General features: G+C 38.5%; 4 protein-coding genes, 1 long non-coding RNA gene and 2 pseudogenes across 13 annotated transcripts; 2 read left to right on the top strand and 5 right to left on the bottom strand.

Annotated features, from left to right (window-relative positions):
* Positions 1–28077: 28077 nt before the first annotated feature.
* On the top strand, positions 28078–33421 carry LOC137734144 (ascorbate transporter, chloroplastic). Of its 2 annotated transcripts, XM_068473438.2 has the most exons (12): positions 28078–28419; positions 29040–29328; positions 29434–29632; positions 29999–30106; positions 30389–30544; positions 30954–31169; positions 31593–31802; positions 32023–32160; positions 32264–32365; positions 32467–32532; positions 32742–32826; positions 32932–33421. In XM_068473438.2, the coding sequence occupies exons 1-12, from the start codon at positions 28365–28367 to the stop codon at positions 33027–33029; spliced, it is 1722 nt and encodes a 573-aa protein (XP_068329539.2). In that variant the 5' UTR covers positions 28078–28364; the 3' UTR covers positions 33030–33421. The 2 variants fall into 2 exon arrangements, with proteins under 2 accessions (XP_068329539.2, XP_068329538.2); XM_068473437.2 differs by having other exon boundaries at positions 28104–28419; positions 29040–29632.
* A 248-nt stretch (positions 33422–33669) lies between these two features.
* Positions 33670–35840, bottom strand: LOC137735214 (cytochrome P450 86A8-like). The gene is given in 2 exon segments (XM_068474619.2): positions 33670–33939; positions 33941–35840. Coding segments are annotated over 2 exon segments (1656 nt in total). The 5' UTR covers positions 35542–35840; the 3' UTR covers positions 33670–33884.
* Positions 35841–41795: 5955 nt separating this feature from the next.
* Positions 41796–43966, bottom strand: LOC148695810 (uncharacterized). Of its 2 annotated transcripts, none has more exons than XR_015963890.1 (4): positions 43595–43966; positions 43389–43500; positions 42792–42873; positions 41796–41997 (listed from the first exon to the last, which is right to left on the bottom strand). It is a non-coding gene; the product is annotated as an uncharacterized LOC148695810 (long non-coding RNA). The 2 variants fall into 2 exon arrangements; XR_015963891.1 differs by having other exon boundaries at positions 42792–42858.
* A 9204-nt stretch (positions 43967–53170) lies between these two features.
* On the bottom strand, positions 53171–56783 carry LOC137733211 (origin of replication complex subunit 5-like; annotated as a pseudogene). Its single transcript, XR_015963957.1, has 5 exons — positions 56392–56783; positions 54908–55769; positions 54406–54824; positions 53642–53954; positions 53171–53536 (listed from the first exon to the last, which is right to left on the bottom strand). The product of XR_015963957.1 is annotated as an origin of replication complex subunit 5-like (transcript).
* Positions 56784–57474: 691 nt separating this feature from the next.
* Positions 57475–60428, bottom strand: LOC137734945 (ATG8-interacting protein 1). 2 transcript variants are annotated; one of them, XM_068474285.2, is made up of 3 exons: positions 60090–60428; positions 58482–59358; positions 57475–57834 (listed from the first exon to the last, which is right to left on the bottom strand). In XM_068474285.2, exons 2-3 carry the CDS (start codon positions 59340–59342, stop codon positions 57730–57732), a joined length of 966 nt encoding a protein of 321 aa, XP_068330386.1. In that variant the 5' UTR covers positions 59343–59358; positions 60090–60428; the 3' UTR covers positions 57475–57729. The 2 variants fall into 2 exon arrangements, with proteins under 2 accessions (XP_068330386.1, XP_068330385.1); XM_068474284.2 differs by having other exon boundaries at positions 58482–59362; positions 60090–60406.
* A 1131-nt stretch (positions 60429–61559) lies between these two features.
* On the top strand, positions 61560–63495 carry LOC137735448 (uncharacterized; annotated as a pseudogene). Its single transcript, XR_015964435.1, has 8 exons — positions 61560–61565; positions 61669–61749; positions 62113–62369; positions 62497–62564; positions 62815–62894; positions 63031–63093; positions 63186–63262; positions 63361–63495. The product of XR_015964435.1 is annotated as an uncharacterized LOC137735448 (transcript).
* On the bottom strand, positions 61922–65466 carry LOC137735447 (uncharacterized). 4 transcript variants are annotated; one of them, XR_015963956.1, is made up of 5 exons: positions 65034–65466; positions 64232–64360; positions 63739–63926; positions 62738–62835; positions 61922–62639 (listed from the first exon to the last, which is right to left on the bottom strand). XR_015963956.1 is itself a non-coding variant. In XM_088696356.1 (4 exons), the coding sequence occupies exons 1-3, from the start codon at positions 65367–65369 to the stop codon at positions 63747–63749; spliced, it is 645 nt and encodes a 214-aa protein (XP_088552482.1). In that variant the 5' UTR covers positions 65370–65466; the 3' UTR covers positions 62667–62835; positions 63739–63746. The 4 variants fall into 4 exon arrangements, 3 of the variants coding, with proteins under 3 accessions (XP_088552482.1, XP_088552483.1, XP_068330972.2); XM_088696356.1 differs by lacking the exon at positions 61922–62639 and having other exon boundaries at positions 62667–62835; XM_088696357.1 differs by lacking the exons at positions 61922–62639; positions 62738–62835 and adding an exon at positions 62982–63519.
* Positions 65467–70594: the final 5128 nt, after the last annotated feature.

The following is a 70594-nucleotide window of genomic DNA, read 5'->3' as shown; positions in this document are numbered from 1 at the left end:
ACACACACTCACACACACATATTATATATATATTTTTTTTTTAAGTTTCAATGTTTATTATTTATTGCTTTTCAATTATGATGAACATGTGTAACTAAGTTTCTTTTTAGTTAGAGGTGAATTTGAAGCCATGATCATGTGTTATATATAAATTGATTAAATCGAGTTATTGTTTCATAAAACGTGAATGCGATTTTCTTATCCGATTTATGGAGAACTTATTCTTGTATGTTTATTAGGGGGTGTACACTTAGTTTGCATGTAGGGAATTGATGCTATAATATAAGGGAATTTCACCTAATTGTTATGAACTTATATTTGCAAGTAGTTAAAGCCACTAGTCATGATTGAGTTAAGTAAATCCTTGGCAAAAGTATCCAGCTTCTCATAGTTACGAATGCTTCGTCAATGCTTATGATTTTCACAGAACTTAATGATCTTCGAGATGTATATCTGTCATGCTTTTCATAGTTAGGGAACTTGAGAAGAATAATCTGGTTGCATCGGTGAGTCCAATTGTGAAACCCCGTTCCAAATTTAGTGTATTTTCATATTGCCGAACTTACGAAATTACCTTTTACCTTTGAGTTGACTTTGTTTGATCATCTTGCCGAAACACGTAGTTTTAATTCTACTAAGTTATTCTTATTATACTTATCGCGACGAATGTGTAGGCATGAATGGGTTTGAAGTCGGAGTTATAATGAAGATTCTACATTCGAGACGCCGAACATTTTTGGATATTTTGTATTTCGTGTTACACATTCTTAAACTATGAACTAAAAGGACCCACTTGATATTTTTGTCCCCTATCCCCTTGTGAACACGAAAGATTCCTTTGAAACAAGAAACCAGAATAACGTGTACAAAATAATATTTTTGTGTTTATGATTTTGGGGTTACGATCTCTCTCAAATTTGGTCCTCTGATTCTATCTTCGTAGGATGTAGGTTTGTGGATGAGTTGTTGATCCAAAGGGCCGTCGGGGCTTGATCTAAGGATGAACAGTTGATGAACGGATCTTCAAAGGGCGTTGGGCTTGATCTTGAAGAATGGGTGTATGGATTTCTTCAAGGGGCTTTTGGGCTTGATCTTGAAGGTTGATGGATGAGCATATCTTCAAGGGCTTTTGGGCTTAGTCTTGAAGAACGATTGGATGTATGGATTTGTTTGTGCTGTTGATCCAAGGGGCCGTTGGGGCTTGATCTTAGGATGAACGATGAACACTTTCTTCAAGGGCCGTCGGGGCTTGGTCTTGAATAATGGTTGTGTGGATTTCTTCAAGGGCTTTTGGGCTTGATCTTGAAGGTTGATGGATGAGCGGATCTTTAAGGGCTTTTTGGGCTTAATCTTGAAGAACGATTGGATGTGTGGATTTGTTGAGGTTGTTGATCCAAAGGGCCATTGGGGGCTTATACTTAGGATGAACGGATGAACACTTTCTTCAAGGGCCGTCGGGGCTTGATCTTGAAAGAGGATTTAACGAAGAAACGAAGAGAGCTTTCTTGATCCTTCAGAATTCTTGGGAATTTGGATGGTTGGAAGCTTTGGAGTTTCAAAGCTTCAAGGATTTGGGGAATTCTCTTCTAATTTTGGAGTAGAGAAATGTATTTTTGAATTCCTTGATGCTTGATACCTTGATGGAGAAGCCTATTTATAGGCTTTGAGAATGAATCACCACCACAAAATATTTTTTTCCTTTCCAAGCACCATTGCCTAATTTTCCCACTTAATGCAATATTGAAATTGAAGTGGTGTAACTTATGGCCTAATTTCCCACTTAATACCATTTTAAACTTGAAGTGGTCTAACTTATGGCCTAATTTCCCACTTAACACCATTTTAAACTTGAAATGTGTATGCTTTGTCATTGCCCAAATGAGAAAAACTTGCTTTGATCCGTAATGGATTGAAGTGTGCTTGCCTTGTCATTGCCCAACATGAGAAGAAAAACTTGTTTTGATCCTCAATGGATTGAAATGTGCTTACCTTGTCATTGCCCAAATTGAGAAGAAAAAAACTTGTTTAATCATCCAAGGGTATTTCTTCCTATTTTGTTGAGTCAAATGCCATGTGTACAATTTGTACGACACGTGGCGTATGCCATGTATGCCCTGACATGTCAAAACTTTAATGCGTTGGTGAACATTTGTTTTACTGAAATTTCGATGTCTACACCCCTTACCCAATCTGGATCCCCTTTTTGGATATTTTCCTTACCTTCTATCTATCTCTCTCTCCCCATCACTTTCTCTCCTTTTCTCCCTTAAGCTCTCACCCCGAACCCTCCCATCTCTCTACAAACTCGCTCTCCTCTCTGAGCTCAGCAACTTTAAACCACCATCACCTAGACTTAGAAACCTCGAGGACATTAGGCCAAGCGTGGTGGAACCCCAGCAGTGACGGGGTCATTGTGCATTATCTCCCTCGATGAGCTCCGACATGATTTGTGGATTTTCTAACTGAGGTAAGCTTCTAGAAACCCTTGGGATGTGTTTTTAGGGTTAGATCGAATCTCGTTTTAAGTTGTACATACGTGTTATATGCAGAAAATAGATCGTGAGTATGAGATTGATGACTTTGTCTTTTTGAAGTTGTCACCCTGGAAGGGTGTGGTTCATTTTGGTAAGCAAAGGAAGTTGAGTCCTTGATATGTTATCCTCTACTGGATCGCACAGAGAATTGGCGCCGTTGCTTATAAATTAGAGCTACCACCAGAGTTGCCACAGATTCACAACATATTTCATGTTTCCATGCTTCAGAAGTATGTACCATATCCCTCTCACGTTATTCAGCCGGAACCGTTAGAGGTGAGTCAGGATGCAAGCTATGTTGAGGAATCAATGGCAATCATTGACCGACAAGATAAAACTTTGAGGAACAAAGTCTTTCCGTTAGTAAAGGTGTTGTGGAAGAACCATGCAATTGAGGAAACGACATGGGAAATGGAAGAACTGATGAGGAGTTAGTATCCGTACTTATTTATTTGAGATTGTAATTTCGAGGAAGAAATTATTTTAATGGGGTAAATTGTGAAACCCAGTCCCAAATTTAGTGTATTTTCATATTCCCATATTTATGAAATTTCCTTTTACCCTTGAGTTGACTTTGTTTGACTGTCTCATCGAAACACATAGTTTTAATTCTACTAATTTATTCTTATTGTACTTATAGCCACAAACGCGTAGGAGTGAACAGGTTCGAAGTCGAAGTTATAATGAAGATTCTACGTTTGAGATGCCGAACTTTTTCGGATATTTTGCTTATACATTCTTAAACTACGAACCAAAGGGACCCAATTGTGATTTTTGTTTTCTATCCCCTTACCCAATCCAGATCCCTTTTTTGGATATTTTCCTTACCTTTTCTCTTTCTCTCTCTCTCTCCCCCTCTCCCTCTCTCTCTACCTCCATCACTTTCTCTCCCTTCCTCCCTTAAGTTCTCACCCCGGACCCTCCCATCTCTCTACAAACTCATTATCCTCTTTGAGCTTAGCAACATCAAACCACCATTACCTCGACTTAGAAACCTCGTCCACCAGGCCAAGCGTGGTGGAACCCTAACAGTGACGGGGTCATTGTGCATTGTCTCCCCGGATGAGCTTCGATGTGATTTCTGGATTTTCCAACTTAGGTAAGCTTTTAAAAACCCTTGGGATGTGTTTTTAGGGTTAAATTAAGCTTTTTTTAAGTTGTACATATATGTTAAACACAGAAAATAGCTCAAAGTAGATTTTCCCAGTTTTCTGGCAAGCATTGCCACTTTCGTGGAATTTTTTGGCCAAACCATAGCAAGTTAGTTGTTGTGCAAAGTACCATTCTTTTCATCTCATTCAGAACCACAACTTTCATTTTTGAATCACTCGATTTGGTTGAGTATCGAAGAAGTTATGAGCATTTGAAACCTTGCCCAAAAACTAACCCACCCTTGGCCTGAAACCGGGCTGACCTAACCCGATAACCCTCAAACCTAGATCCAAACCCAAGTCGAAACTCAGCCCAACCTTGCTGCCCAACCCAGATTCCTTTGGACTAGGTTACCAAGCCCAAACCCAATCGGATCCCAAAATCCAGGCCGCACGTGGGCCTGTGTGTGAGGGCGCGTGAGCGCATGTCTTGGCTAGCGCGTGGAGCGCACACGCCTCCACCGAAGCTATTATGCTCCGTAACCATCCACGGCAGCGACCATGGCGGCACTGGCGACTTTTCTAACCAACTTTTCGGTGACCCATCTCAGCTCGTGGCCCGTCCAGGTCGCCACTCCGTGGCTGCCCATGAAGGCACGTGCGACGACGCATAGAGGTACCCGAGGTCCCTTATATGTTTTTTGACGTCCTGGATCTGTTTATGATGTCCGTCTGAAATTCAATCATTATCGTAGAATTTTATTAATTGGACCCTTTGTGTGTTAGATGCATTTATTAACGGCGTTTCCGTCCTTCCCATTTTGCATGACTCTTCAACAACAGAGTATTTGTGAGTGGACCCCTTCCAAAATGCATGATTTTACTATTAGAAATGAATATGTGAAAGTATGATTTTATGGCTACGTTTTATGAAACGTTATGAGTAAATTGGATTTATGCTTTAATAATTATCATGCTCTGCTCAATTTATGTTAATATTTATGAACTTGACTTGTGATATGATGTTTGTGCATTGAGCTCCGTTGAGATATATTTATACATACATTTTGGAAAGATTATGTTCATGATTTTATGTGCTTATTTAGTGGTTATCCATACTATGTGCCTACAGGCGATTGATACTTATATATGGCTTCAGCCAGGCGTAGGTTGGTGCCTTCGGCCGGAAGATACTTATATATTGGCATGGGCCAAGTGTAGGTTGGTGGCTTTAGCCAGAAGATACTTATATATGGCTTTAGCCGGGCGTAGGTTGGTGGCTTCAGCTAGGAGATATTTAGATATAACTGCGGTTGGGTGATGTAGGACCTTCGGGTGATTTTGATACCACTACTAAACACACTATATGATATATGTTTTACGAAGGTTTTATGGCATGCTAGGGTTTTTGGAAAACCTATTACTTATTCTACCATTGAGTTTTTATAAACTTTGGGGGTTAGTACGTTATTGAATAACTATTTCAGTACTACTTATATATCAACTTGGTCCACTCATGTTTTGTATTGTGCCCCCTCAGGACCTAAGAACGAGGCATACGATCCGAGATACAAGGCATTTCTATACCAGTGACTCTGTGTCCTCTTCACGTTGGGACATCTCTTGTAATAGAACCTTCTATTTTACCTTCAGCTTGTATTCTAAATTAGTACTTTGCTCTAAACATGTCATGCATTATCACTATTATTTTGTTGATAGTTAAACTTATTATTTTATTTTGTAAGAGATTGTATTTGCATATTGCATTGTGTAGTTACACATGAAATTTATATGCATGTTTCACATGTTCTCGACATATGCATTCATTAAATGGCTTGCGTCATCTTCGGGTGTTGGCTAGCATGTGGCCATCCCGTTGTCCTTTGGACACCGGGATCGAGGCATGTCACCAATTCACTGAACTTAGGAAAATCTGAGAGTAATAAGTGATGTTCACGGTGAATTTGGGGCATTGTCATTCATGGTTATAGGAAGAATAACTAGAAATCGATTTATATGCATATGTTTCATGTGTGGAGAAGAATCCTTTAGTTATCATTTCATCCATATTTTATTCGCAATTTAAAATACTTCCTGCCATTTACTTTTGTTTCAATTAAATTCATCCAAAATCCCCCTAGTCACTGTTTTGTTTTTAGTTTGACTTAGTTTTAGTTTTATAAGTTTAATTTGTGTTGATTAGTATCCCTTCTAATCCCTAGAATATTACGATCCCTACTTACCTGTACTATGATTGCATAATTTACATGGTTTAATTTGTATGTTAGTTTCTACCACAATCTGAATTTTTGAGTCACAATAACAATTCCCTTATTAAAACATCAACTTTGTATCTATAATGTATCTTTTATTTTTATTTCAGAAATAAAGAAAACGTCAATTTGATGTTCTACAAAGCTTAGGCTAAATATTGTTTTCTATGTTTGTTTTCACAAAATAGTCTAAAGAATGCATTTTTCACTCGTTTTCATATCTGCGAAACAAAAACTTGTTTTGTAAAACAATAACGAACAAGCCCTAAGCTTTCCCAAAACCTAAACCCTAATGACAGTTTCCGAAGTTCAAAAAAAAATGACAGTTTTCAAAGTTGGTCCAAAAGTCACAATTAATCATCTTGCTGGGTTGGTCAATTCGTAATCTTACAAGTCTTAATATCATCATTAAGACAATTAATTCTTATTGCCCACTTCTCATGTCTCTTCCAATTATTCATCTTGTTGGTCGGTCAGTTCGATTTGTCTTTTCCAATTGTACTAATTCCATACGTTTATTCTTTCCACACTACTCTAGTCACTGGTGTGGTGTACTTTCTAAAAGTTCAAACTTTCAAGTCAAGTGGCTCCATTTTTTATGTTTCTTCTAATCAAAATGAATAAGTTTCTAAAATGTGAATTACAAGCAATGCATGTAGTAGCAAATTTTCACTGTCTTCTGTCATGATGAAAATGTAACTACAAGGTGTGTCATCCTTGGGATGAATCAAGAAGATATTAATTAGGAGATAATATCTTGGGATAATGATGGAAATATCTCTAATGATTGAAATAGGGATTACCTACCTGATGGAGTTGATCTTCAATTAGGATTGTATTAAAAATAAGATTTTGTCTATCTTTAATATCTTTGACTTTTTCTATGCCACGAGCAGGGGAGCTTTGAGCAGCCATGGTCAGTTGGTTGAACTTCCAAAGATGCTGAGTTGCATGTGGGATTAGACTCAAGCAGTGGGCAAGAGAATCTTGGATGAGTGTATCTATACCTTGGTGAGAGAGACCTTTATAGGATAGAATCTTCGTTCTAAGCCGGGACAATTCTAGAAGATATCTAGAAGTAGATATTCATCCTCTTAGGATTTATGATTACTTACACCGCATGCTAATTCCTAGATTGTAGAAACTCCAAGACTAATAAGATCTGATAGTGTCCATATCCAGATCAGATCGCACATCTTGTGGAACAAGCATGATCATCCAGTAGAGTCACTAGAACTCAGCCTAGTGCCTCAGAGTAGAGTGGTGGTGGCACCGCTACTCCATCTGATATAGCTTCGCCGGAGCTGGTAAGTCCATGATTGGACTTCTAAGGTAACTGTATTCGAATTAGTCATACTCCGACCCTAAAAATTCATGGTCTCACAAGGTTGAAGAATTAGGACGATTGGTGTCTCCATGAGTGGTGGAAGTGTGGTGAACTGCAGGTGAAAAATGTAAGCTTGAAATGGGCAATACCTGCGGAAAAATAGGGTGAGAATATTCCTAGTTCACTCACCGATCTTGTGGTAAGAATCTGACCAAGCTGAACCAATCTTGGACCAATTTGGACAGCATGGCTGGTTGTAGTGCAGGCCAACCCACCTAGTTGGTTGTTTGGCTGCACGTTGGCCGTTTGCTAATGGGCATGTGCTACTCCTACTACGATTTAGGCTTGGGCCCCCTTTCCATGGGTTGTTTGGCCTAGTAACCCTCTTACCTTGGAACTACCATGGCAGCTGCTCCACCTTATGTCTCTTGCCTGTAAGTTATTGCTGTAATGGCAGCATGGGCTACTACTTGGTTGCCATATGGTGGCTGCTGGATAGTGGTCGTGGTGATGGTGGTGCTCCGTAGCGGTGGGGCTCCTTCTTCCTTCTCATTAAGGCACGAGGATCAACGTCATGGGGGCGTGTTTTGGTCTCCATTCTTTGGTCTAATTCTTTGAACGTAAGGCATTCTATTTGTCGTGGTTTCAAAATTTTCTACCATTGCATCCTTTTTTGGGGGACTAATAAAACACTTTTTCTAGGAAAAATTTCAATGACTAAGAGCATACGAGAAATTCTATGTAACAGAAAATCCCAAAATAATTATGAGATGCTTCTTCTAGTATTTGAATCAAGCTTTCAATGAAAGTACCAATTTGTTGTAGCAAATTTCTACCGTATTCAGTCTTGACAAAAATGTACCTACAAAACAATCAACACATTTGATCAAAGACCAAAGCCTCACGCGCCCACTAAGCGAGGGGGGTTCGCAATGGATATTTGATGACTAAGTTAGTTTTTCTCTGAAAAGAGTGAGCGTTTGGGGCTTATCTAGTCGCAAAACCTTACTAAAATTGGGTGAAGATGAAGGTATTTTCACAAAGACATTGCCGGCTATAGTATTAGGGAGTAGCTTACGAAGACGTTGCCGGCCATAGTATTAAGGAGTAGCCCTACACATGGTGGTTTCTTATTGGCTAAGGTGTGTCATCCGTGGGATGAATGATGAAGGTATACTCCTAAGATATTAATAAAGAGATAATATCTTAGGATAATGGTGGAAGTATCCCTAATTGATTAAAATATGAATTACTTACTTGACGAAGCTGATCTTCAATTAGGATTGTGTGTAAAGATAGGATTTGGTGATTAATCCCTATCTTTAATACCTTTGACTTTTCCTTGCCACGAGCAAGGGAGTTTTGAGCAGCTGTAGTCAACTACTTGAAAGTCTATGGATGTTGAACTGTGCGTGGGATTAGCTGAGAGCCTTGCCCATTAATGAGGTCAATTTTGTCTTTCTTCAGTAAAAGCTCACATGCTATCTTCTGAATTTTCGGGATTATCTTTGGTTCCACAATGCATATATATTGCTTTCAATTTCCACAAAAGGAAATAAATGGATCAAAACAATCAATGTGGATGGATTTGTGTTGATTGTTGCAGGTTTTGTCAATATTTTGGAGAAACGGGTCATCGGCCCCATGTTTACATTGCAAAGTAATGCTGATAAGACTCCCTCAAAAGTGGGATTCCACGTGGACTCTTCACCACCTCATGTTTTTGACATAATTCTCGTGCCAACATTATATAAACATTGTGCCAAAAACATGAGGTGACGGAAAGTCCGTGGAGAGTCCCATTTTGAGACAATCTCCTTAGCATTTCTCTTACGTTGTAATCATTCCTAGCTTGTATTTATATGTTTATCTGATTATACTCGATGAAATATATCAAGTTTTCATCAGCTTTTGAGCTCTCGGTTAGAATATGGGCATAAGTGTAGGCATATTTGGCAAAGATGTTTGAGTTCAAATTGGTTTAGAAAAATCTTATTAAAAGATGATTACTTTTCTAATTTATACAGAATTAGACTTAGTGTATGAACTGGCTAGTACTTTGATAAGCAGACTAATTTGGTATTCTATATGAATTCTAATAGGAAAATCATATAGGCTAATTGTCTATATAAAATAGTGGTCGTTGTTCCCACAGAATATCACACTAGTTATTGGACTTATAGTTATTGTAAGTCGAGCATATTATTTCTACAAGAAAGGAGAAGCTTACTATTGAAATTAATTATAATTTCATCTTCTATAGGATTTAAAAGATAAGATTAGTTTAACATGTGGTATCAGTCTTACAGCTTGGTTGAGAGCTTCCATGATTTTTCATTACAAATTTTTAGAGTTTGATTCATTGTATTGAGTTATACCTATTATGGTTTGAGAAGAGCTTTTGACACATAGTACACCGATTTCTGTTCTCTTAAGTCTTCTCCATTGATCGGTTTGGACAATATCAAGGGTTTAGACAGGTATTCTTTCAACTTTGTAAAGGCTTCTTCACACTTGTATGTCCTGAGAAGCGTGAAAGGAATTGGTTGCGGGCAGCCGCTTTTCCCGACAGGCTCTGTATCTTCTTCATGGTTCTTAGCTAATCCATCTCCATGATTGCCTTGATTTGGTAAGGGTTAGCTTCAATTCCATACTTAGTGACCAGGTATCCTAGAAATTTTCCTAATGCTACTCCGAAGATGCATTTTTCCGAATTCAGCTTCATGTTGTACTTTGGGAGCAAATTGTGGAGTTGGACTAAGTGGTTCTTCTTTTCCTTGCTTTTGATGACCATGTCGTCTACATAAACTTCCATTGTTTCTCCAATCTTATTTCTAAAGATTCAATGGACAAGCCTTTGGTCTGTTACCCCTGCATTTTTAAGACCAAAGGGCATGTCATGTGATCAAGTCCACCAGCATATCAGTTTGTAAGAATAGGTATAGATCCTTTAGGCAAGCTTTGTTTAGGACTATGAAGTCCATGCACACTTTCCGCTTTCCCTTTTTCTTTAGCACCAACACCATGTTTACTGGCCAATCTGGATGATGTACCTAGAGGATGAAGTTGGCATCTTTGAGTTTGTCGATCTCATCTTTTATGTTCTTGCTTTGCTCTAGACCATGATTCTGCTTGCACTGGATAATTGGTCTAGCAGTTAGGTCTAGGTAGAGGCAATGAAAAATCATGGAAATGTCAATCTTGGGCATGTCTTATGCAGACAAACACATCAATCTTAGAGGGGTTAGTCAATTTTGATCCAATCCTGATTTTTCGTTCTGGTCTGTCGAAATCAAGGCTAATGTACAGGGTGTCCTCACCAGCCAAGATCTAGGTCAAATCATTTGTAGCTCGTCTGCTGATCCCTTGATTGTGATTACTATACTCATTCATCCATGGAATCACTGGAACTTTGCTCTCCCTTCAAGATCATATTCATGCTTTTGATGGCATAGCAGCACACTGCTGCTTGATCTTCTTTTATTTCCTTTACTCCGTCGGGAGCAGGGTAGTGGAGAACTGATGATAACTAGACGGAACAGTTTTCATCTTGTTTAACCAGTTTCGGCTAAGGATGGTTTGTGGGGAGTCGGGCAATTCATACCATGAAAAGTCATGAAATGGTTATATGGCTCTGCTTGGGCTACCAACTTTATCATTCCTAAGGATTAGACTGATGACCTATTGAACATGTAGATGGTTGGTTCTCCCTTCGTTGATGCTACCAAGAATGCCCATCTTTCATGTAGCATCCTTGAAGAGGATATTCACTCTTGATCCATTATCCACCAAGACTCAGCTGACCATGGCATTAGGGCATTGTCGTGGGACGAGTGGACTTCTTCTGACAGAGAACATCAAGATGTTGGAGTTGATGGCCAACAGTTTGCTTATTGAAGCCACCATTCTAGGCTTCTTGCAAGCCGGTTTTCTTTCTTTCTTTCTGGTGTTTCCCATATATTCTTGCTCGCCATATATGCAGTTCACTCCAGGGAATGTCACTGCCTCCAAATGTCGAGCAGGGGCAAAGATCTTGAAGTCTTTTGGATTTTCTACGATGTGTTTTGGGAGTAGGACACCAGGCGATGCCTCAGGGCTTAGATCAATAATTTGTGTCAGGCGATGCCTTTTTAAAGTGAGAGTCAGCTTCGTCAAGATCTTTTACATGCACCTTTATGTTGGAGAGCCTTGCAAGCTCTTTAATCAGCAAACTCTTTCAAATGTCTTCTAGACATATCTACGTCACATCTTCCCAGATCTGATCCACCGTAGTGACTCCATTATAATCCTGGTCAATGTCATGCGTAGGGGCGACGAGATTGCTGTGAGATGATTTAAGGAAGGCTTCCATAGAGGTAGAGTGATTTGGTCGGATACAGTTCAAGCTCCAATTTTTTTAATTTTTTTTATATTGTTTGTCTCTTTCCAGTTATGGTCGTACATTAGGCTTGTTAGAAAAATGACTTGAGCTTGAGCTTTTGTATATTAGGCTGTTATTAGTACTCCAAAAAAGTTATTTTATATTCCAAACATGTAAGGGCTCGTTTAAAAGTACTTTTAAAATGACTGAAAGCGCTTTTGATAAAAGTGATTTTGTAACTAATTCTTAGTAAATATGCAAGTGAATTTTGGAAAAAAAAAAAAAGTGTTTCACATAAGAAGCACATAACTGATGTTTTCTGTAAGAAGCATTTCAAGTGCCTTTTGAATTAAAAAATAATCTTATCAAAAACGCTTTCAATCATTTTAAAAACACTTCTAAACATGCCATAAATAGAGCTGACCAGTACTTGAGCTTGAAATATTCATTTCAACCGAGTTTGAAAATAGTTTGAGGTTTACATGTTGCATATATTATCTGAGCCGAACTTAAGCTCCTTGCTTCTCGGCTAAGCTTATTTACACTCATACACAAGTGTTTTTGTTCATTAATCCCGCTAATACAATAAGGAGTGAAAAATAGAAAATAAAATTTTAACTGTATCGATTTTCTAATTTCGGATGGCCTTTAACATTATTTATGTGTTGGAAAATTAGTTTTATTATTATTCCTATTTTTATTGTTTTCTGTGGGCAAAGAATTATGATTCCTTACCCATAAATTAGAGTTTGTTTTCCGTTTCTCTTATAAAAAAGAGTCTTGTATTCGTTATATTAGAAGAAAAAGACTTCCTCCTCGAGGATTGAGGAGGAAATCCTCCTTAAGAATTCAAGATACATTGTGGTAATTCACGCAACTTTATACTTATGAGCGGAACTGTTTATATTATAAAATACAATATAAAGATAATTTCTGCAAAAAATATAAAAAAAAAATGAAATTGTTTAATCATCGAACTGTATTGGTGTCAAAACTCGAATGTCCACGTAGGACTTCCATCGGTCATGGGCATTTCATAATTTCTCAAGGTTAGGCAATAAAATAAGTATAAATTGAGGACGGGATGTCACAGTGATTGTCTAGACCCACGAGATTTTCTGTGTTCGGGAGGTGTCGTCTCCCCTAATCACCGAAAAATTCAGGTTCGTCGAATCTTAGACAGCGTGGTTCTAACCTCAATACCCTTGTCACTCCCTGGGGAGGATTATGTGGACTTTGTGGTTTTTCTCTAGCAACCACACCAATAACTTGACGGTCGTTCGTCGGGACTCTTCTCTGGTTGGTGATGTCTGCTTGCCTTGGGACAATGGGGGAGGTTATGGGATCTCCTTCAAGAGTTATGGCACTTCTATATTAATTATTATGAATTTGTATTAATTTTGCACTCAAAAAAATACTATCCATGAGGTTTTGAGGGTTTAAAAAATCTGAATGAGTCGTCCTGAGCATAGAAGAGGTAGTCACAAACGTTTCTATGTTCTTTTCACATTTTTCACACTTTTATATTAATTAGTATGAACTTTTATTTATTTTGAGCTCTCCTAAATACACATTCATGAGGGTTTGTAGTGTTTTAAAAATCAAAACTATGTTGGATCATGAGCATTTGCATATATTTTTTCATATTTTTCACACTTGAAAATTAATTATTATAAATCTTTTAATGTGCTTTGGTATTTTTAAATTGGTTGGATATTTTTAAGGTGCTTTGGAATTTTTTAATCTCACTTATGTGGGATTAAATACTATGGTTACTGTAATATGAATTTTTTTAGGAGTTTAAATTAAACCATCTATTTTCTTATTAGGTTGAAACTAGGGCTGGGCACGGGCCGTGCAGGGCTCAATTTTGGAGGAACCGAACCTACCCGTTTTAAAATGTAACGGGGCGGGCTGAGCCGAGTACAAGGATTTTGAGTTTGGGAACCGAACCTAACCCGACCCGTTTCAAACAGGCCAGTTCGAGACGGGTCCAATTACCTTTTCTTTTTTTTCTTTTTTTTCTTTTTTTTTCTTCACCCCCTCTCTGAGATTTCTCAGTCCCCAATACGCAAAAAAAAAAAAAAAAAAAAAAAAGCCCACCTCATGGATCTCATGTCCCCTCCATATCCTACAAATTTCCCATTTCCCATTCGCTTACCGCTTTAGACCCCACCTCCCCATTTCTCCATTCTCAATTCCCTTTTCGGCCACCTCTACTTTTGTTTTGATACAAAGCTCCAAAACCGATTTCTCGATCAACCAAAACCGATTTCCTAAATCGACTGTCTTTCCAAATGCAACAGGAAATATACATAATCAATGGCGTCAGTTTCAAAAAGATAGTGTAGGGGTAAGAGTCCAAACTGTGACCCTAATACCAAGCATGTCCTAGAGGGAGACAAGCTAACAATGAGAAACAAAGGGCTTCATTTTTCAAATCACAAACAAACTACCTGTGAAGGATCAATTTCAAATGCATGAGTTTCTTTTTCTTCGGCCATAGCTGCTAATTCTGCTTCATTTAGCAAATCATTGGGACCAATTCCAATTTCACCCATTGTTTTGCTACTGGTAAAATCATCAACAGTTCTTGAAACACACCTTTTGCATAAAGAACTCCATCAACAGCTAATACAGTGACAACAAATGCAGCAACAGCAACCATACTTGCATCAACAGCTGAACCATTGATGGTGAATCGGTGAAGGTCTAGGGTGATAAAGGTAAATCGGTGAAAGTTTGATCGGAATCAGTTCACGTGTCAGTGATGTCAGCGTTCGGTGATGTCAGCAAGGAGAGATAGGAGTGGGAAAAGATGAGTTGAGTGGGAAAGGAGGCTAGGTCGCTCGGAGAAACAAATCCTATCCATTCATTCCTATTTTAGAAATAGGCCGGCCGGGGCCCCGTTCTTTTATAGATTTGGATTCGCCCCGCCCCACCCCATTTCCTCTTTAGAAAAATTGGACCCGGCTTGTACCAACCCCGAACCGCAATTACCCACCCCTACTCGCGGTTCCTAGACCTGTTTGGCCACCTCTGGTTGAAACGAATTACCTGTGGGTAAATATGTTAAGAACCTATTATTAACAAATTCTTAACATGTAACCCAATAACAACATGATTAGCTAACATGTTGACCCAAAATTCATTATTTTCGTGTCATTTCGGGTCAGATCATGTGTAAAAAATTACAAGGTCCAAGTTTCATGTGAAATCCAGTTAGGTTATCCATTCACAATTATCATCATCTTAACCAATAATGTGTGACAATTATAGCAATGTTGTAAAATCGGCGGTGGGTGCAGTGGAATAAATAAACAAGACAAAAATTTTACGAGGCTCCTCTACAGTCAATGTGACTAGAGTACGTCCTTAGGCCAGCAGTAGTGCTTTCATTATAATTTGGAATAATAGAAGTACAAAGATAACTCTATTTATTCTCTCATCTCTTCTTCCTCTCTTTTCTTTCTTTATCTTCCTTCCTATCTTTGTCGTGAGTCTTTCTACTTTAGAGTTGTGTGGGGTTTGTATTTATATAGAAAATAGGAGTCGTAGGAAGCAAGCTTCGACAGACAATGGAAGGGCAACTTGCCCATTATTTAATTATTTGAGTAGACATCCATTGTTCTACAACACTCCCCCTTGGATGGCCACAAGTCTTCGATTGACTCGTTAAAATCTTGATCTGTTTTTGGATGCTCCCCCTGATGAGTAGTACCATATCTGTTGTGCTTGTTGACTTTCCAGATGCTTGTTCTTAAACTGGGGTCTTCTGCTAGACTTCCTCCAAAGGTCTTAATTTACTCATTTTATCTGGAGCTGAATTTGATTCAAGGGTGGTGGACACTTGATCTTGAATCAGACTTATGATTACTTCAAGGGCCTTGGGACTTGTTCTTGAATGAAATGGGACCAGAGCAACTCCATGTGACAAGTGATCTTCGGCTTCGTCTTGGATGAATCGGCACGTGTTTTGTTGTGCTTGTCTCCACATGCTTCAATGTATCATTTTCACTTGCCTTATCTATTCCCCTTACAGAAGTGGTATTTTCCCTAATTTTCCCTATGCAGGTGTGACATCTTCTCTTGCAATATTTATCCCTTGATACATGAGTGGAATGTAACCCTTGCATTTTAATGGTCCTTCATAACATCATTTCTCAGCGACTCATCATGCTTGGCAGCTTCAGTGTAAATAACCAACATCATATCAACAGTTGAAAATGAGTATTCGAGAGCAATGCAAGGTAAGCAGCCAGGAAAAGGTTCCAGACAATCAGTTCTAGATCGAAAGCTTGATTCTAAGTGGCGACTAATTGCTCTCTTTCTCCTTGTCTTGCATGTGAGAGCAACAACAAAGAAAAAGGACAAGGGAAAGCATGATATGAGATACCCTTGTTTTCAACCCTGATGATATGAGATACTCTTGCTATGATGTGACTTGTTTGAAGAGGTATTCTCAGAGAGGAAGAAAACTGAGTATTTCAAGATGCTTTGTTGAAGATGCATTCTCGGAGATGAGGAAGAATTAGGTATTCTTGCAGGTCTGCCTTGTTATGGAGAACGGAGGTTGACATATATAGAGATTTCCCAATAGCAAATAATGGTGTTGTGTCTTTACTCTTGTCAGCAACTGTGGTGTAATTAGAACAGTAAGATTTACATGTTTTCAACTTTGACAAAGTTACACGTAATATTCGAAAAGCTGAGATTGCATCTGAAAAATGCCAATGAACTTTATTCAGGAACATCAGGCTTTTGAAATTTGGAGAGCAGAGTCTCTTCAATTTTTGAACAAGTGGCTTTGTTGCCTCTTCTTTTATAAAGACATTAATTGTGTTCAAAATGCACACTTTGAAGATTGTCTGCCTGTGAAAATTGTCTCTATTCTATTTCTGAGTTTTCACTCTACTCAACCCTTTTCTTTCATCAATTTCTGAAAATGGCTTGCCCATCTAACGTTTGCTTAGATTTGAGTCTTAGAAATAATGCAGACGAGCTGCGTCAGGATAATATATAGCGTCTGTCTTTCTTATCTTCTAACGATCCTCTTATGGTTGGGGACTCTATGATGAAGAATAACAAACCGTTACAGTGGTAGCTAGGAATCTTCTCACTGCCAAGGATAACATAATCCTTTAAAAACAGTCTGATGAGTCAGACATTCAAGACTATTTGGTTCTCAGTGTTCAATGTGCAAGCTCTATATCCAATATGGGCCAACGCCTACTTGCTCAAACTCACCAAGTTGAATCATGGATGGTTGAGGTGGCAAGTCTTAAACAAGAGATCAGAGGGCTCAAGCACGAGAATAGAGAATTGCACGTGCTTGCAAATAATTACTCAAAGAGCATGAAAAGAAAGCTCGACCAGCTACTAGAATCCGAAACTCAGATTCAAAGTGATCGCCAAAGGTTCGTTGCTAGATTCTGAAGGCAACTTATGCCTTCCCCTTCTGGTGTTTTGCCAAGTACTGGGGTGCCACATGATCAATCTCTAGTGCCTCCCCCTTCTGGGGTACTGCCGAGTACTGAGGCTTCACATGAGCAACCTTTATGAAGGCTCCATCCTATTTGTTTGTTTTAACTCATGTGTATGCACATATCTATAATTTCTCAGAGATATTAATAGATAAGCTTTATTTCATTCAATGTATTATGCTAAATATAATAAAGCATATACTTCACTAAGATGTGGTACTTCTGGACCAAATATCAATTTATCTTTACCCTTACGAAGATAAATAATTTTTCTTAGTGTCTAAATATTAATTAACCACTTGAGTATTCAACTCATGATCTTCAATCCATATGGTTCTTTAATATCATAAACATCATGGATAAGATTCGTGTTGGTAGATTGTTCGATCTGCAGCTCGAGACAATATTTCTCTCAACACTTTACAATCTTTCTAGACTTTTTGGGAGTTTCAATTTAATATCATCAACTCTTGCAAGAGATTTTAGTATGTTGCAACAATATCAAAATGATAGTACTCACTAAGGCAATTTATACCATCCATTGGTATTGAGTACATATTTTATGTTTTACCCTTCGGGGGCTTTCTTCAAGTAATCTGAATCCTTCAGGGACTTTCTACACTTCATGACACATCTTCCTTTGAAATATATACGGATCAATTTGCTCCCATGTATACTTGAGGGATTTACTTATGGAGATATGATGTGGGCGACTCACAACCCTTCCATTCATATGAACTCATTTACAAGAGTATAATTTCAAGTTTCAATTAGTAACCTTGTGTCATATCATATGAGTGTATTTCACTGTATTACATATGATCATATGTAACCTCCTTGGTTTAACATCTTTTGGCTATTTGTATCATATTCAAATATATATATATATAGGTCCATTTCTCCACGTTCTTACAAAATTGTAATGGAATTGCCTTTTTCCATTTTTGGCCAATAATTTTTGTTGATGGAAAAGAACAGGACTCAATATCAACACAGCTCACTAATGAATTTAGTAGCTACTTATAAAAACCAAAACTATCATTGGTTATCATCAATTCGTGATCCCATATTCTCAAGTGCATGCGCATGCATAAAAGCTTTTGATTTCTTTGGATATCCATTGCCTCTTCAAGGGCATTACATTATCTCTTCCAGGATAGTCATAATTTAGAGAATGCGAATCATAACCTTCTTTTGAGCGTTATAGAGCTTGGATTTTAATCTCCACTTCCGGGAGTTGAGTCATTGGAACCTATACGTCTGTCATGTTTCATGCATGAAGCATCAAAATTCTCATGTCCACAGATTGTCCTTTTTGGGACTTGTATCCATGCATCAACAGTTATACTTCCGGCATGCAACAGTTATGCTTCGAGAATGCAATAGTTCAGTAGTGTCATATTCTTCTTCTTTCAAATGACTAAACCTTTTAAGTCTGAAGGTCTACCACGCTTTAGGCGTGCAACTGATAAATCATTTACTGCCTCACTATATTGTCCAACAAGAACATTAATTCTTATGGGCACATTTGCAGTAAGTGTATGTCATTTCATCACTTTCGTTACATCATTCAATTATTCTTACTTCATTTTCATATTGATTGCTTCATGAATCAAAATAAAAAAAATTCTCGTCGTTCTTCTAGAACGGTCTTTTCTGATCATTCTTCTGCAATGATATTTTCTCATCGTTCTTCTGGAACGATGTTATTTTCTCCACCTAACAACGGAAAAATTGTCTTATCAAAATGACAATCCGTAAACCACGTGGTAAACATATCCTCAGTCAAGGGTTCCAAATATTGAATGATAGATGGTGTTCAACATCAATGCCCAATCTGCGATGATGCCTCATTTCAGTACGTTGTGCTAGTGCAATAAGCACAAAGATAACAAAACCAAAAACCCGTAGATGTGTAATGTTTGGTTAGTGCCCAAACACGAGTTGTATTGAAAAATATTGATGGTTGCCAACATGTCTCAACCGAATTAATATTGTCCCCATGTAGAAACTGGCAATTTCGTTTTCATGAGCAGAGCGCAGTGTGAACATGGAAATTTCTTGAAATAAGAACACGTATATAAAAATAATATTTGTGTTTAATGATTTTGGGGTTACGATCTCTCTCAAATTTGGTCCTCTGATTTGATCTCCGTAAGATGTAGATTTGTTGATCCAAGGGTCGTCGAAGCTTGATCTTGGATAAACAGTTGGAAATTTCTTCAAGGGCCTTCGGACTTTGATCTTGAAGGTCAATGGAAGTTTCTTCAAGGGCCTTCGGGGCTTGATCTTGAAGAACGGTGATGAATGGATCTTTAAGGGCTTTTGGGCTTGATCTTGAAGAATGGTTGGTTTTCTTCAAGGGCCGTTGGGGCTTGATCTTGAATGAACAGTTGGTTTTCTTTAAGGGCTTTTGGGCTTGATCTTGAAGAATAGATGTGTGGATTTGTTTGTTGATCCAAGGGCCGTCGGGGCTTGATCTTGGATGAACAATTGTTGAACAAATCTTCAAGGGCCTTCGAGGCTTAATCTTGAAGAACAGTTGTTTATTGATCCATGGGCCGTCAGGGCTTGATCTTGGATGAACGGATCTTCAAGGGCCTTCAGGGCTTGATCTTAGATGAACGATTGCCTCAAGGATTTGACGAAAAATGAATAGTGCTTTCTCCATTCTTCGGGATTCTTGGGAATTTGGGGGTTGGATGCTTGAGAGCTTTAGAGTTTCAAAGCTTCAAGGATTTTGGATGTGTGGAGAGTATTCTCTTCCATTTTGGGAGTAGAGAAATGTATTTGTGAATTGGTTGATTTTAGGATGCTTGATATCTTAATGGAGAAGCCTATTTATAGGCTTTGAGAATGAATCACCACCACAAATTTTCTTGGTGAAGTAAGTGGATGATGTAGGTAATGTGAGTGGAGGTTGTAGGTGAAGTAAGTGAATGATATAGGTGAAATGAGTGGAGGTTGTAATTTTAATGCATTGGTCCGCATTTATTTTACCGAAATTTCGATGTCTACAAATGCCCCCACTTCAAGGCGCGTCGTATACATGCGATTGTCACTTGTAGGAGATGCGTTTTGAAGTCTCTTGATATAAATGTTGATCCAAGGGCCATCAAGGCTTCATCTTGAATTGGGCTGGAAATGTTTTCAAGGACCGTCGAGGCTTGATCTTGACTTTTGTTTAAAATTTCTTCAAGGGCCGTCAAGGCTTGATCTTGAATGAAATTGGACCACAAGGAGTTTCATGTGGTAGATGATCTTTGGTTTTGGTAGTGGATGAATCGGCACGTATTTTGTTGCGCTTGTTAACTTTCCACAGCTTTGATCTTGAACTAGGTTGGAGGATTTTTTGGTTTCCTCCAATCGTTGACTTTCCACAGACTTATTCTTGAACTGGGTGGGGGGTTTCTTCTGCTAGAGTTACACCAAATGTATGAATTTACTCATTTTATTTGGAGCTGAACTTGAGTCAAGGGTGGTGGACACTTGATCTTGAATTGGACTTGTGATTTCTTTAAGGGCCGTCGAGGCTTGTTCTTGAATGGAATTGGACCACAAGGAGCTTCACGTTTTGGACACATGGCAGGCAAGCATGAGGTGGAGGTGATGGCCTGTTTCTTTGTTCAATCTTTCCAATTCATATTGAAAAAGGTTAGAAGATGAATCGGCACATGTTTTGTTATGCTTGTCTCCACATGCTTCCATGTATCATTTTCGCTTGCCTCATTTGTTTTCTAGGCAGATGTGGTATCTTCTACTGCCTTGTCTATTTCCCCAGCAGAGCGATGCTAGGTAAGCAATCAGGGAGAGGTTCCAGGCAGTCGGTTCCTGACTGGAAGTTTGACTTCAAGTTCCAAATGATTGCTCTCTTTCTCTTTATCCTGCATGTAAGAACAAGGACAAAGAAAATGACAGGGAAAAAACATGATATGAGATACTCTTGTTTTCGAAGAAGTGATGGTGATTTGACAGCGTTGCACAGCGAGGCTTTGCTCTTCGGCGATGGTGCCAGTGAAAGGTTGTTGAAGCTTTTTGAGCTCTTTGATTAGAGCAACGATGCCGAGCTTGGTTTTGACTTGAACTCCTCCATTTGGATTATGCCATTCTGCAGGGAAGGACGTCGTGCTATAGTGATCTGTTCCAGCTCATCATTGATCCTTATGCTTCAATCTTTTGCCGTATTTATTCCTGATGCAGGAGTTGAATGCAACCTTTGCATTTAAATGGTGCTTCTAACATTACTTCTCAATGACGATGAGTGCTTGAGAGCAATGCAAGGTAAGCAACCAGGCAAAGGTTCCAGGCAATCAGTTCCGGGTCAGAAGTTTGATTTCAGGTTCCGACTGATTACTCACTTTCCCCTTGTCCTGCAGGTAAGAGCAAGGGCAAAGGAAAAGACAGGGAAAAAACATGATATGACATACTTTTACTTTCAACCCTGATGATATGTGATACTTTTGCTTTGGTGTCATTTCTTTGCAAGGGTATTCCCGGAGAGGAAGATAACTGAGCATTTCGAGAGGCTCTGCTGAGAGTGCACTCTCAGAGGTGAAGAAGAGTTAGGCATATTTTTTTTTTTTTTGCAGGTCTGCCTTGCCATGAAAGACGAAGGTCAACATATATAGGAATTTCCCAACAGCCAGTAGTGGCACTATTCCTTTACTCTTGTCGGCAACTGTTGAGTAATTGAAATAGTAAGATTCACGCGTTTTCAACTTTGTCAAAAATCTTTGACAAAGTTGCTCGTGATTTCTGCAAAGCTAGGGTTGCGTGTGAAAGGTGATGACAAATCCGGAAAAGCCTGGTTTTTGAAATTCAGAGAATGGTGACTCTTCGATCCTTGAACGAGCAGCCCAGTTTTTGAGGTTTAGAGGGTGATACTTCTTTGATTTCTGAACAAACACCTCTTTGATTTCTGAGCAAGCGTCTCTTCAATTTCTGAACAAATGCCTCTTCAATTTCTGAGCAAGCGCCTCTTCAATTTCTGAATGAACAGCCCTATTCCCCCTCTTTTTTATAGAGGCAACAATTGTGTTTCAAAAGCACGCTTGAAAGTTGCTATCTGTAGAAGCTACCTTCTTTGTATTTCTGAGATTGTGATTTACCTAACCTCTTCTTCCTTCCTCATTTCTGCAAATGGTTTGCCCGTCTGATCGTCATCTTGATTTGAATGTTGGGGAAGATGCCGACATGCATTCTCAAGACAACATATGGCACCCATCCTTTGTATCCCCCAACGGTCCTCTTACAGTTGGGGAGTCTGTGATGAAGAACGACATAACCATTACGGTAGTTGCTAGAAATCTTTTCACCCCCCAGGATAACAGGATCATTTCCAAGTGGTCTGATAAGCTGGCTGTTCAAGACTCTTTGGCTTTCAGTGTTCAGTGTACGAGCCCTGTATCGAATATGGGTCAACGCCTTCTTGCTCGAACTCGTTAAGTTGAGTCACTTATGGTTGAGGTGGCGAGTCTTAAGCAAAAGATTAGAGGGCTTAAGCATGAAAACAGAGACTTGCACATGCTTGCTAATAGTTACTCAATGAGCATGAAGAGAAAGCTTGACCAGCTTCAGGAATCCGAAAGTTGGATTCAAAGTGACCATCAGATGTTTGTGGCTTTACTCCAGATGCACCTATTGCCCTTGACCTCTAAAGTTTTACCAAGTGTTGAGGCTCCAAACAATCAACCTCTGGCGCCTCTTCTTCCCGGAGTTCCGCCGAGTGATGAGTCTCCACCTGATCAATGAAGACTCTCTTTTTTTTTTTCTTTCTTTTTTTTAACTCATGTACATGTACATCCACATTTCTGTAATTTTCTAGAGAAGTCAATGAATGAGCTTTTATTTTCCCCAGAAGGCACTTACCCTTTTTTTTTTATTATTTGTTATGCTCTCTGCATTCCTGGATTTCCTTACTGTTTTGATGGATTACCCATGTTCACAATTGGTGGTAGCTTCTTGCGAATTTGCAATTAGTGACGGAGTAAGCAGGATGTGGGTGCAACTGTGCTCTTTGCCTTGTGCTTGTTGCAGTGCGTCATTTTTTTTTTTTTTTACCGCGCGGCGCTGTGTAAAATATTGCAGCGAGATTTCGCTGTGTAGTGCCTTTTGGTCATGATTTTCCCTTGGTGGTGACGTTGTTGTGCACATTGACCTTACTGCTTGCTATGGGCTCTTTGCCGCTGCTACTTGGAGCTTGTTCCAATGTGTCACTTTTACCATGTGGGGTTGTGCAAAAGACTGCAGCGAGTTTATGCTGTGTAATGCCTTTTGGTCACAACTTTCCTCAGTGGTGACATTGCCTTGCACATTGACCTTGCTGCTGCTTGCTGCACCGCTGTCGTTGTACTTGTTCGCCTTGGTTAAGGAGGGATCAAGTCATGACGTAGTTCAAATGAGTGATGGTTTTGATGATGATTTTTCCGTACATAGTTTATGCTCTTGTGGGCCATGAGCGTTTGTTGTCGCCTTTTACGTTCATGCGGACAAGGAGCTTTTGGTGCCGTTTGTAGTTTCAGCTCATGCAGACAATGAGCGTTTGTTGTCGCCTTTTAGGCTCGTGCGAACGAGGAGCTTTGGTTGTTGTTGTGGATTTGTCAAGCAATTTGGGAGAGGCGTTCATCGCAATCTTCATAGGAATGAGCCTTAACCGAGTAATTGAAGAAGTCTTCTGGGAAGAGGTCGCACATTGTGATGGGGATGGACGATCTTTGTGTCGAAATTTCATTATCTCCAACACTTTCACATTGTTCTAGAGGTTGACAAGAGCTGTTTTGCCCCCTTTTCGACTGATAAACTTGTGGACAAGATGGTTGCTGCTTGTCCAATTTCTTCGAAGCAATCTTGGAGAGGCATTCCTCACAATCTTCATAGCAAGGAGCCTTGACCGAGTAATTGAATAAGTCTTCAAGGAAGAAGAGATCGCGCATGAACTATCTTTGTGTTGAAATTTTCTTATCTTCAACATTTTCATATTGCTTTGGAGGTTGGCGAAAGCTGTTTTGCCTCCTTTCTGATTGGTGCACTTGTGGAGAAGACGTATGCTTCTCGTGTAGTTTCTTCGGAGTGACATGAGTTCATCCTTCAATTTCACTTGACTTAGAGCATGCCCCCAACCATCGAGGTGAAGACTTTGAGTCGAAAGAGCCATAAGTGACGTCTTTCTTAGGGATTTCATCTTCAGTGTTGTCCTCTTGGGTTTGTTGGCATGAAGATTTGCCAGTGTAAAAGATGATGCGCCTCCTTACCTTCAGTGGTCCTTTTGTGTCGACCTCCAAGGTTGTTTGGCGCTTCATCCTTGAAGAAATTGAGCTTCGAACGTCGTCTTTTCTTGCTAGATCGTCGAGCTTTTCTTCCTTTGGCGTTGTCTTCCTCTTTCTAGAAGGCTTTTTGGTTTCTTGAAGTTTTTCCAAAGTTGATCATTGCGAAGGAGAGCTAGCCTTGCCGCTTTGTTTCTTAGGTTTTGACAACATTTCAAAGACATAGCTTTAGGGTGTTGACGTGTTAAGCCGTTTGAACGCAGAAGTTCGGTCTTGCCCACCAATCCGATCAAGTGCCGAAATTCTGGGTTTTGAATGATTCATCCTATCGAAGACTGACACTCGAATGGGAGGTTTATGCTCCTCTTGATTTTGTTTAATGCTCACGCTGATGTGTTGAGTGCTAGCGTTCTTCGCTTTGCTTGAAATCTTCATGGGTGCATTTGGTGTGAAGCCAAGTCCAACTTTGTTGTTATCAACTCCGTAATCATGCTCTTTCAACTTCTTTTGAGTCTCGGTGAGGTCACGATCTTTGTCGTTGACGGTGTTTGAAACCTTCTTTCCAAGATTTGAAGAGGAAGCAAAGTCATGCCTAACCTTTGACATGAGTTCGTAGGTGTTTGGGTTGAAGCCTTCTTCGGTCCTCTTAGTTGGAAGAGAGCTTGGTTTCACTTTGACACCGTGCTGCGCCTCCAAACGGTTGATGAGTCTGGCGGTTTGCAAGTTTTTCTCCTCCGCAGTCTTTATCAGCCTTGCAATTGTTTCCTTCATCTGAACCAGCTGTTTTTCAATGGAGGTAGTGCCGATGGTCGTGACTTGTTCTTTGTTTGAAGTCATGGAGTGTGCTTGAATATCTTGAACGGAGACAGAAATGAGAGGTAGAGATTATCCCACCAAGCGTGCCAAATTTGTGAACACGAAATTTCTTAAAATAAGAACACGTGTACAAAAATAATATTTGTGTTTAATGATTTTGGGGTTACGATCTCCCTCAAATTTGATCGTCTAATTCGATCTCCGTAAGATGTAGATTTGTTGATCCAAGGGTCGTCAAGGCTTAATCTTGGATAAACAGTTGGAAGTTTCTTCAAGGGCATTCGGGGCTTTGATCTTGAAGGTTGATGGAAGTTTCTTCAAGGGTCGTTGGGCTTGATCTTGAAGGTTGATGGAAGTTTCTTCAAGGTTCTTCGGGGCTTGATCTTGAAGGTTGATGAATGAGCGGATCTTCAAGGGCTTTTGGGCTTGATCTTGAAGAACGGTTGGTTTTCTTCAAGAGTTGTCGGGGATTGATCTTGAATGAACAGTTGGTTTTCTTCAAGGGCTTTTGGGCTTGATCTTGAAGAATAGATGTGTGGATTTGTTTATTGATCCAAGGGTCGTCGGGGCTTGATCTTGGATGAACAGTTATTAAACGGATCTTCAAGGGCCTTCGAGACTTAATCTTTAAGAACAGTTGTTTGTTGATCCAAGGGCCGTCGGGGCTTGATCTTGGATGAACAAATCTTCAAGGGCCTTCGGTGCTTGATCTTGGATGAATTTTCTTCCATTTTGGGAGTAGAGAAATGTATTTGTGAATTGGTTGATTTTAGGATGCTTGATACCTTGATGGAGAAGCATATTTATAGGCTTTGAGAATGAATCACCACCACAAATTTTCTTGGTGAAGTAAGTGGATGAAATAGGTGAAGTGAGTGAAGGTTGTAGGTGAATTAAGTGGATGATGTAGGTGAAATGAGTGGAGGTTTTAGGTGAAGTAAGTGAATGATATAGATGAAATGAGTGGAGGTTATAATTTTAATGCATTGGTCAACATTTATTTTACCGAAATTTCGATGTCTACACGCGGGTAATCAATTTCATCTGCTTAATAAATGCTTCTGCTAAACCATTTTGAGTATGGACATAAGGAACTTCTGGTCCTTATTTAATAGTGTGTGGACTGAGATTCTTATGGCTTTTATTACAATTAAGTTGAGGCTGCGGCACTTCAAACTTACGCTACTCATCAAGGAACTTCATGCCCGATCTTTTTGTATGATGGAACTTCGGGTCCAATCATTTTATATGATGACGTTCAAGAAACTGCAAATTCTGATCTGACCAAGGAACTTTAGTTCCTATATATACTCATCGTAACAAAAGAAGTACAATAAATAAATTAAAGCAATAGGTGGTAATTTCAGCCATAGTAAATAAATTGCATATAAGTAAATAAAGTTTGTGACAAGAACTTTAATTTAGCATCATTTACATAAATCAAAACTTAAAGCAGTAAGCGGTAAAACCGTCCATGATAAATAAATTGCTTTAAAATAAATAGAATTTGTGAAATGATTTTAAGCCAACATCATTCACATAAATAAAATGTATCATACCCTTTTTTTTCAATTTTATGTTGGAACCCTTTCAAACCTTTTCTTCCTTTTTATTTATTATTTTCGTGGTGCATCAAGCTGATGCACCATGTTCCCTCTTCTTTTTTTTTTTTTTTTTTATTATTTATTTTCTTTGTTATATTTTTTAAATGTCCCATTGCTTTTGCCTTATTCTCCAGCTCCTTCACATAATACTTCTTCCTCTGCTTAGAAAGCTGAGCACTTTCTCTGTTTCTCATCAGTCTAGCCTTCCTTGTTCAGTGGTGTCCTCAAAGGACATATCAGCCGCAAAAGGAGCAACAGCAGCTACACCGCCCAACCTGCTCATGCTCAGAACCTTGACTTGGAGCTTGGTTCATCGCTGCCCATGCACCTCTGTAGTTCTGTGCTTACAACTGACCTCCCTGAGGGTGGTGAAAATTTGGAGACTGAGAATTAATAGCTCCATGCAGTGATGCACCGAAGCCATTGAACAGAGATTGAACAGAAGAAGCCCCATGGCCTCCCACTTGATTGGGGATTTGAAAAAGGAGTTGTCATAGGTGGCGGAGGAAGTTGTGTTTTCCACTGACACGAGCTTCTCATGCTGATAACACGTTGTAAAATTGGCAGTGGGTACAGTGGAATAAATAAACAAGGCACAAAAATTACAAGGTTTTTCTACGTTCAATGTGACTGAATTACGTCCTCAGGCCAGCAATTGTGTTTTCATTATAATTTAGAATAATAGGAGTACAAAAATAACTCTTTCTATTCTCTCCTCTCTTCTTCCTCTCTTCTCTTTCTTTCTCCTCCTTCATATCTTTGTCGTGAGTCTCTCCACTTTGGTGTTGTGTGGGGTTTGTATTTATATAGAAAATTGGAGTAGTAGGAAGCAAGCGCAAACAGTAGAAGAGCAACTTGCCCATTATTTAATTATTTAAGTAGACATCCATTGTTGTACAACAAGCAAATATTTAGTAAAAGGTTAGACGATGGGAGTGAATTAATAAAATCTCCAGACTGACGTTACATTACGATCCCCACTTTCCACGTATTACTTAGCTACGTATGCGAATATTCCACGTCGGCTCAATTATGCGCCGATAAAATTTAAACAAAAATAAACACAATAAATAAATAATGTGCAATCGTGACGAGCTGATTGCTTGGCTGGTTCCTATTTTTGGTGTCAATTCTCAAAAATACCCATACTCCTTCCCCCTAATTATCCTTTCGCCCTTCTAAATCCACTGGATATCCAACTTGAATGGAGGGGTATTTGGATATCTTTGTCCTCTTCCCTTCCTCTCACGAAGATGATATTCCACGTGTCAGCCTGTCAACCCATCTTCCTTCGACTACAACGCCCACCCAATTTTTCCCGCTTATTTAAATAATAAAAAAAGAAAAAAAATCAGAAAAAAAAATGTTTGTATGAGAAAAAAGCGTCTGGTTATCCTCTCAATCGTCGGGAGAGAGTGAAAACGACCGAGAAGCAGCGAGGCACACAGAGAGAGCCCCAAAACGGCGTCGCATGGAATCGTCTCTCACAGTCACTGCCTCTAAGCCTTCTGGTCGTTCGACTCTCTGAATTCCGAAATGGAGTGAGAGTTTCGTTGAACCTGCAACTGTTGATTCACTGAGATTATAGCTTGCTTTTGGTTGGGGATACATTCAATGGCGATCGGCGGTTTGATATCGAACCGGAATTTCGGTTCTTTTGTCGGTTCAGGTTAGTAGCTTCATTACCTTGTTCTAAATTATTATTTTTAAAATTTTCCAGTATTATTAATTTTGGTTGCATTTTGTGAATTCTTGCTTGTTTTTAGTGGAATTATTGCATGCATGTGGTTGAATTTGACTGCTGTATTTTTTTTAATTTTCCAATTTTATGAGTTTAACAGTTTAATCTAGTTGCATGTTGCTTTTTCTGCTTTACATTTTCTGTGGATAATTTGGATATGTTGATAGATTTTTAAAGAAAATGGTTGAATTTACTGCTTAATTGTCCTGTGAAATTAATAATTTAACTGAAATCTGCTATTAAATTCAACAATTCAATACAATCCGCGGGAATTTTCGGTGCATGTAAACTTTTTCCTAATAAATTTAGATAGGTTTCTTGTTTTTAAACTGACATGTATGTATGCATAAATACATGCACTGAGAAAATTTGGGAATACTTCTATCTTTCTGAGTTCATCAAGGACTTACTAAATTTGGCTTAAAAATAATTTAGACAATTTTTATACCAGGCTAGAAGTAGATAAATTTCGGATTGCTTATACTGTCAACATTTTGATGCTTCGGAGGCGATTACATTGTTACTTTATGACTCTTTGATATTGGCAGGGAAGGCACGTCAAACGAACCACGCCATTGTGCATCACAAGGGAAAGCGTCTGTATTATCAGGGGAAAACAATTTACCCAACTTTACGTACTTCGAGGGCTAGTGGTTCTATATCTGGATGCTCGTACAGCCCTTACCCGCATGCAATTGGCTCTTCAGATACAAACATTCTGAAGGCAACATGTAGGGTGCGTGATGAAGGCGAAAACCCTCATCTAATCTTTCTGCAATCTGCTATAAGGTCTCAGAGCATCATTACTAAACAAATACTTATAGGAAATCGTAAAAGGTATCTTTCTTCGAATCACTTTTTTAGAAGTTGTTTACAATCAAGAAAGCTGGATAAGCTTGATTACGGGAAATATCATAAGTATAAACATGCTAAGGTTAACAGGACCTATGCTTATTACAAGTCGGAGGATAATGACATAACAGAATCAGAGGTAGACTCGCTCACATCAATAGAGGGGTCAAGTGAAGCTGTTTTGGCAGCTGGAAATGTGCTTAAATTATCTTCTTGGTGGGAGATTCCTAAGCGCTGGGTGATTGTAATCCTTTGTTTTACAGCATTCCTATTGTGCAACATGGATCGTGTGAGTATTTTTCCGTTTTTCATCATAGTGCATATATGTTGTTTGAAAGGTTCAAGATATATATACACAATGATACACACACACACACACACACACACACACACACACACACACACACACACACATATATATATATATAGCCTCTTTCCTCACAACAGATACTCTTGTATAATTAGTGACAAGGTGTCTTACGCTACCAAGCCAATTTCTTTCGAGATTAAATTATTTTCCTATGTGGTAGTAACCTTGATGTTACATCATCATTAAACATAAGCATTGCAAAACTCGAAAATCTGTTTTTAGGGTGTTGGTTTTTTAATGTGATACATCTCAATCAGCTAACAATGTTAAAATTTTATATTGTAGGTAAACATGAGCATTGCAATACTTCCCATGTCACATGAATTCAACTGGAATAATGCCACAGTCGGCTTGATTCAGTCCTCTTTTTTCTGGGGTTACCTACTTACTCAGGTTTGACTAAGTATACTAACATGTGTGCATTACTCAAAGATAAATTACACCTTAATTCTCAATCTCCTCTGAGAAGATTAGCTTGCATCTAATCATGATTGTATTCTTAAATGGTTTAGGGATACTGTTTTATTACAAATAGTTGGCTCTGCATATATTTTGTGTTCAAGATACATATATGATACATGCATATATCTCTATTTCCCATCCAGATGTGCTTAGATTTCTACTCTCAGTTCTCCTGTATGATCGTATTAACTTTATGATTGCTCTTGTCAATAGATTCTTGGAGGCATTTTGGCAGATAAAATTGGTGGAAAGCGTGTATTGGGTTTTGGAGTGATCTGGTGGTCAGTAGCGACAATTTTGACACCAATTGCAGCAAAAATCAGCCTTCCATTTTTGCTTATCATGCGTGCTTTCATGGGGATTGGTGAGGTCCGTCTTTTCTAGTGCTTTGCTTCAGATCTCTAGTCCTTTCCGACTTCAACTCTGCATTGTAATATTAATTGAAAGTTTTACCTTTTCGTTTAGGAATTGGCTTGTATTGTATTATTCAGTTAAGAAACAAGACAGGAGTAAAATAAATAACCTAAAACGATTACCACTTAAAACTTGAAAACTTGTATTTGTGTGACAGGTTAATTTCAACGCCAATTGTATCGTCACTTTGGTAGTTTAGCACGCAGAACTTTTCCTTCAGTTTTTATGTATAATTATTTAAATTTTCTCATTTGAGTTATTGTATCTCAGCTTCCTTCTTGAAATAGGATTTTTTTTCTCTTGGTAATTCAAGCAAGGGTTTTCGTTGCTGAACAAATTTTCCTTTTTCCTTGTTTGTTCACAGGGTGTCGCTATGCCTGCTATGAATAACATACTCTCTAAATGGATTCCAGTGTCTGAGAGAAGCAGAGCACTTTCACTAGTATATACTGGCATGTACCTTGGTTCTGTCATTGGGTTGGCTGTCTCTCCGATTCTAATCCAGAAGTTTAAATGGCCGTCTGTGTTTTACTCGTTTGGCTCTCTTGGTAGTATCTGGTTAGCATTATGGCTGAATAAAGTAAGATCTTGCTTCCTTCAACATTTGAGATACTTGAATTACCTTGTCTACTCTTGATTAGGATAGACTATATTGAGCATAGATAAATAAATGTTATCATATCTCCAGGCTGTTAATATGTTCTTGTTTGAGCTGTGCAATATCCAGTAATTTTTTCCCTTTCATTTCTGGGATTGTGTGAATGAACTGCTACCAAGTACTGAGTCTAAATTTTAAAAGTAAAAGTGTACAGAATTATTATCACTTGTCTTTTGAAATATGAAATCATATACACTAATTGTTTCTCATGCCCATTTGTCGTACGTAACTGGTGATCTTCTCCTGACACCATGAAAATGTATGAATGAACTGCCATGAACGGCAGTTCAGATGTTGTTCCATTAAAGTTAACTCTAGAACATCTTCTTTATTGTTGTATACTAGGCATATAGCACACCAAAAGAAGATCCGGAGCTTAGCGCAGAGGAAAAAGAGCTTATCATGGGTGGAAACATATCTAAGGAACCTGTTAAGGTCATTCCTTGGAAGCTAATATTATCAAAACCACCTGTTTGGGCTCTTATAGTCTGCCACTTTTGCCACAATTGGGGAACATTTATTCTATTGACATGGATGCCAACATACTACAATCAGGTACGGAATTGATTCCTCCAAAATTGAGCATACAGGCACTCATATGTATAGGAAAAGATATGCAATCTTTAGATGTAGAAACTAAAAGTAATGTCTCACGCGAAACCTAACCACATGCAAAATCAACAATTTTGACCCAAAACAGAAGCAGATTTGATGTTAATCCTATCAATAAATTGTTGAGTCACTAAAATCTTTTTACATTGTCTTGCATCGTCAGGTTTTGAAATTCAACCTCACTGAATCCGGGCTCCTCTGTGTCTTGCCATGGTTGACAATGGCTATTTTTGCAAATATAGGAGGCTGGATTGCAGATACACTTGTCAGCAAAGGTTTTTCTGTAACGACAGTTCGTAAGGTAAGGACTAAAATAATTCTTGAATTATTAAATGTGTGGTCAGGTGCCGACTTTCCTGTTTTGCGTTTCTTAAGATTTCTACAAATCCGTTTTCTGTTGACAGATCATGCAATCAATTGGGTTTCTGGGACCAGCCTTTTTCCTTACGCTGCTGAGCCGTGTCAAGACACCCGCAATGGCAGTGCTATGCATGGCATGCAGTCAGGTAAAAACTAGTTGTTATCAATTCGACCGAGCTTGAATATGTGTTGTTTGGTAAGTATTACTCCTACGATTATCTGTTCACACGTTCTTTCTTATCGACAGGGATCTGATGCATTTTCACAATCGGGTCTCTACTCCAACCACCAAGACATTGGACCTCGCTATGCTGTGAGTTGCTATCTTACGAAGTTATAAACCTATGGCTACTTGACGACATTTTTCCACTTCGGAGTTTTGTGGGGAGCAATATTTCATTATCAATTTTTAGTCTATTAATTTAACAAGGTTATTTGTGCTTTGAATCCCTTACCGAAGAACTAAACAAGTAATCAAATTGTCTGAATCCTGTGCAATCAAACTTATAAATACAATTACAGGGAGTATTGCTGGGACTCTCAAACACAGCAGGAGTTCTTGCTGGTGTCTTTGGTACAGCTGCAACCGGCTACATACTGCAACGAGGTACAAACAAATGCTTTACTTAATTCAACCTCTCCTGAATTCACTTTTTGCGCTCAAGTTCCGGTTTCCAGTTTAGTATTGACTTGTTGAGCTTCGATTCTGCAGGTTCTTGGGATGATGTATTCAAGGTCTCTGTTGTATTGTACATCATGGGCACATTAATCTGGAACTTATTTTCTACTGGAGAGAAAATTATTGACTAGAGAAACGCAAGAAGAGAAGGAACGGAATTATGACAAGATGGAAGAAACGCAAACACATGAAGGGAAATCCGGCTAAGCGAAGTAGCTTTTTAAATATCGCCATCGATGGTTTTGTAACAACATATGAGGCCCTCTCTGGGTGGGCTTGAGACCCTGCTTTTGACAGGTTAATGCCTTGTTTCGTTTCAGTGCATGGTTTGTACTGTGGAGAAGTCATGGGTAACTTGCACCCATGAACCTTTTGCTTTGCCCATACAATGCTAATAGTTTCGTATAGCTGTTAATTTCTTTCCTAATTATAGTTCACAGATTAATCAGAAGAAGAAGAAGCATATGTATTCTATTTCAAGTTGATGGAATATAAGAACCAGCTACATCTGTCTTTCTGACTACCAACATTGTCGCTCGCTCAAGTGGTTAGAATCACAAGAGTTTACCTCAACGGTTGATTCATCATGTATAATAAAGTTGCAATAATATCAAATCATTGATCATATACAATTTTTTCAAACTTAAGTGCAAGAGAGCGATACGAGATGTCTTGCAAATGAATAGTAATAAATGTTGATAAAAGTAATTTATGAAATCTGAACAAACAAGAACGTAAAGAATATTAAATGTAAATAAAAATTTGCAAAGCTTTTTGCTTACAAGGGAAAGCTAGATGCTCTCTCTCATGATTGGACCCGTGCCTTCTTGTGCTGTTGTTGTGGCCCAACAATATTATTGCAAACACTTAATTGAAACCACAATGGGCTTTGCTTACCAAATTCCCATTATATCCCTGAGTCCCCTCCCATTTCCCATGGGTTCCACCACTCCGTAAATACACCACCCCAAAAATTAAACACCCTCTTAGGCCACCCCAACCACCGCTCCACCGCCACCGACGCCGTTACATTTAACGGCCACACTCTTGCTCTTCCCCTTGCAATTGTCCCTCCATTGCCATCTCCTTTTCAATGCTTGACACAATTGCCCCCAGCTCCCTTTTGTGCACATTCACCATGAGTCCATACTTCATGAACAACGTCAACGACATCTTTTGCTCCACCTTGTGGCCCGGCACCACCGTGAGACGGTGGCGGAGCAAAACCGACGCGGTTACCGACTTCATTTGCAAGTAAGCCAAGTCCTTCCCTAGACATATTCTTGGACCCGCGTTGAATGCTACAAATTTATTTGAGTCATGCATTATGAACTTACCATCGGGAGATAGCCACCTCTCCGGACGAAACTCCAGGCAATCGTCTCCCCACGTCGATTTCATCCGACCCGTTGCGTATATGGAATATGTCACCGACGATCCGGCGGGCACGAATGTGCCGTCGGGCAAAACGTCGTCGTACACCACATGCTTTGAGTCCTCCGGTACGGAAGGGTACAACCTTAGGCTCTCGGACAATGCTGCCTTAAGGTATATCAATCGGTCAATTTCCTCAAATTCTAACGGCTCGTCCAACCAACTCGCCACGTCATTGCCACGTGTCTCAATCAGAACAGTGCAAATTTCACGGAGGATTTTCTCTTCAATTACTGGGTTGAGAGTGATCAACCAAAAAAACCAGCTCAACGCGGCAGATGACGTGTCACGTCCAGCTAGGATGAAATTGAGCGCCACGTGTTGGAGAAAAGTGTCCGAGTAGTTCTCTTTTTTCTTCATGAACCGTGACAACAAATCATCGTGTGGGTTCCCATCTTTCTGCTGACTCAGCAACTCGAGTTTACGGGATGCAATCACGTCGGATAAATACTCCTCAATATGCACAAGGCTTCGGCTCAATATGACTTCCATTCCAAGCCCAAGCCATTTTTTCACCTTCCACAACACCTCGGGCAGAATAAACCGCTGCAGCGAGGCTTCGGTGGCTCGGTCGAAGGCTGTGGCAAAGCCGTTGTCGGGAAGACCCGGGGCGCACGTCTGCGGGTCCTTTCCAAAAGCCAAGCCGCATATGTTATCGAAAGTAAGCCGAAGTAACAAGTCTTGGAGATCAACCGGCTCGGCTTGAAGCTCAGCCGACTTGAGAATTGGGCAGAACCTGAGCTTGATGGCTCGGCTGACCCACCGAGCCATGGCCTGGCGCAGCGTCCGGGTCGTGAATTCCAGTGCGGCCGTCTTCCTCTGAAACAGCCACGTGTCGCCATCCGAGTTGAAGATGCCCTCGCCCAACAGCTCGTGAAACACGGATTGCCAGGTGGGGCCCTTGGGATAGTTGTCGAACCGGGTCTTGAGTATGTGCTCCAGATTATTCGGGTCGCATGTGACGGTCACGAGGCCTTGCTTTTTGGCGAGGAAGGGGATGGCGCAGATGCAGGTTTGGTACGTGCCGCCGCAGGCGCGTAGGTTGTCACAGATCCAGTCGTGCAACCGGTCCGAGTTTTCGATGAGACCCGGGAGACTACCCAGTAACGGCCAGACACGTGGACCCTTTAGCGACCGTGAGATGAAGGTGAACCAAAGGAGGTAAGCCGTGATCGCCGTCAAAACCAGCAACGCCGTCCCAATCTCCATATTTTACTTGTCCGCCACGTAATGGTAAACCAAACCCAAAAACTCAAAAAACGGCGATGCAAAACCCGCACTCAATCACTGAACCAGAACCAGAACCTGTTTTCCTCCAAAATATTTTCCCGAGAAAATGTTGTTTTCCGGGAAAATTGCTTTATTGGTGTGAGTTATTGTGAAGAAGTGGAAGAAGCTACTGCAAAACGTACCTTAGAGAAAAACCCAGGTAGGGAGTTTCATGAATGTTTGAGAGATTTGATTGAGAAAAGGAAGGGACTTTGAAACTTGACGGATCTAAACAAAAAATGGGTAGAGAAGAATAATAATATTGATGGGTGTGTGATGTGTGGTAGTACAAAATGGAGTATTATAGAGAGAGATTTATAGGTGAGCAATTTATTGAGGCCAGACTGGTCCTTGACATTGCTCTTTCTCTCTCTCACTGTATTTTTCTCTCACTAAAAATTAAGCTGCACAGCACAGCACGGCACAGCACAGGCGCCATAAATTTCTTCAGAAGTCGTTGAACTTTTTAAAGCTCTCTCGCTCAAAACCTTTCTTCTCTCTCTAGAAAACCAGTGGCTCTAGCAAATTACGATGCCATTCTCTCTCTCTCTCTCTCTCTCTCTCTCTCTCTCTCTCTCTCTCTCTCTCTCTCTCTCTCTCTCATGCACACACAAGGAAACACACACACACACATACACTTACACACCTACTTTTACTGGAAATGGAAGAGGAGATTTAATTCAAGAGCATTGAATGAAGAGGAAAATTTAATGGGATTAGTTGAGGAACTCTATACACGAGAGAGAGAGAGAGAGAGAGAGAGAGAGACCAAAGAACAAAACCAAACAATGATAAATAGGTCATCCATTCCACACGACACAACTATGGTAAAGTCTAATCGGATCAATAGTGGGTTGTCACCCTAGCTTGGCCCTTTTTTCTTGTAAGTTATGTTCTTTCATTGGAGCTTTATTTTAATCCAATCTAATTTAAAGGGTGTACCTTTATTATTATGTAACATTCAGTATTACAGGTGCTTTGATCGTTAAATTTAAAGTTCTCAATTGTTTTATATATATATATATATATATATATATATATATATATATATATTTTTTTTTTTTTTTTTTTTTTTTTAATATCAGCCATTCATTTTTTGTACCACTCAGTGCTACGTGTCATTGAAGAAAAATTGTTAAACAAAAAGAGAATTCGAACTCATGTGCAAAAAGAAGAGCACACTGATCTACAATTTGACTACACTCACATATACACATGGTGTTTTAAATTTTAGAGTAAAGTACAAAAAATTACCTTAATTATTGGTGTCACGACACTTTCATACCTCATCTTTTAAAATTGACAATGTCATACCTCATCTTACGAATTTGTGCCAATGTTATACCTTTTGTTAGCTTGGAGTGAATTTCTCAGTTAAATGCTGACGTGACTTGATTCAGGACCTACTTTCTATTAAAAAAATTAATAAAATATTATTAAAAACAAAAAAAAATCATTTAATATTTTTTAAATATTAAAATAATAAAGAAAAGTAAAAATAAAATAAAATAAAATAAAACAAAACAAAACATTTCATTCATTTCCCTCCCTCCCCCGTGTACCTGATGCAAGCTTGCAACCCAGAAAACAAAGGAAGAAAAAATAAAATAAAATAACTTCATCCCTTCCCATCCCCCCCCCCCAACGTCCTTCTTTCTTCTCCCCCACCCCCTATTCGCCCCCACCCGAGCCGCTACCTGCAACCTAGAGAAAAAAAAAAAATCTCAATTCGTCTTCCCCTCGCATCCACCCTCTGCACCCACCCCTCACGAAATCGGCCTAGCGAACGAGATCTAGGTTTTTTTTTTCTTCTTCTTCTTCTTCTTCTTCTTCTTCCTCCTCCTTCTTTTTCTTTCTAGGTTGCAGAGGGTTGGATTTGTTTTGGGAGGGGGGGGACGAACGAACTGGGTTGGGGTTTTTTTTTTTCTTCTTCTTCTTCTTCTTCTTCTTCTCCTCCTTCCTTCTTCTTATTCTTCTTCTTCTTTTTCCTCCTTCAAGATGGGGAGAGAGAGACAGAGAGAGAGAGAAGGGAGGAGGGAGGTGGATGGGATGAAAGGTTTTGATTTTTTTTTTTTTAACTTTTCTTTATTATTTTAATATTTAAAAATATTAAATGATTTTTTTTTAGTTTTTTTTAATATTTTATTAATTTTTTAATAGAAAGTGGGGTCTGGATCAAGCCACGTCAGCATTTAATTGACAAATTAACGACAAGCTAACGGAAGGTATAACATTGGCACAAATTCGTAAGATGAGGTATGACATTGTCAATTTTAAAATATGAGGTATGAAAGTGTCGTGACACCAATAGTTGAGATAGTTTTTTGTACTTTACCCTAAATTTTAATTGGGTCAATATTTAGGGAAAAGGATCCTCCTAGGAATCCTTAGAATCCCCTGACCGTGATCATTCCCTAGCTTAGAGAATTCTCGTGCGCAACAAAACCAAGAACATATCCCTACATAAGCATTTCTATTCTCACGTGACATATACTTATACGTCGGATTGCAACTAAAAATTCTTCTAACTTAGTACTACGGTCTAGTGGTATTCTTCTTTATTTATAAATGAGAGGTCTTAGGTTTGATTCTCGTCAAATGCGAATTTGAACCACATTATTGCTAGTCCAATTGCGAGGCTAAACTCACCCCCTCCCCCTTAGTGCAAATGATATCATTTGTTCAAAAAAAAAAAAGGAGGACCAGTTGATGGCTTCGCCATGCAATCCACCCTTCTGAGGGTCAATAAGACTCACATAGACATTTCAGCCTCCCCCTGGCCACCATCATGCAATTCACTGGCAACAGGAGTCGAACCCAGGACATGCCGTCTGGAATACAAGCCTAAAATTCTTCCCAATAACTAGGCCACCCCATGGTGGTGTTTTCTTTCTTATAATTAAGTTATATAATAAGTCCTAAACCCACCCCGTTGTGCCCTTACATAATGGCGTGAGTTTGAACCTCGTCAGTGGCTAATCTAACATCTAACTTACTAATGCTATAGCCCCACTCAAATAAAAATAAAAAAAGGTCTTGAAGTTAAATGAGGAAAATGGGGTTCTTCTGGTATAGGTTTGGTTGAGCAACCCACCCACAATTTAATACCGCAACCTCTCTTTATTTCTTTTTCTTGTGCGACTCTTTTTTCGCTGATTGGGTAGTCTTATCTTTGCCTTCTCATATAGATATTCTGCGGAGTTCCCCCCAGAGCTAATAGTAAAAACAATATTGTGGGATTCTTCACACACAGGTTTGACCCTCTCAGTTTTAATGGTGTTCAATCTGTATATCTGTACCATGAAGGAAAAAAGTCAAGCCCCTTATACAATATATTTAGGTCACCTGAATGCAGACCTCAATTTTTGCGCATTTTGGCAGACTATGGCAGTTCATCATATATCGGGACCTGGCATGCTTTGTATTGTGCTCTTGTGCAGCAGTAAGGGTTCACATTCCCTATCCTAAATTGCATTGAATTGAAGGAGGTCTTACAAGTTTGGACAATTTTCTCTTACCTGATTATCTTATAATAATACGTATGAGATGCATATTGCAACTGAAAATGTATATCATGCATGTGTTGTCCGATTATGAATATGATGGATAGTTCATTGGGTTGATTCTTACTTGAATGCCTTCTAGATTCACAGTTTGGTAATATAGGCATCAGTTCTGTTCTCTTAGACCCTAGGATTCAAGGAATTTATAAGCACTTACATTTCAATCCTAATCAAACGGTGGAGCAGAATAATGTTCCTTTAGTTTTTGTTGTTTTACTTTTTCCTCCACCATTAGATTAAGATCAAACGGTACGTGGCTCCAATTTCCTTGGACCTTAAGGCTAAGAGATCGAATGGTATGTGACCACAATTTCCTAAAACCCTAGGGTCTGGGAGAATGGAGTTCATGCTTATATTACGAAAATGTGAGTGTAGAACACATTCAAGTAAAAAGAGATAGCCTTAGTATAAGGAGTTTTCTACTTTAAAAGCATAAGTCAAATAAGAAAACGTTAGTGTATGCACTTCTACGATCGTAAATGTGAACGTGGATGTGCCCTACGTGAGACTATATATCATGCATGTGATCTCATGAAATGGGTTTGTGCGACCTAACCATATATTTTGAACCATTCCACCATTTAGGTATGCTTAGCTAATCACCACGTCGATCATGTGCAATTCTGACAAAGCTTCACTTATTAGCTAGCTAGGTTGCGTATTGTATGTTGAGTACATACTACTACAATGGATTAGAATTTGTATATAAAACCTCCATTGATCATATCACTTTCCCCGAACTGCCATATTTGTGCTAGCTTTCCCCATCCGATTGAGATTATTCATTAGTCGCATGCAAGCTAATTTGACTTGTAAACCATAAATTGAAGACTATAAGTGTTATTTTTTTTCTTTTTTTTCAATTGTCATTTTAGTGTTGCAAGTCATCCTCTACCGCAATGATAAATATAAGTATTGCTCTTGCATCACGACATGAGTTTCAAACCCCGTCGATCGTCTCCTTAATGTAACATCTAATCTAACAAATTATTTATCATTTGCCCAAAAAAAAAAAAAATTATTATCATTTTAGTGTCGAAATCATCAAATAATTTTGTATTGTCGAAATCAATCATTTGTATTTGATAGTGCATGATTCATTGATTATTCATGTTAGCAAGCCATGGAATTTTCAATGTAAATGACCAGTTGACCAATTGACTTACTAAACTTGTTTATGTCATCTCGAACCATTTCGTGTAAAACTTATCACATTGACCATGGTTAGATATTCTGCTATCTTACTTTGCACGACTTTCTATTTTGATAACTTTTTTAATGGATGATATAGAAATGGAGAGTGAAGTTTCAACTTCACCTCATATAAAACTCTTAACTTTAGGTTTAAATTGACAGATATCGTTGATATTCTAACACATTTGTTAAATATCGGAGAAATTCTTATATTCTGTCTAAACCCAATGTTTGAAATATCCTGGATATGCTCAATATTTCTACAGAAATATTTAAAAATTTAAGGACTTAATGATGGAGGAGATGAGCAAGAATTTGATGGAGTTACATGCTTAAGCACGTTTATTGGTGAGTGTGTCTTTACTTATGCCACCTAAGATGAAGATCGTTGGTGTAGAGAAGTTGGTGTAGGCATTGGTGCAATTGAAAAGTATATGCAAAAGGCCGAATCAAAATGAAAGATTTACTATCAGTTTGAACTCCCTGAGCCTATGCATTCTTTATGGTTTAATTTCTTTATTCATGATGAAAATTTCAATTACTATGTATAATTTATTCGTTTTAGTGAAATGCTTTATTTTATTTTATTACTTATCATTAGAATGAAAACTAGAAAGAAGTTTTCTTTCTCACATGTCACATACTTATTTTTTACACAGTATCTGATCATTAATTCATGATTCATATGTATGTTGTGACCTAATATGACATTCCCTAGACAATAACTTTAAATTTTCATGTTTTTTGAGCAAATTCCCACCATTTCCATCAAGGGCAATCGATACTGATACCGATATATCCATTGATGTTTCTACAAATTTGTATATCGATATTTCCACATATACCGATATTTTAAACACTGTTTAACAATCCCCTAAAGTTTCATTTTAAATTTCAACCATTTCCATCGAAAGTAACCGATATTGATATCAATATTTAACATGTCCGTCAATATTTCCACAAATTTATATATTGATGCTTCCACTGATACCAATATCTTAAACACTATGGATAACTAGATGAAAAAATATAGGGTAAAGTACAAAAAACTACCTCAACTATTGGTGTCACGACACTTTCATACCTCATATTTTAAAATTGACAATGTCATACCTCATCTTCAAATTTGTGCCAATGTTATACCTTCCGTTAGCTTGGCGTGAATTTCTCAGTTAAATGCTGACGTGACTTGATTCAGGGCCCACTTTCTATTAAAAATAATTAATAAAATACTATTAAAAACTAAAAATAAAAATCATTTAATATTTTTTAAATATTAAAATAATAAAGAAAAGTTAAAAAAAAAAAAAAAAAAAAAAAAAACAACCCCTTTCCCTCCCTTCATCTGACACACCCCGACCGAGATCGGAGTGTGCTGGCCGTCACTCAAAGGTGACGTAGCCATGTGCACGTGCGGAAGCTAGTAAAGTAGTAATATAAAAGTACGAATGATTCAAAACTAGCATACAAGGTACTAAATAAGTGCGAATAGTGCGATACAAATTCAGAGCAGGTCTATAGCAGTCCAAATAAAACGACAACAGTAGTACGCCCGAAGGCGACCCTACAATGTGGAGTGTCTGTCAGAACGCCGAAAAGCTCTCAAGGGAAACCACCGCAACGGCTAAGCAACTAGAACCTGGAGGGGCGCAAAACAAAAGCGTGAGTGGGCAAAAACAAAGCTTTCGAAAACCATTTATAAAATACTTTCTAACCCCTCACCGTAAAACCTGTATACTTCCCAGAAAATAAACATATAAACGTGTGTATAAATATGCCAAAGCCTCATAATGAATGTAAGTGCCCAGGTATAAATCATATCAACATCATAACATCTGGCAGCCGGAGTCACCTAACGTGACCTGTACGGCTGCATCTAGAGCTCAAATCTCAACTCAATAATTGAACCTGCCCACGAGTCGGAACCACCCAAAGTGGTCTGTACGACAGGCCTGGGTGCAACATATATATATACGCTCTAGTGCTACGATCACGTGAAGGCTGTGCGAATAATCGCGGGTCACCTACGAGTCGGAACCACCTAATGTGGTCTGTACGACAGGCCTATGCACCTAACTTGGATCCAAGCTGAGCGTGTGGTGCGGGATGTGAACATCACGTGAAGGACTGTGCCCTACTCTGGGCGGGAGCACTAACACCGGGGGTGCAGGTTATGAGCTCTCTAATCATCTCTAACCACTATTTAATGCAATCGTTAAATAACGTTACCTGGCACTTACCTATGCCTCCACAGCACCAACATATAAATATATATAACAAATGCAATGTTTGAATATGTAATTAAACGTATATGCCACCACTCATGCACAACCACCAATTATATAAAAGAAAAGGCATATAACGAAGCATTTATACTAATTTCTGGGAATTAATATGTATATAGGTATATACGGAAAACAAAAGCCCACTCACTGGTATGTAGAAGGGTCGTAGCCCCCCTGCCTCGCGTGTGCACGCTCGTCCTCGGGGTACGTGTCACCTAAATGCGAAACAACTATAAAAACGTTAACTTTAAAGCACATAACCCGTTTCTCGTAATAACTTCTCATACATTGCTCAAAATGGACAAATGAATATACCCACGTGCTCTACACAACCTCAGGATCACAACCATATTTTTAAAATAATTTTTGGACCCCACACGCGCCCCCACGCGCCAGCACAGGCACGGACCTACGCGCCCCCCACGCGCGGCCACGTGCCAGGCACACTGACGGTGTCAACAGACGCCGTCAGGAATATTCCGTCAAACTGATGGAATATTCCGTTAAATCTAACCGGATCCGTTAACGGCGTTAGGAATATTCCGTCAGAATTGACGGAATATTCCGTCGCCTTCTTCATTCGATCGCCGGCGACGTCGCCGGCGCCGGAAACTGGGAAAACCTGCAACTTAGGTTTTCTCGTTCATTTTTCATCCTTTTTTCGTGATTCTTGGACCAAATGAAAGCCCTAGACTAGAAGAACATGTCCCAACAAGTTTTAAGGGCTAAAACTAAGAGATTATACCTTGTCCAAAAACTCCAAGTTCGGCCAACTTCGAACCAGGCCTTCCCGACGTCCAAATTCGTCCAACGAGCTACTCCGACGCTCCTTAGGACTTCACCAACACACCTACAAGCTTCAAATGTCCAAAAACTAAGTAAATTAATGTTGCATGAACAGTGCTCAAAACGGACATCGCGATATCGACGTGAAAACGTCAAAGTTCTTACCTGAAAATGGTATATTCGTGCTCCCCTCGACCTCACGATCACAGCTGCACCCTTGGTTTCCTCGATCTGTTAGTGTTTAGGGTGGTTGTGGGTTTGTCCGTACGTATCAAGGTAACGGGGAGGGAGAGGGAGATGAGAGACAGAGACAGAGAAAGGGCAGGGAGAGAGAGACAGTGAGTGTGCCTGTGTGTGTGTGGCCCAACAAATGCCACAACACACAAAACAACCAATAACGTCAAAGAAACGAACTAGGGGTAAAAATGTCCTTCCACAAGTGCGTTTTAATAATCCCGGGACGGGATGTCACATCATCCCTCCCCCTGTTGCGAGCTTGCAACCCAGAAAACAAAAGAAGAAAAAGAAAAAAAAAAAAAAAAAAAAAAAACTTCATCCATTCCCACCTTCCCCCCCCCCCCCCCCGGCGTCCTTCTTTCTTCTCCCCCATCCCCCCCCCCACCCACCCCTTGCTGCAAGCCTGCAACCCAGAAAACAAAAGAAGAAAAAGAAAAAAAAAGAAAAAAACTTTATTCCTTCCCACCCTCCCCCCGGGTCCTTCTTTCTTCTCCCCCACCCGAGCCCCTACCTGCAACCCAGAAAAAGGGAAAAAAAATAAAAATCCCAGTTCGTCTTCCCCTCGCATCCACCTTCCGCACCCACCCCTCGCAGAATCGACAAATGGGATCTGAGTTTTTTTTCTGGATTTTCTTCTTCTTCTTCTTCTTCTTCTTCTTCTTCTTCTTCTTTTGCTTTCTAGTTTGGCAGGGGGTTGGATTTGTTTTTCAGGGGGGGGGACGAACTGGGTTGGGGTTTTTTTTTTTTTTTTTTTTCCTTTCTTCTTCTTCGGGGGGGTGGTTGGGGGTTGGGTTTTCAAATTTTTTTTTTTTTTTTTTTTTGGTTGAATCACGCAGGGAAGAAGAAGATGAGGAGGGAGAGAGAGAGAGAGAGAGAGAGAGAGAGAGAGAAAGGGGAAGGGGGTGGATGGGACGAAAGGTTTTGATTTTTTTGATTTTTTTTTTTTTTTAACTTTTCTTTATTATTTTAATATTTAAAAATATTAAATGATTTTTTTTTAATTTTTTAATAGAAAGTGAGGTCTGGATCAAGCCATGTCAGCATTTAACTGACAAATTAACGGCAGGTTAACAGAAGATATAACATTGGCACAATTTAGTAAGATGAGGTATGACATTGTCAATTTTAAAATATGAGGTATGAAAGTGTCGTGACACCAATAGTTGAGGTAGTTTTTTTGTACTTTACCCAAAAATATATATAGAAGAGAGAGAGTTTGAAAGAAATGTGAAAGAGAGAGGGAGAGAGAAGATGACGGTTTAAATTTTTATTTTTAAAAATAAAATTAGATATATGCAATGATGAAATGTGGGTGAGGAAAAAACAGCAAAATTTAATTTTTGTGAAATTACATTATTACTCATAATTTTATTTTGTGATAGAAGACCAAATTGTATGTATTTTCACCCTCTTTTGGTTGACAAAGAGAGTTTTGTTAATAGGTAGTTTAGATACTTGTTTTCTCAATGGGGAATGCACGTATTTCACTCCTTAAGAATAACGTTTATTCACCGTATAATCGGAACCGTTCTATTTCTTAATTATCATTTGAAGATCATTCCGACAAGAAAAAAAAAAACATTCGAATCGGAGATGATTTCATCAACTAAATGTATAGAACAAATCGATAGTATGACTATCAAGTAACACATTCATGTTAAACCATCAATTTATACTAAACGAGATCCAGTTCCAATATTTTTTTTAGAAATGATCTTCAAATGAAGATTAAAAAAATTAAATAATAAAGTTTATACGATAAAAATACGTTACTCATGAAAATTGAACTATGTCCAATCTCCTATGAGGGAACACAAGTTTATATTTTTTTTATTATTGACATTTTTTTTGCAATAGGGCCAAAGAAAAAGACAAAGGTAATAAATTTAAATTGAGAAATCATAACTTTTTTCTTTTCAAAATATATTTATATATACACTTGCATGTAATTCGAAAGTTTATAGACACCGATAGTTGGTTTTCCTCATCACCTTACCTCATGGTGCACATTGCATGCGAAGAAAATCATGGGGATAATGTTTTTTCGCACCGATAGATTGTACACAAAACAGGGCATGCGCTATCGACATTAACACAACCCTTCACATTCTTCACATGTATACATTAACACAATCCTTGACCCCAATAACTTTGTGGTCAAATTGTACGCTCTTTTTGGCTAATAGTAAAAGGCAAAGAAAAATTGAAAGGCTAGGAGCCTTTTCGGTGCCTAAAATAGAGTAAGAAAAAAAAAATTAACGAAAATGATTTTAAAATTTTGAGTTTTAATCAAAATGATAAAAATTTATTGTAAGTAAATAGTATTATGAGTGATTTTTAAGAGTAAAAATATTATTTTCGTTGAAAATGAATAGTATCGAAAATGTTTTGTTAAAATTTCCTGAAAAAAAAGGGGCAGCAAGATGTTGTGGGTTCCTTGTTTAGGGGAAGAAAAGTAAAGGCTAGGAAGTAACCTTTTTTGGTATTTTCAAAGGCGGAGAGAATAAGGGTTAGCTTCGGTGATAGCACCATTCTTTGGTGTGAAAAAGTTAAGTGGCCTTTTGTTGTTAGAGAAGCAGAGAGAGCTGCCGAGAGCCCCAAACAAGACGGAGCTGCTGCTCCATTTGTCAGCTATCACTCCATCAAAATTGCAGTTGTTGTACTAGCTTTGAGTTGTGGCGAAACCTCATTAAAATTGTGGTGTCTCTTTTTTTTTTTTTTTTTTTTTTTTTTGGGTATTTTATTTGGTATATTTCTTGTGGGTTTGTTTGAGTTGGTTTCCAATGTTGTTTTAGCGCAACAAACCCGCCATCCATCTCCGTATACATAATCAGCAGCTCTCTCTCATCGTCTCTTCTCTCCCCGCTAAATCTCCCCACCGTCGTGAATCTGCCGCCTAGCAACCTCCAGATCGTCAGACCCACATCTTCATCCTCCCCTGCCTCAGGCATTGAATCGGTCGACAGCTCGTGATACCGGACACGAATTCTAGAGCCTAAGCCACAACGGTATACTCCTGATCCCATCGTTGTAAATTCCTGGCTCCGCTAATGCATGTATAGCATTAACCCATTCACTCCTTATCTAGTGAAGAGCTTGCAGTACTATATAGTTTGGAGTTGGATGGGTAAGCATATATTTAACAACTTAGGAATTAGTTTGGAGTAATATTAACGGTGGGTAAAAAGCAAGTAAATTTGTTCGAATCAGCCAAATCAAAACCAATTTCACTAATTTGTAGGAAAGTTAAAGCCTGCATGCAAAGCAACGACTCCTACTTAAAGACTAGCTAGTTTGGAGCGAGGATAGATAAAAAGTCGGTTCAACTGTTCAAACCAGCCAAATCAAACTAATTTCATCGGTTTGTAGGAAAACAAAAAATCTTGCATGTAAACCGAATGACTTCTTTGACATTGAACAACTTAGAACTAGCTTGAAGTAAAAACGGGAACGAGCTAGCCGAATTGTTCAAACCATCTAAATCAAACTAATTTCAGCGGATCGTAGAAAAGTAATCAAAATTTATGTATCAAAATATAAAACTATTTAAAACCATCTAAATCAAACTAATTTCATCTCCCTCGTCCGAAACCCATCCACATCATGGCAAAGTTTTTAGTTGTGGAACTAATGCCATCCATTTTTTACAGAAATCCGAACGGTTTACACGATAACAGAAATTTTGGGGTTGACTGGTTTGGATCGAGACATTCCACTAGAACCTACACTTCCCCCATTTGTTTGGATAGAGATTTTGGCCCCCAATGACCTAGAATTAACTAGTTTAACAAAACAAGATAACTTAGGTACAACATCATATAGGTTGGGTGGCTTGCAAAGCTATGAGCTCTGCTCAAGTTTAGGGTAGGAAGACCATGTATATAATGTTTTTCAAGCATGTCATCCCTTCTCTTAATTAACAGTCGTCACACAGACTTTTTGTGACACTGTATAGGTGATGTGCACGTGACACTCTAAATTCGTCACATATACTATTACATGATGAATTTTCAATGTTCTGTGACGGTTGGCGAGGGTCACCAAAGCCCTTTTTCTTATAGTGAAAGACCATGTGCTTACAATGAATATGTGTCGTCAGCTTCAAACCAATATCTCTATTGTTTTTATACCAAGCCCTATTAGTGACCCACAACTCTCGAGTTCTTAAGCAAAATGTTAAAATCTCATCGGCCTGGTGGTACTTTTCTTTTCTAATACAAGTCAAATTCCCTCTGCAGAGCCATGTGAATGTGATATAAAATTTCCTCTGCAGGGTCATAAATCTTATTGTTCTTCTATTGATTTGGATTCGGAGAGGTTAAACAGCACTTAACAAAAGAATAAACTCGTTGAAATTTGGCAGAAGGAAGCTACAATCGAAAAACAATTCCAGAATTGTGATCGAATTTGTATAGGAAACAACATTTACAAGAAGTTACATGCCCCGCAACTTACTAGGATGTAACAAGGTTTGGTTGGTTAAATACAATTGTTAGATGGCAATCCTGCAGAAACATGGGCCAAGGTACTGTCTGAAACTCATGTTCAATGGTGCTACTGTTGAATTATAAGTCTCTAGCTGATTGAGTATTAGAAATAAGATGAGTTTAAATGTGTGTATTCACTTGAGCATATCTGCCAAGTGTAAAGTTAAAAGATGTAAGGTCATGAGTGTCATGTGGTGTTTGATCCATGTAATTAGGTAGATGAGTGACTAAGATTAAAAGTAGTGTTTTGTGTGGTCCTAAAGCTAAGGCCATCAGTTAAATGTAAAGCAGGGTGAGTGCGCATTTTCTGTGCTGTACAAAATTATTCCTCTGCAATACTTTTGCATGAGAGAACAAGAAAGAAAACTTTTTCGATTCAGCTTCTTCTGTCTTTGTTTTGCTTCTGTTCAGCCTTCTGAAAATTAAACCCAGCTAAATCAAGTTACACTAACATGGTCTCAGAGCCTTTTTTCGATTAGATCTGGGCATGTTTCTGTGAGCTCAAACATCACCGTTTCTGGACTCGGTGAAGTTTGCCGGAGTTTGTTTGTGATCTAAGAACTACGTGTTTCTGGATTCACACAAGTTCACGATGGCTGGATCTGGGAGTGCTGAAGTGAGGACCCCGATCTTCTCCGGTGAGAACTACGAGTTCTGGAGAATCAAAATGGTTACCATTTTCAAGTCACATGGACTATGGAATCTGGTGGAAAAAGGGATTTCGGGTTCCGATTCGAAGAAGAAGAAAGCTAAGACTGATGAAGATACAGATGTTGATGCTGAAGATGATGAGAAAATGGCTGCAATCTTCATGAAAGATGCAAAAGCTCTCGGAATCATTCAAAGCGCAGTCTCTGATCAGATCTTCCCTCGAATCGCAAACGCAGACTCAGCAAAAATGGCATGGGATCTGTTATATGGCGAATATCACAGTGGGGATCAGGTAAGATCTGTGAAACTCCAAAATCTTAGACGAGAATTTGAATACACTAGAATGCGTGATGATGAATCCTTGACTGGGTATCTTACTCGTTTAAATGATCTGATTAATCAAATGAAGACGTTTGGTGAAACTCTGTCAAATGAGAGATTAGTTCAGAAGGTTTTAATCAGTCTTACTAAGATATATGATCCTATATGCTTAGTGATAGAAAACACCAAATGTTTAGAATCTGTTGAACTGCAAGAGGTACTAGCTATATTGAAGAGTCAAGAGCAGAGGTTTGATTTGCATTCCTCAGATGCAACTGAGAGAGCATTTTCTTCTCTTACTGTTAAAAGGGCAGAATCGAAGTTATGCTCAGTCTAGTACTTTTAAACCACAGAGAAATTGGAATCAAAAGGGTAAGAAATGGGATTCAAAACCAAAGTTTCAGCAAAAATCATTCACAAATGTTGCACAGAATAGTACTTCCTCACAGGTTATGGGTCAAGAGAGTGTAAAACCTCAATGTAAAGTGTGTTCAAAGTTTCAATATGGTGAATGTAGATATAAGGGGAAATCCAAGTGCCATAACTATGATAGATTTGGTCATTGGGCCAGAGAGTGTACAGTTGGAAAGTATGTTCAAAAGGCAAATTGTGCAAGTCAAATGGAAGTGACAGGAAACTTATTTTATGCAAACTGTGCAGTTGCTGAGACTAAGGTTAATGGAGATTGGTACATAGATAGTGGCTGCAGTAACCATATGACAGGAAATGTTGATCTTCTTGTTGATGTGAATACAAATGTTGCAGGGAAAGTTCAAATGCCAACAGGAGTGTTAGTTAATGTGGCAGGAATGGGATCACTGGAAATTGAGACTAACAGAGGAAGAAAATACATTCGAGAAGTCATGTACTTACCTGGTTTGAAAGAGAATCTATTAAGTGTAGGACAAATGGATGAGCACGGATACTATCTTGTGTTTGGTGGACATATGTGTACTAATTTTGATGGTCCTTCTCTGAAATGTCAAATTATCCGTGTAAAAAATGAAAGAAAACAGGTGTTATCCTCTATCTCTACGGCCTGAGAAACAACTTGTGTTGAAGACCAGTTTTGCTCATTGTTCTCTGACTTGGCACAGAAGATTAGGTCACCTAAACTTTGGTGGAATCAAGAAATTGAAGGATAAAGACATGGTTCATGGTTTACCATATCTAGATGAGTATCACAAAGTGTGTGAGGGCTGTCAATATGGTAAGCAACACAGAGAAAGGTTTCCTAGTGGTCAAGCACAAAGAGCAGGTGCTCCACTTGAATTGGTACATGTTGATTTGTGTGGACCGATGAGAAATGAGTCTACTGGAGGAAACAAGTATTTCATGTTACTTGTAGATGATGCAACCAGGATGATATGGGTGTATTTTCTTAGATTCAAATCTAAAGCTTTTACTTGTTTTATGAAATTCAAGGCCATGACTGAGTTGCAAAGTGGTATGAGGGTAAAATGTGTAAGGAATGATAGAGGAGGGGAGTTCTTATCAAATGAATTCAATCAATACTGTGACACAGAGGGAATCCAAAGGCAACTGTCTCTCTCTTACACTCCACAGCAAAATGGAGGGGTTGAAAGGAAAAACAGAAATGTGATTGAAATGGCCAAGTCTATGCTTCATGACAAAGGAATGCCTTACTTTATGTGGGCAAAAGCTGTGCACACTGCAGTCTATCTATTAAACAGATGTCCTACCAAATCATTGGATAACATAACACCTTTTGAAGCTTACAGCAAAAGGAAACCAGGTATTGCTCATTTGAAGGTTTTTGGCACAGTTTGTTATGTTCATACTCCATCCGAGCTAAGACACAAGCTAGAACCCAAGAGTATAAAAGGAGTCTTTGTTGGATATGCAAAATGTGAGAAAGGGTATAGAGTATTTGATCCAATCTCTAAGAGACTGATTCTGTCAAGAGATGTTGTGTTCGATGAAAACTCAGCTTGGGATTGGGAAAGAAGCACAGAAAGATATATGTCACTGCCTACTTATGAGTTTGACTCTGTTGATACACCAAGAAGTGAGAATACAGAAAATGACCCTCAAGTCTCAAGTGGTTTATCATCTGGCATATTGGAAGAAGCTGCAAGTGATATTGATGATACACATATCAACTCTCAGTCAAGTGCAGGTGTGAGTGACACTCTGTCGTTTGATCATACTCCATTAAAATGGAGAAAGTTGGATGATGTTCTTGCTCAATGTAATCTGTGTATTATAGAACCAAAGAAATATGAAGATGCAGCTAAGGATGAATCTTGGATGAATGCTATGAAGGATGAGCTCTCCATGATTGAAAAGAATGCAACCTGGGAGTTAGTAGACAGGCCAAGTAACAAGCCTATAATAGGAGTAAAATGGGTGTTTAAAACCAAACTCAACCTGGATGGAACTGTGCAAAAGAACAAGGCAAGGCTTGTTGCAAAGGGATATGCCCAAAAACCAGGAATAGACTACAATGAGACCTTTGCTCCTGTTACCCGGTTAGATACAATCAGAACCCTTATAGCATTGGCTGCACAAAAGAGTTGGAAACTCTATCAACTTGATGTCAAATCGGCTTTTTTAAATGGTGTTCTAGAGGATGAGGTTTATGTAGAGCAGCCTGATGGTTTTGTAGCTAAAGGGGAGGAAGACAGGGTATATAAACTTCACAAAGCCTTGTATGGTCTAAAACAGGCACCACGGGCCTGGTATAGAGAGATCGATACATATTTCTCACAATGTGGTTTCACAAGAAGCTTAAGTGAACCAACACTATACATCAAGGCAGAAGAGAAAGACATTTTGATTGTGTCGATCTATGTGGATGACATAATCTATACTGGGAGCAACAAACAAATGCTTGAAGAATTCAAGGAAGACATGAAACGAAAGTATGAGATGACTGATTTGGGTCTTCTCCATCATTTCCTTGGAATGGGAATAATTCAAACAACTTCAAGCATTTTCATCCACCAAAAGAAATATGCAAGCTCTTTGTTAGACAAATTTGGTCTAAAAGAGTGCAAACCTGTGCTTACTCCTTTGGTTGCAACTGAGAAGTTAACCACGGATGATGGAAGTGGTGCAGCAAGTGAAGAGTTATACAGAAGTATGGTGGGAAGTCTCTTATATCTCACTGCAACCAGGCCTGATATTATGTATGCATCCAGTCTGTTAGCCAGATTTATGCACTGCCCTACCAGTAAGCATGTTGGAACTGCTAAAAGAGTGCTAAGATACATTAAGGGCACACTAGATTATGGTATGGAATATGTGAAGGGTAAGAACTCAATGTTAATTGGGTTCTGTGACAGTGACTGGAGTGGATCAATTGAGGACAGTAAAAGTATTTCTGGTTATGCTTTCTCCTTTGGCAGTGGAGTATTCTCATGGGCATCTGTGAAGCAAAACTGTGTAGCTCTTTCCACTGCAGAAGCAGAGTACATCAGTGCTTCAGAAGCAACTACTCAAGCCATTTGGTTGAGATTTGTTCTTGAAGACTTTGGTGAATTTCAAACCGAAGCCACTCCAGTGCACTGTGACAACACCTCAGCAATTGCAATCACCAAGAACTCTGTGTTCCATCAAAAGAACAAACACATTAACAGAAGATACCATTTCATCAAGGATGCACTGAAGGATGGTATCATTGATCTGGTGTACTGTCCAACTAATGAGCAACTAGCTGATATTTTCACAAAACCTCTGCCTAAAGATCGGTTTAATTATCTCAGGAGCATGCTTGGAGTGAAATCAGCTCAAGACTTAAAGGGGAGTGTTGAATTATAAGTCTCTAGCTGATTGAGTATTAGAAATAAGATGAGTTTAAATGTGTGTATACACTTGAGCATATCTGCCAAGGGTAAAGTTAAAAGATGTAAGGCCATGAGTGCCATGTGGTGTTTGATCCATGTAATTAGGTAGATGAGTGACTAAGATTAAAAGTAGTGTTTTGTGTGGTCCTAAAGCTAAGGCCATCAGTTAAATGTAAAGCAGGGTGAGTGCGCATTTTCTGTGCTGTACAAAATTATTCCTCTGCAATACTTTTGCATGAGAGAACAAGAAAGAAAACTTTTTCGATTCAGCTTCTTCTGTCTTTGTTTTGCTTCTGTTCAGCCTTCTGAAAATTAAACCCAGCTAAATCAAGTTACACTAACAGCTACCCCCAGCTATCAGAAAGACCACGACAATCGATATATCCGCTCAACACCAGTCATTTCATGTTTCTCAACAAAGATGAGGATTAGAGAATTTGGATAGTTCAATGATTCAACAGAGTAGGAGGGTAACTTAGTTGAAAACTAGGTAAGTTTCTTCATCCTCGAGAATAAACTGGCAACCGTATCACAGATACCTCACCCGAAAAGCATCATCTGTACATATACTTTGACAGAGGGAACTTAATGCTCTTTGCTACCTGTAATCCAAATATAAACAAGATGTTATGTAATTCAACAGAATTTATCAACCTTACAGCACAAAATTTTGGTCTAATGTCAATTTGGGAAGTATGTTAAGTTACCTTAAGAGCCATATCTTCAATCACTGTAGATCGATATCGAGTTGAGCCCTCCAGTGGGCAGCTTCCACCAGTGACAATAAAATTAGCACTGCAGAGACTGGACAGTAGTAAAAGAACATCAGACATGAGCACGTCATTCCCATCTTGAATGCCTAACCCACCATATTCTTGTTCCTCCTCATCAAGAGGACCTTCCCCTACAGATGTAATGCACTGAAATATGGCTAATAATCTTTCCATTGGGAATGAGCCAGGATTCAAAAGTAATTCCTGTTCTGCAGTTTCCTTCTGTTCCATTGACTTGTCCGAAAGCCTAACCATCAATCAAGAAGCATTATTTAGAAGAATTCAGTGTTTACAAGAGCTGCACTGCAAAATGCCAAAACAAAAGGTGCAAAAATAGCCAATCTGCAAGTCGCAGAAATTTTTGTTTCCTCCACTGAATAAGTGCGGTAAAAAGATATCGGAATTTTTATCTAGAGGTTGTTCTGCACACAATAACCAGAAAAACTCAAAATATCCGCTGTTACTATAGTGAGGCTATGGTAAAATGGAAGCAGGTGGTTGTTATCTACATGCTTAAGAAAAAACTTATATTATAGCTTAGTTGTCTGCAGGATTCGGGAATGTCAGACCTACATTAACTTTTATGATAGCATCAAAAACAAAACTAAAATTTGTACCAGTGTTGCTGATGTTAATCAACTAAACCTATAGAGTATAAAGTACTGTAAAAGCAAGAATTATTCTTGAAATAGACTTGCTTCCTCTTTCATTTTCGACTACTAGAATCTCATGTAGATTCGAACAGTGATGAATTAAGGGTGGCTGGATTTCTTGAAGCAAGAAATGCTGAAATAAGAAGATACTTGGCAGAAGTAGGCATCTGGAAATCTAATTGTTCAACTTCACAATCTCCGAATTTCCTTGTGCCCCATTTCCTTTTCTCTCCTTAACTTCAACTTCAACTTCAGGGGATTTCTGCGATGAAACCTTAAATGTCTCATTCAGTGCAGGAACAATATGGGAGCTAAAAAAATTATACAGCCTTTGGTTCGTCTCTTTATTGGGAACAAAATTCAGATCAGTGATAGGTTCATAATACTTTGTGAATAATGGTGAAAAGGCAGGAGATAATTCATCCACCCGTCTGGTAATTCTACAGAAAGGCCTTAGCATGACACTAACCAAAAAGAAAAAGTGTTCATCAGTAGAAACACAAAAGGCAAAAGATGAGTGCAGAGAAGAAAACAACTATTTTTGTACCTGAGAAAAGAGGCGAAAAGCTTTTTGTTTGCCTGGTTTCTCATGAAGATTTTCTGCAGATCATCTTGTGTATAATCAGGAAGATACATAGGGATAGGCTCCACATAGCCCATATTTGAGTAATACGTATCCGGCGAGGCACTGCTGATAAAGATAAGACCGACCTCAGGCATTTTCAAAATGTCATAGAGATTAAACAGTAAAGGTAATATAATGGAACCTTTATCCCATCCTCTAAGACGCTCCAAATTGTCAAATACCAAGTAGATCATATTTCCATTAGCCTTTCCAGACCTTTTGGAGGTTACTTTCCCAGAAAGTCCCTTTGTATTACCAAGAATGCTAACCAAGGCTTCCCGAAGAAAATGAATAAAATCAGATGGGCTTTCACAGCGCTTGGCACTTGAATAACCATTCGCTGCATTCTTTGGGTAAAGAAAGAGTTGGTTCAGAACAGATTCAAACAAGATTCAAGGACTATAACAGGTAAGGCAGCTTGAATAAACAAAAGGGTGCTTCAGATGCCTAAAGGTCTCTACAACAATACTGGTTTTCCCAGTAGAAGTGCCTCCATAAACAAATATAGGTAGCATGGGAGAGTTTGGCAGACCCAAAAGGCGTAGAAGCTCCAGGATTTGACTACGTCTCCCAGGAAAAACAGATGAAAGATCATTGGCACTCAAGGATTCTCCTTGTTCACCCAACACAAGGTCACTGAGAGTTGGCGGGTGCAAACTACTTGCCTTAGTTTCTTCAACTACATTCTTTGAAGGGGTAGCCAAAACAGAGGATCTGGTTTTTCTCCTTGTGGTTTTTGGGCTTTCCTCTTTACCCATGTCTGAATTCTAGCCAAAAGAAACATCTAGAATAAAGGCGAGAATTTTAGTAGACAACATTGATAACAAACAACTTGGTAATCACACTGCAAACCAACACGAAAAAAGTGGATACACCGCAAACCAGCAGAAAAAAGTGGATACATAAAGAAGTATCGAACTTCAATGGAAATCGGCCTTTCAAACACTTAAACAAATTTGCAAGGAAGTTGCACACATAAACTTACAACCAACCAAACAAATCAAGGAAATAAACATTGAAAATTAAAATTAAAATTAAAAACAACATATCCCTCTCCAATTACAGTCTTAACTCAATTTCTTCGAAACTTTCACATACACCAATAAAATCTTAATGGAGCTATATTCGACTTATCTACATCCATATACAAGTAAAAGAACCCGAAAAACCAAATACTTGGCAAATATAACAATGTATTACAATACCCACATCTTAAAATCATCATTTAATGTCCAAACACTCCCCTAATCAACTTTTAAAGAAAAATCCCCCAAAACAATTACCAAATAAATAAATCACCCTCACGAATTTGAGTTTTTTAAGGACCAAGGGGGAAAGTATGGCAACGGTATTCATAAAACGCTGCGAGTTAGAAATTAAAGAGTAGATCGGGGGTTGAGGATTACCTGATCGGAAAACCCACCGGAAAGTCAGCCGGAACGATGAGAGAAAAGCAGAGGAATGGCAGTAGTGTTTCGCGACAGTGATATCTGATTTGAATCGAAACCCTAATAAGGTTCGTTGAGATAAAAGAGAGTAAAAACCCGGGAAACTTAATTCCCGCTAATTATATAGTGTTTGGGTGTTGGCAGGCCCACCGTGAGTTACAGTGAGCTAGAGGTTCTAATGGGCCCACGATGTTTAGAGGTGCTCCTCAAAGGAGGAATTCATCGGTCCGGACAACAGACCAGATGGTCATGCGGCCCACACACACAAAAAAATCCCCACTCCACTTTCTCCGGGAGCATTTTTACTCACCACCATCAATCTTGATGTATGCTTGCTACACACTTAACCAATTGGCACTTGTCCCTTCACTTAATTTTAGTTAATCTTTTTCAAAATTGAAAAATTAACGTTTAATGTGAAAGGTCATTCAGTACATGGTAATCATCTTCACTTAGAAGTAAAAGGTCTTAGATTTAGGTTTGAATCTTGTGGATGATGAATTCGATATCAAATTAGGTTGCCCATTGTGTGGCTTAACCGAACTCCCCTTGCCCACAATGTATCGATGTACTAAAAAAACATTTAATGCGAAAGTGAACTAGAATTAGTTAAAATGACACGTGTTAATTAATTAAGTATATTATAATTATAGTAGCCAAATCCGTGCAAATGATCCAATCATATTAATTTTGGAATTTCGAAGAATCCAAATCAGTAGCCACTTAGTACTAAAATGAGGTCTTAGGTTCGATTCAAATTAAGAGCGTAAATTATATTATTGCTAGCCTATTATGAGACTAAACTCACTCCACACCCATCTTAGCGTAAATAATATTGTTTATTAATAAAAAAAATCAAAATCAGTCTGTCAAATCATCGAAGGGGGTAGGATGAATCAGATGGGTCGTTCTTAAAATTTTGGCTGAATGTTGATATAGGCATAATAATGAGCGCAAATAAAAAGCTTTAGCATGACAAAACTTTAATTCTGAACGCACCACTTCACAACAATCACAAGAATTGGTCCTGTCTCCAGCGAAAACACAAACACAAACATCATCATAGAAATAGTAACAAGTAACATGGCTCGCTTAATGCCAAGAGCTCTGTACATCGGCATATTCATGCTGATCGAAAAAGATCATACGACGGCCATATCTATCTTTTAGCACCTACACAAGTAACACTATCCAGAAACGGAATATATATCAACCACAGTTGGAAACAAACTAATATGCATCTCCCCCCTCCATCACTTCTCTCTTCCTCTCCCTGTGGTATTTTTCGTCATCATCTTAAACCTCACTTGAGGAGCTGCTCCTGATAAAGGATCCCCGGCGGTGGCTGCTCACTATAACGTCTTTAAGACGAGATATGGGACCAATCATCCTTCCTGTTTTCTGTCAACGTGATAACATAATGTCAGTGTCATTCAACTGGACTTTCCTCTTAATGGAAGTAAACTCAATCGCATAAGCAAGTTATCTCATGTTCATATCTTAAGAATGCTTGTTCGTATTGCGTGTCAGTGCATTCTATAGATTAACAGCAACAAAGTTACTTATAATCCCTAGTATGATGTGCAGGCCACGAGTTCATGATAGGGTCAGATGAATGCATTGAATAGTGTGGTGTTTCCGATGTAATTAATCTTTCGATAAAGAACTGGTATCAAATTTTAAAATATAATTAAAGCCATAACCCAATTCTCTACTTAAAATCACTAAGAGATAAATTGCAACCCCATGCGTATTACATCAAGAACTAAGGAACTAACCGAATAATGTATAGACATCCCAACAAATCTTACACAAAGAAAAAGAGAGAAGGCGAAATATCAAAAGAATCGACTACTCAACACTCTTCAAAGCATACATCACTGAAATTGCTTCATGCTCTTACGTTATGAAATTTATGGCATTGTGTAAGATCAAACCAAAAAGAAAAACTAACAAACATGAGATATCAATTCCTTGACCAGGGAAAGACAAAGTTAATAATTAAACGGAAACATACTCATAAGAGAAAACAATGGAAATCAGCAGACCTGATCATTGACGCTCAACAGCCACTTCTGTTGTAGAGCCAGCCACCTTTCATTTTGCCACCGCTGCCCAAGTAACACAAGCCCCATCACAGCCGCTGCTATGAAAATAGACCAAACTGCATTAGCTTCTTTTGCATGAGAATACAAGGAAGCAGCTCTTCTTTTCCACCAAGCTCCACATGGCAGGCGAGAAACACCAAATTCATCATCTTTAAGAGACCTTGGGGATTGCGGGCTATCCTCAGAGAAACCTAAACCTTGCTCTGAAGGTTCATTAAGTCCAGGAATAGCGGGGCTCTCACCATAATCAGCTAAGCCGCTCAGATCTGTTTCACCGTCAAAATGATATATAGCAGCATCCATTATAGTCTGGTCTTTGTCAGCCGAAGTTAACCCTTCTTCAAACACTGTATCACCAATCAACTGCATGTTATCCTTATCAGTTACAGACTGTTTCCCCACAAACTCATCTGGAGCATTCAACCCTTTCAAAGTCAAAGCTTCTTCCTCCTTTCCACTGGACCTACCTTCTTCTTCAATACCTATCTCAGCTAAGACATCCTTGTCCACACGTTCGCTTCTATCAGACTTCAAAGGCAAATTCTCATGCTGACTGGGTGGAAAAGCAAAGTGACCAGACATGAAAAGAGCACAAGAAGTTTCCGCATGCTCACCATAGATATCACTCTTCTCCTCATTGCTCAACTCAATTCCTCCTGGACAAGGAGCAGCAGCATACGTTGACGCTGTAAGTTGTACAACTTCCCATTCATTCCCACGAGCAGTACTTTCCTCCCCCTCCTCATTATCCGCCATCTTACCATGAACAGTACTTTCCTCTCCCTCGTCATTATCTGCCATCTTAAAGGACTCGAAGCTTCCTATTTCCCATGTCCAGGGCAAAATTACACACAGATTAACCAACAAAAAACAATCAGAACTCAGTAAAGCGAGATACAAATTAAATCCAATTCTTATTTCTACGACACGAAAATGTCCAGGTCACAACACACTTTTGCAACCAAACACACGTTTCGTTTGAATCACCACGATTAACTAAAATGAATTAAACCAACAACTGAATAAAAATAAAAACTTCGTAGTTCGTACAGAATCTCTTTTGACCTCTAAACATTATTTATTTCATTTCCATCGATACAATCCAAACGAACATAATACTTCACAAAACAAAGTTGTGATGTGCATTCGAAAACCCGAATCGAGGATATCAATTGACAAATACAAATACATATTTGCAAATACAACAATACTAAAGTGACTTATACTTTTTTCCCCCAATTCCAAACAAATGCAACAATTCCTAACAATAGACACCAACAACTAACACTTAATCGCAATTCCTCAAGAGTTTAATCAAAATCTTCACTCAATAAAACAAGAAACTGAACAATTTGAGCGTGCACAATTGAATATAATTAGCAACCAAACAATCAAATTAAAGCAAAACATGATTCAGTTCAATCAAAACTAGCAAGTAGAACACTAATCAAACACGTAGAGATCAAGAAACGAGCAAAAAAACAACAATCAACGGACAAAATAATTCCCGAAACAAAAAATCGGATTAATATCGATTCGAAGACTCACAGGAAAGCGTAAAGTGATTCGATCTAAAAGGTCCGATCGGGGATCGGAACGACGACGTTCTGATATGGTCCAAGGTTGAAGATTGAAAACTGTCGAGAAGTGGCGTGGGGAATGTATATGCAGAGATTTCTCGAGGAATAAAAGAGAGGGAGATGAAGAAGGAAACCGGCGGTAGCGGTAAAGATGGAACCAGACACGTCGGGTGACCAGCTGTAGGAGGTGGGATTAAGATTTGGCTGAGAGTGCGTTTGCGGGAGAGATCTGGGGGTGACCGGTGATAGAAGGTGGGCGGGGGGGGTTTGCGTTTGCGTGTGTGCAGAGCGAAGAACTTACTGCGTCACGCCAGTGTTTTGGTTGTTGTGGAGTGACGTCATTGTCAGTTTCTTTCCTAAATTTTATCCATTTCACGTGTCATGATCTTTACATCTGAAATTTACTCACCATATCTATTTTTTCAGAAAGATTTTTAGTATCCACTTTAATGTTGGATATTACTCTATCAAGTATAATCTTGAAATCTTGAAAAAGAAAAAAAAAATCTTGAAATGAAAGCTAATATAGGACAAGAAATCAAAGATTTACAAAATTCATTGATATTTTAAAAATAATAACGTTATTTGACAAATTCTAATAAAAAGACAAAAAAAACCATAATCGGATAAACTGTCTCTTAGCTAATAAGGTAATCCGAATATAATTCCCATGGTAAAAATTAAGGATTAGCGTAGTCCGTTAGCACATTTAGTCCAAAAGTAATTTTTTTCATCAAAGTACATGTTTATCCCTGCATTTAACGGAAAAAAAAAATTAAAATTAAACTGAAAAATATGAGTCATCTGAATTTGAGATTTTTTAATTAACAAACGATGTTATATACTCGAAATGAGTAGGGAGTGGTATAAGCATCACAATGGATAGTACTAATGTGATTCATATTGACTTTTGACGATTATCGAATTTAAGACATCTCACTTATAAATAAATAAAATATTATTAAATCGCAATACTAATTCGTTTTAGAATATAAGAAAAGATTTTACGTTAGTCTCAACTTCGTGGGGCTAGGCGCATATGAATGATTGCTTCCCTAATTCGTTTATATTTTTGTTTTTCCATTTTACTTTTCCATATAATCTTAAGTGGGTTGTATGATGAGTCTATCCTCAATACCCCACCATACTCAATCATTGCTCCTCGGTGGTGACACCTCCTGACCTCCACCTTTCTTAGTCGTTTCATAGTGTGATACATCCCAGTGCAAACGGCATGTCGTTCGGAGTTGGGTACTCAAAGGCCGGCCACGCTTCAATCTAAATGGACCTATATTGGAAGGCCTAACGGGGCCCAGCCCAGTAAAAGCCCATCTAGAAAATGCCGAGAAGAACAATCCCCAGCTACCTTTGGTCCTCCGTCGAGAAAAGAACAAAAGAAACAACAGAGACCAGAGACTGAGAGGAGAGGGAGAGAGAAATGGGGGTATTGTGTTTGTATTTTTTTTTTTATATATATATAAAAGCTTAAAAATGTTTACTTAATTAATTTGATTGATTTTTTTGAATGGTGGTTGTGAAACGTGTAGGCCACTAAAGTCAGACGGCCAACTCTCTTCAACGGTGTGGATTCAGCTTTGGAGGATTAGGTTCTTGAGCAGATGTACACAGTAAGTCCTCCATGTTCCCATTTTCTAATTTAATAGAATCATTTATGTATGCACAAAATTGACAGTATGATAACTTAACATGTTACATTGTGGGACATCAGAGTTCATATTGATTAGTTCGAGTTATGTTCATGGAGTTGTCGTTGACTGTCTGGCAACATAAATGCTTGACTATCGAACAAGAAAACATTAATCCACGTTTATTAATTATAAAACGTACATGCTTGATTCTGTGACAGCAAAACAATTATGTTCCCTAACATTAACCCACATCTAAGACATAACATGCTAGACTGTCAAACAAGAGAATATTAACCCGTGTTTAAATGAAGGAGGAACATAATCAATTATGGTATATGGCAGGTGAGACCTGTGGTGGAAACTGGGTATGAGAACCTGCTACAGGTGAGGTTGCTACTGGAAATGAGGATGCCTTCAATAAGGGAGTCCTCGGTTGCGGAAGGGCTCACCGTGGAGGGGATACTGGAGAAGTGGTCGGAACTGAAGCCGATGATTATGGCAGAATGGGGGGAAGAAAGGGATGCTCTTATTCATCTTTTTGGGAAGGTCAGGGATGAACGGATGGATGAAGACTTGACAACTTGGATTGGTGCAAATAGGTACCCGAATTTCGGACTTATCTCGTTGTGATCAGTTTTTGTTTAGCATATATTCAAGTCCCGTCGCACACTTGTTGGGACGGGGAGAGCTCAATGCATAACTGAGTAGGAAATAATTTGACTGCAGAATATATCCAGGTGTTCCTGATGCTCTAAGATTTGCAAGCTCAAGCATGTACAGTCACCACAAAACAGGTGTGGCCCTTACATACGCATCATCTATGGCATCAGAAATTTCGGGTTTTCCTTCTCCCGGAAGAGAAAGAAAATCTGGAGGCATACAATTCAAATTAAGACTTTGAAATGTTGAGACTGCTGAAAATTTTATGTTGGTCAAAACATAATAAACGAGCGTTTTACAGACTTACTTCTTGGAGAGTACAGTTCTCTGTTTCGCCCCTGTCAATCTCTCGCCTCCTTATTTCCCCATTCTTCTTTTGCACAGGCCAGACTTGCTGATGCTTTGCTGCGAGAACTTGCAGGAGTTACAATACCGCCCGAAAAGATATTCGGTCTTGGAAGTGAGTTAGTGTATATTAAGTCAATGTTAATCTGTGTTTCGCATTTGGAACCAATGCCTGCTGTTTGCTTTCCATAATGTGAAACTTTAAGTACGAATATGCACTCTTATATGAAGTATTGAATTCGTGTTCTCTTACAGTCCCAAGGTAGAAGTACTGAAGCAACTTCAAAAGAAACCAGAGCATCAGGGGCTGAAACTGCAGTAAGATACTTCCCTGCTTAATGTTTAATTTAATCTAACATGTTCTAACCGAGCTTAAGTGAACAAGATCAATAATGCTTGACGTTGACCAGCTTTGTAGAGGACCGGTTGGCAACCCTAAAGAATGTCATCAAAGAACCTGAATTGGATGGTTGGAATTTGTATCTAGGTAAAATTTCTCCGTTCATATTCCTCTCCCCTGAGCCTTATCAAACATTGACACATAAACTCGTCTGAGCTTCAGTTGCTAATTGGGAATTGGATCAGGAAATTGGGGGTACAATACACAGAAAGAGAGGAAGGAAGCACAGACAATTCCTAGGATTCAGATTGTCGAGCTTTCTGACTTCAGTAAGAAGTTGAAGTAGCTTCTGTTCATGAGAATCTTCTTCCCTATTCGGTTGTGAATGTATCAATTCATTTAAACTGCAAATGGCAATATCTTCGTTGTTGGAGACTTAGAATGTTAAGTCGGAAATTTTTATGTATCTTGTCTATTTGCAAACAACAAATTCATAAATGAAAACAGAATTCCGATAAATAAAGCTCATCTACACTTACCAGTTCCAACATCATTAGGATTGGTGGTTGCTATGGTGTTACAACAGGGGTTATTATATTTTCATGTCAGAAGAGAAAACTTACCGGTAGAACTACAATTCCTCCTTCGAATGTGTATTGCTCTCTGGTGGACTATCACTCTCCTTTCTCTTTTTCTCATTCTGGAGCTTCTCAACGAGTTCCTCTAAAGGAGGATCTCCAGGTCTTCGAAAAATTTGATCGCCAATCTTTATCTCATAGGCCTCTGGTTGGTTCAATGCAAAATCCTTCAACTGTTGAATTGAGAAAAGAATGAACGATGTAACATTATCAAGAACAAACAAACACAGAAGCTCATGACATGCAATAATCAACTCGATCACTCAAACACAGAATTCATGAGCATAATTGGCATGCAGAACTGGGCTCTAATGGAATAGTTAAGCTATCCTCGAGACATCAAACGTTTCTCTTTGTTGTGAAAAATACTCTTAAGAACCCAAACACATCTAAAGAAAACTTTCTTCAGCCGGATGCAAGGGAAATTAATACTTTTCGGTCTGGAGGATAAAAAAGCCAGGGTGGGAGGAAACTGTACCTCTGTCGTGTCTTGGCCTCTTTCCATGGTGAACATGATCGTGCTTAAATCAACACCCATGAACCTTGCCCCAATCGCTCCGGTCCTCAGAACTTGAGTCCATTTCATAGCAAACTCAGCCACCGTATCCTGGGAGGGGGAAAAGAAGCACTTATCAACTTTGCCATTCATTTCAAGCCGTATCAAAAATCATTCAATCACATGGAAAACCATCAGAAGTTGAAAAGAAAATATAAACAGAAGTCATTTCTATCACCTAGAAGTCCATTACATCAACTCAGTTTACACTATAACGCAACTGCAGAGTACAGAGAATATAACTAGTGTGCAATTCATGGTTTCTAATCAACCCGAAAATTTCAGTACTGAATTCTGAGCAGCAGGGCGTGTTCAGCATTATCAGTACTTTTCACACATTCGTCCCAATTGGTTAAAGATAGTGTGCTTGTGCAAATGGGGGTTACGCCAATTGGTCAGGGTCCCAAATCCAAATCTCCGTCCCGTAGATTAGAGTAGTTTAGAACATCACTTTAAGTATTACATACACCCTGTTCTAATTCAGAATCAATTCACAAAAGTCCCACAGTCCAAATCCAAATCAGAACTTTCATTTAACTTCTCAATCCCATTTGATCCACATCCATGCTCAAACATTCATCTTACTTATTAAACTAAAATTACCAAATTTAATTTCCCAAGGACGAATCATTCGATCAGAGACAAAACCCAATAGCAAAATCCACATACAGCTCACATTCAGCTAGAAAACCAATAGCAAAAATGCAGAGCGATTTTGAATTACCCGAGTCCGTTTCTCGCCCACCCGGAGCTTCACGAACCCGAAAGCCGGCCCGGTCTGCCGCTTCATCATCTCCGCCTGGATCTGCGACATGTCCATCTTCGGCAGATCAGGAGGCGGATCGAAATCGGAAGAGGGTTTCGATTTCTTGCCCCATTCTTTCCAGGTGTCGTCCTCCTCGTCGTCGACTACGTCGTCCAGGTCGTCGGTGATGTGGACTCTCCGCTTTCCCGCCTCGGCGAACCGGACGAATTCGCCATTTGAGGAAAAGATGAAGGGTAGAATGAGGAGGAGGAGAAGGGCGAGGAGAATGGGGACTGGAGGCGTCGGGTTTGCCATGCTTTGTGTGAAGATTTGGAGAGGGAAACAGAACTTCGGATCTACGTCTTCTCTTTTTTCTTTTTTTTTTAACTGTTTGCATATTTTTTGGGGGGAAATATAGCAATGAGCATGATTTGATGAACATCTTTAAATTTGAACCCCAAAAAAAAAAAAATATATATATATATATATATATATATATATAATGTGTTGATCACATATACAAATGGAAAAGGATCGGTTCTTTTCCTAGGGATCCTAAGAGCAATTCCACTCCTAAAGACTTTGCACCAGCACTCAGCCCATTTATCCACTCAATTGAACAGTAATAGGCCAAAGCATCTCCACTCCTAAAAAAAATAGTCTAGTTCATTTTATTAAAATATTATTATTTTTTATTATAAAATAATAAAAAAAATAATATTTTTATTTTTAATTTCTGAATTTATAAAAAATAAAATAATAATAATAATAATTTCTAAATTTCTTAAAATTTTTCTGTATTTTTTAAAAATGAAATTCTTAATTTTTTGGGGAAAAAACGTGGACCGTTGATCTGTGATCGGACGGTCCAATTTAAAAGTGAAATTCAAATTTTTTTTACTGTTGGAAATCCAACGGTCTAGAATAACTAGCCGTTGGAAATCCAACAGTAGAAATTGGGCTACGTCGCCCACCCGGGGGAGAGGTTAATGCACCTGCACTGCTGGGCCCTACCTCTGATTTTGTTGTCTGCTACTCGCTAGGACGCGCGCGTGTAGGACACGCGCCAGGCTTAAAAACACAAACAGGTCGGTCCCCAGGTCTGTCAAAAATGGGCTGGTCTGGAGACCAGCTTGGGCTGAGTGCCAGGCAAACACATGGGCTGGAGTGGATTGGCTGAGTCCCAGCCTGTTTTTTCCACTGGGTGTTGGCCTCTTATTGCTCCGGTGGAACTGCTCTAAGGTCATCTCCAATCGAATGGTCTAAAGGGCAAGAGGGTCAAAAAAAAGTTTGAAAACTGTCTCTAACCGAGGGTTAGGCCAAAGTGCTCGTGGGCTATACGTAATCTAAAAAGGCCAAAGGGCCAACCGACTAGCCTAATCCAACCAACCTCGAACTGGACCAGAAATTTGAGCATTTCTGTCGGATATAACCGATAGCAATATAATAGATTCTTGTCAATTATATCTAACAGGAATGCTAGGTTAAAATTTTAAATACAACGACTAGCTGACATTAGCTAGTCGTTTTTTTTTTTTTTTTTTTTTTACAAATTTTTTTTCCTATAACTTCTATTTTACAAAATTTGTTTCATATTTTTTTTAAATTCTATTTTTTTCCTATAACTTCTTAAGCTATTATACAACATTAAATTAAACTAGTATTTGTCTACACACTTTGTGTGTATAAACACATTTTTTCAGAAAATGAGAAGGAGAGAGAGAGAGAAAGAGAGAACGTGGGGGAGTGAGAGGTTTTTTTTTTTTTTTTTTTTTTTTAATATTGGAGGTATTTTAACATCACCTATAAATGAGGCTTCAATAAAAAACAGTAAAATTTGGACCTGTAAAATTACATTATTGCCTATCATTTTTTTTGTGTGATAGAAAATTAATTTGTCTTTTCCCTCTTTTTTGGTTGACAAAGAGGGTTTCATTAATTAGTAGAGATTAAGTAACATTAAACAATATGAAACAACATTAAATAACATTAACCAAGTTGTAGTTTTTAAATTTAATTTGTAGTTTTTAAATTTAAGTTGTAGTTTTTCAACATAAGTTGTAGTTTTTTAAATTTAAGTTGTTGTAGTTTTTAAATTTAAATAATAAATTATGTTTGGCCCTATGGCCCTTTGGCCCTCGGTTGGAGACGGTTTTTTGTGACATGGCTAAAACGAGCCCTATGGCCCTTTGGCCCTTAGTTGGAGATGGAGGCAAATATGGTCATCTACTGTTCATTAAAATATTAAGGTTATCTCCAACCGAAGGGTCTATAGGGCCAGAAGGCCGAAAAATGTCTGAAAACCGTCTCTAACCGAGGGCTATGCCAGAGGGCTCATGAGCTCTAGAAAATCTGAAAGGGCCAAATGGCCAAAGGGTTGGCCCAATCAACCAGCCAACCAGCCTCGAGCTGGCCAGAAATGTGAGCATTCCTGTCGGATATAACCAATAAGAATATACATATTCATGTCGGATATAACCGACAAGAATATACATATTCCTGTTGGTTATATGAGACAGGAATGCTAGGCCAAATTTTCAAGTGCAACGGCTAGTTGACGTCAGGGAGCCGTTATTTTTTAAATTTTTTTTTTTTTTACAGTTTTATTATTATTATTTTTTATTTACAATTTTTTTTTCTTATAACTTCAATTTTTTTTTCCATAACTTCCTATAACTTCTATTTTACAAAATTTGTTTCATACGTTTTTTAAGAGTAAATTGTCGATTTACCCCCTGAACTTTTCTATTGGAAAATTAAGGACTCAAACTAATTTTTTTTGGCCAATTTGCCCTCTACCGTTAGTTTTTCATATATTCCATCCATATTTCTATTAAGTGAGACCATGTGCACAACATATGAGGGTAGTTAAGTCATTTCACTCTTAAAAATGATTAAAAACTGAAAATAAATAAATAAAAACAAAACTTTCCCTCTATTTTTTCCAGCTGATTCCTATCCTCAATTTTATTTTCCCTCTCATTCTTATGCATGAGAAATGACATATGGTGCTATTGTCTTCATAAGTAGCTAAGTTAGTCTTTTTCTTGAAGCATGTACTACCATTTTTATTTTCTCTAACAAATTAATAATTTGAGAAATGCTCACAGTGTTGTTGTCTCCAAAGCAATGCATTAATATAAGAAACATGTTCATAATACTCATAAAAAAATGTTCAAGATAATTACATACTTTTCATAATGTCATAATAATCCCAATATAATTCCACAAAATGATCCTTAAGAAGTTGGAAAACATAACACCCTCAACCTTACTTAGCCATCAGAAATGAAAATAGGTTTAGGTGCAAGATTCCAACTAAACAAGGAAGGCCATGGAAAGTGTAGTTGATCTCCACGTGTCATGTGCGTTTCGAGCAAAATGTTTGTGCTCTTGTTTTGATAACTAAAACCTTAATTTGCTTGTGTTTGGTTAAGTGGAATGCCCATATTTTGTAATTGAGATTCTATGGGTTATATACCTTATGGATAGTAAAATCTCTTACGTTTTCCAACTTCTTAAGGATCATTTTGTGGAATTGTATTGGGATTATTATGACATTATGAAAAGTATGTAATTATCTTGAGTATTTTTTATGAGTATTATGAGCATGTTTCTTATATTAATGCACTACTTTGGAGACAATAACACCATGAGCATTTGTCAAATTATTAATTTGTTAGAGAAAATAAAAATGGTAGTACATACTTCAAGAAAAAGACTAACTTAGTTACTTATGAAGAAAATAACATCATATGTCATTTTATCATGCATAGGAATGAGAGGAAAAAATAAAATTGAGGATAGAAATTAGCAGGAAAATATAGAGGGAAAATTTTGTTTTTTTTATCTATTTTCAGTTTTTTAATCATTTTTAAGAGTGAAATGACTTAACTACTCTCGCATGTTGTGCACATGGTCTCACTTAATAGAAATATGGATAGAATATATGAAAAACTAACGGTAGAGGGTAAATCAGCTAACAGAATTAGTTTGAGTCCTTAATTTTCCAATAGAAAAGTTCAGGGGGGAAATCGAAAGCTAGGTGAAAGTTTAGGGGGTAAATCGACAATTTACTCTTTTTTTAAATTCTATTTTTTTCCTATGACTTCTAATTTTTCTGGCGTCACTTAACCGTTGGATTTGAATTTAAGTCATAAGTTTTAAATAATAAATTATGTTTGGCCCTCGGTTGGAGACGGTTTTTTGTGATAGGGCTAAAACGAGTCATATGGCTCTTTGGCCCTCGGTTGGATATGGAGGCAAATATGGCCATGTACTGTTCATTAAAATATTAATATCTTGGAAGGCTAGAGGACTAAAACGAGCTCTCTAGCCAGCCCTCAGTTGGAGATGGCCTAATATCTTGAAGGGCCAAAGGGTTAAAACAAGTCATCTAGCCAACCTTCTGTTAGAGATAGCGTAAGGATCCTGTGATCGTAACCGTTCATTGTACATCATGCGATTAGAAATCATTTCAAAATTTAAAATTTAAATTAAATATAAATAGTACCTAACGAAAACTGACCGCACGATGTATGATGAACGGTCACAATCATCGGATCCTTTTCTTAAACGAATGAGTGATATTCATTTTCATTCGTAAGTAAGAGCTTGTAGGTTTAAATCTTGTAAATGGTGAATTTAATAGTGTTAAATAAGAGTTTTCTAATCAAACTTCCACTACACATTTACATTATATTTAGATGAGGCAAATAGTCATTCAGTACTACGGTCTGGTGATATTCCTTTTCACTTGGAAGTGAAAGGTCTTAAGTTCGAATTTCATAGATAACGAATTTGATACCAAATTAGGTTACCCATTGTTTTGATTCATAATATTTAGAATTTATGCTGGAAAATAAACTTGGAATTTGGGACCTCCAATTCCCAAATTTAGATTCTATATAAATAGGTGATATTTTTATAAATTTTTATGAGTGAGAGTTTAAAAATAACAAATGTATGTATTCAAACGCCATTGTTTTTTTAGGTTAACTAAACAGGAATTTGACAAATTCTAAAATAAGAAAATTTCATAATTTCAATTTCCGTCATTTTAAAATTCCTTAGTAAGGGGTGTTTTCAATTAATATTTTGAGGGATTTTAATTCTTTTAATGAATCCAAGGGTGCATTTGTTGTACCGACATATCTCGGACTGGACTAGCTTTAGGGACTAACCTGGACTACTTAGACTAGACTAAGTTGGACTAACTTAGTGAAGCGTTTGATACATATTTAGTAATATTTTATTACTACTACTGTCTATTTTTTTTTTCATTCTAGAAACCTCCCATTTCCATTCCCAATTCTTTTCCGCTAATCCCCCTTTTTCTTCCTAATTTTGCTCTGTCCCTCTCTCTCTCTCTCTTTCTTTCTAATTTTTCTTTGCCCCTCTCCCTCTTTCTCTTCGTCCCTCTCCCTCTTCATCTCCATCTCTTTCTTCCTATTTCTCTACATTCATCACCCTATTTTCTTCCTAATTTTTCTGGGACCCAATCAGCAAATCAGAACCCAAATCAGAGTCTGGGTCACCTG

This window comes from Pyrus communis, chromosome 7, assembly GCF_041283825.1.
Source record: "Pyrus communis isolate YQ-2024b chromosome 7, ASM4128382v1, whole genome shotgun sequence".
NCBI classification, from domain to species: Eukaryota; Viridiplantae; Streptophyta; class Magnoliopsida; order Rosales; family Rosaceae; genus Pyrus; species Pyrus communis.
Note: the sequence above shows the minus strand (reverse complement) of the source record. Positions and strands in the feature narration are given on the sequence as shown.

Bases quoted from the DNA above. Each gene is read 5' to 3' on its own strand.
- LOC137735447 (XM_088696356.1), bottom strand. From the start codon at position 65,369: ATGGCAAACCCGACGCCTCCAGTCCCCATTCTCCTCGCCCTTCTCCTC. The intron at 64,361-65,033 runs GTAATTCAAAAT...TCCCCCTCCCAG, and splicing joins TGGGCGAGAAACGGACTCGG to GATACGGTGGCTGAGTTTGC. The intron at 63,927-64,231 runs GTACAGTTTCCT...TCAATTCAACAG, and splicing joins GAGGCCAAGACACGACAGAG to TTGAAGGATTTTGCATTGAA.
- LOC137734945 (XM_068474285.2), bottom strand. From the start codon at position 59,342: ATGGCAGATAATGACGAGGGAGAGGAAAGTACTGTTCATGGTAAGATG. The intron at 57,835-58,481 runs GTCTGCTGATTT...TCACGTTGACAG, and splicing joins TGTTGAGCGTCAATGATCAG to AAAACAGGAAGGATGATTGG.
- LOC137734144 (XM_068473437.2), top strand. From the start codon at position 28,365: ATGGCGATCGGCGGTTTGATATCGAACCGGAATTTCGGTTCTTTTGTC. The intron at 30,107-30,388 runs GTTTGACTAAGT...TCTTGTCAATAG, and splicing joins GGGGTTACCTACTTACTCAG to ATTCTTGGAGGCATTTTGGC. The intron at 31,170-31,592 runs GTAAGATCTTGC...GTTGTATACTAG, and splicing joins TAGCATTATGGCTGAATAAA to GCATATAGCACACCAAAAGA.